General features: G+C 43.5%; 3 protein-coding genes and 2 long non-coding RNA genes across 9 annotated transcripts; 4 read left to right on the plus strand and 1 right to left on the minus strand.

Annotated features, from left to right (window-relative positions):
- Nucleotides 1-12,322: 12,322 nt before the first annotated feature.
- Nucleotides 12,323-28,206, plus strand: LOC140641522 (uncharacterized). Of its 3 annotated transcripts, XR_012038033.1 has the most exons (4): nucleotides 12,323-12,445; nucleotides 13,031-13,221; nucleotides 17,000-17,119; nucleotides 27,733-28,206. It is a non-coding gene; the product is annotated as an uncharacterized lncRNA (long non-coding RNA). The 3 variants fall into 3 exon arrangements; XR_012038032.1 differs by lacking the exon at nucleotides 27,733-28,206 and having other exon boundaries at nucleotides 17,000-17,378; XR_012038034.1 differs by lacking the exons at nucleotides 12,323-12,445; nucleotides 27,733-28,206 and adding an exon at nucleotides 12,645-12,782 and having other exon boundaries at nucleotides 17,000-17,378.
- On the minus strand, nucleotides 23,520-52,163 carry LOC140641524 (uncharacterized). 3 transcript variants are annotated; one of them, XR_012038037.1, is made up of 4 exons: nucleotides 51,891-52,163; nucleotides 43,882-43,971; nucleotides 42,750-42,857; nucleotides 23,520-27,985 (listed from the first exon to the last, which is right to left on the minus strand). It is a non-coding gene; the product is annotated as an uncharacterized lncRNA (long non-coding RNA). The 3 variants fall into 3 exon arrangements; XR_012038036.1 differs by lacking the exon at nucleotides 51,891-52,163 and adding an exon at nucleotides 49,379-49,777; XR_012038038.1 differs by lacking the exon at nucleotides 51,891-52,163 and adding an exon at nucleotides 49,379-49,777 and having other exon boundaries at nucleotides 43,832-43,971.
- Nucleotides 29,652-33,974, plus strand: KLHL9 (kelch like family member 9). Its single transcript, XM_072841518.1, has one exon. The coding sequence runs from the start codon at nucleotides 30,144-30,146 to the stop codon at nucleotides 31,995-31,997; it is 1,854 nt and encodes a 617-aa protein (XP_072697619.1). The 5' UTR covers nucleotides 29,652-30,143; the 3' UTR covers nucleotides 31,998-33,974.
- Nucleotides 52,164-54,172: 2,009 nt separating the features above from the next.
- Nucleotides 54,173-54,916, plus strand: LOC140640938 (interferon alpha-1/2). Its single transcript, XM_072840298.1, has one exon. The coding sequence runs from the start codon at nucleotides 54,216-54,218 to the stop codon at nucleotides 54,777-54,779; it is 564 nt and encodes a 187-aa protein (XP_072696399.1). The 5' UTR covers nucleotides 54,173-54,215; the 3' UTR covers nucleotides 54,780-54,916.
- A 2,935-nt stretch (nucleotides 54,917-57,851) lies between these two features.
- On the plus strand, nucleotides 57,852-58,427 carry LOC140641031 (interferon alpha-1/2-like). The gene has a single exon (XM_072840334.1). The coding sequence runs from the start codon at nucleotides 57,852-57,854 to the stop codon at nucleotides 58,425-58,427; it is 576 nt and encodes a 191-aa protein (XP_072696435.1).
- The last annotated feature ends 2,521 nt before the right edge of the window (nucleotides 58,428-60,948 follow it).

Below are 60,948 nucleotides of genomic sequence, written 5' to 3' on the forward strand. Positions count from 1 at the left end.
AGGAGCGTCAGGACCCTCCAGTTGCGCAGGCCGTGGGTGTCGGGCAGGTGGCAAGCCAGACAGCACAGGGAGTGGCAGCTGAGCAGCACCAGGGCCACCGAGAAGGAGCAGGGCAGGGCCATCGGGGATCCTGCAGGGGCTGTGGGCCTGGCTGCGCTGGGCAAGTGTGGGAACCGCGGCTTCAGCTTCTCTGAGCATCTTCCCTCGTGTGTGGGGCTTAAGTAGGCAACAGACGCGTTTTCCATTTCTGAACGTCTCCCTCACTTTCTACTTCTCTTTTTGCTTTCCTTTATGATGCACTTTCGACTGGCTCTAGAGCACTGTTTCCCAACTACATGGGCGTGCTTGTCATGACTGCCCTTGCCTCCAGAGTCTTCTGGATTGGCTTTTCACGCATCATCCAGAAAAGTTCGGAACCCGGATGCGCTGTCTCTAGAGTACAGTGTATGTCCCATGCTCCTATCTGAACTTTGGACATACACAACCCCGTGTCGGTTCACCCTTCTCATGTGAAGGCGACGCAGGGTTAAGGGTGTCTAACGCTGGTAAACATGAAGGCCAATTGTTAGGCTTCCGACGTGGAATGGGATGGCCAACGTTGAAGAGGGACCTATCGAGTACTGATAGGTACATGATTTCTGATACGGAAAGCACATATGCAGGTGAACCATGTCTACAAAGACAAGAGAATGAACGCAGAGTCTCTCCCAATTTAGAACGATGCCGAACTGCTGATCGGAATCGAAGAGTTGAATTACTTCCTTGACATGTGTTTCTGCAGTAAGGCCATTTCATGTTGCCTCGGCTGACAAAGTGATCTCTTGCCTCACCTGCGACTCCGTACTCATCAAGGTGTTTTCAAAACTCCTTTTTTTCTGTTTTGCACTGTGTCCAGTTACTGATGCGTTGACTGACTTTCGTAAAGTCAAACGATCATGCAGAATCTCTTTGTTCTGAAATGCTGAAAGCCCACATCACCTCCAGGCTCACACAGAAGCCACATCCACAAAGCGCCAAAGGCAGCTCCCAAGTCAGCCAAGGCCACCTCTCCCAGTGACTTTGAGATCCAGGAACGGATGGAGAGAAAGTCCTCTGCTCACAGGGGCCTGTCATTCCTAGGTGTGTCGCCCTCCTCGGCACACATTTCAGGGCTCTTCCACTAATTCAACGGCCATGCTTCTTGTGTGGTACTCAAGAAAGCCCAAGGAGAGACAACAAACAGGAAGCAAGAAGCTTTGGCTGGGGCCCTCCCAGACTGAGCTTTGGAGAGCCTACAGACCACTGGACTATCTAAGACTAGTTCACAGAGCCCAGAATCTTGGAAGCCTTGTCACAGGGATTCCCTCAGGTGGCTGAAGGTTCATTTCCAGGGACACTATGCAGATACAGACCACGGAGGTGGGAAAAGTCTCTCTACGTCGTATTTTTTTTCTGCGCAGCTAACTACTCGTAAAAGATATCTTGATTTTTAGAGAAAGAGAGAGAGAGAGAGAGAGAGTGAAAGCAATATAGAGAGCAGCATGAGCAGGGGAGGAGAGGGAGTAGCAGACACCCACCTGAGAAGGAGCCCGATGACAGGCTCCATCCAAGGACCCTGGGATTGGCGATCCAGCCAAAGAGAGATGCCTCATGGAACGAGCCACCCAGGTGCCCCAGGGACAAGGAATCCTCTGCAGTCTCTGCGCTTGTGGGGAGCCTGATGTGGGGTTCCATCCACCCGCCCTGAGATGAGGATCTCAGCTGAAACCAAGATCTGGCTGCTTACCCGACCTTGCCAACCACATTGCCTACCTCGCTGCTCTTTGGAACACTGTATTTTCCAGAGGGGGAGAGAGACAGCGAGAGCGAGAGCGAGAGAGAGCGAGAGAGAAAAGCTGAGGAAATTGGCTTTTTACACTCTCTGAATCCGTTCCTCCTAGAAAACCTGTTTTTACCTCGGGAGATGAATCACACAGCAGGGGCAACCTGATGCACACAACACAAGCCAGGTGTCCAGGCCTGGTCACTATCTCAGTGCATTGCTGGCTGTAGGGGGCAGTCTTCTGCTGTAGAGCATCAGACAGACCACCGAGTCCAATCCTCCCGCTTTGTCATTGCTTGTTCCTACAGCCACTGTCCCCTGGTTGTAACGGGGACGTGCCCTCCGGTCCATAATGGTCTGTCATCAGGAGCAAAAGAAGACAACAAGGCCTCTCGGAGGAGAGTTTCCAAAAAGGAGGGAGCCTCCACAGACTCTGGGCTTCAGTGAGTGGCTTGCCCTTAGAAGTCACATGGCCACACAGGATCCACAAGGGAATCCATCTGGAGACCACTTCTCCTTTGGGACTCTGTTCCCTTGGCAGCGCTTCCATTGCTAGGCTTCAAGGGAACGGACCGGCTTGTAACTGGCAGAACCCAATAGGCATTTTCTTAAGGATATTGGCACTGGGACATCCACCAGTCTAATAGGGAAGGTATTATCTAGTGCTGCTTGATTGTATTTCCGGATATGCCTGCTTCCTTTTCTGCTTACAGAGTTCCTATGTCCCTTCTTCTTGTTGTTGTACCGTGTGCTATGACTGCCATCACTTCAATCTGCTGGTTGTTTGGAGGTTTGTTTTTTCTCGACAGAACTCAGAGATACAGGGTAGGAGATGGGATCGGTCGTGTGCACCCTCAGCCTGACAGGCACATACGCACTGGCATCGAGGAGGACTATGGGTTGACTTCTCATGAGAGTAACAGAATCCTGAGGAGAAGAGTCATACGATCCACTCTTTCATCAGATTCTCTTCTGATTCCCTCCGTCTCGAAAGAAACCACAAATGCAAGAATGCTTGCAGAGAACGGTTTAATGAACAAAAGAATAAAAAACTTAATAAATAGAAAGCATCCCCACTCCCCCTGAATCACAGAGTGACGGTACACCTACTAGTATACAAAGAGAACCCAGTTGAGCCATAAATACAAATAAATAAATAAATAAATAAATAAATAAATAAATAAATAAATAAACGAATGAGTAGTAAGTAGAGAGATGGGCAAGGTTATGTGAAAGTAAGCGGTGTTTGTCGACTTGACTTGATGGTGCTGCCCCGTCCTGAACACGTTGGACACCCGATTGCCTTCGTGTCACCGTGACGGCAGGCGTGAGCTTCTCTGAGGCGGCAGGACACGTGCAAGTGTGCTCTGATCAGTCAGGGAATGTCATTTCCGTGCGGACCCGGGCGGGTCTCATTTCCTCCTCCTGATTCTTTCTTGCAAGATTGTCGAGGAGAAGAAGGATCTCCCGATTTCTGCTCGGACCATCTCCCAGGCACACGGGCTGTGGTTCCTGTCTTGCAGGTAGAGGGAGATCCTTTGGAAGTAGGTCCTCAGGGTGGAGTCCTCATGCATGAGGGGGGTCTCGGCCAGCCCCGCCTCCTGCAGGGGACAGGCCTCCAGGTCATCCAGCTGCTCAGAGAGCTCCGAGCACAGTTCCTCCAGGAGAGTCATGTTCCAAGGAGCAGAGGACGTGTCCGGGCAGAAGAGGTGGAAGACCTTCTGGGTCATCACGTGGACCACAGAGAGGGCCTGCGCCTCCTGGAGCCGCTGGCCATCAAACAGCTCCTTGGGGAAGGCAAAGTCATTGGTGTAGTGGTCACAAGAGCCGGCAGAGAGTCTCCTCATCTGTCCCAGGAGCGTCAGGACCCTCCAGTTGCGCAGGCCGTGGGTGTCGGGCAGGTGGCAAGCCAGACAGCACAGGGAGTGGCAGCTGAGCAGCACCAGGGCCACCGAGAAGGAGCAGGGCAGGGCCATCGGGGATCCTGCAGGGGCTGTGGGCCTGGCTGGGCTGGGCTGGGCAGGTGTGGGATCCGCTGCTCCAGCTTCTCTGAGCATCTTCCCTCGTGTGTGGGGCTTAAGTAGGCAACAGACGCGTTTTCCATTTCTGAACATCTCCCTCACTTTCTACTTCCCTTTTTGCTTTCCTTTATGATGCACTTTCGACTGGCTCTAGAGCACTGTTTCCCAACTACATGGGCGTGCTTGTCATGACTGCCCTTGCCTCCAGTGTCTTCTGGATTGGCATTTCACGCATCATCCAGAAAAGTTCGGAACCCGGATGCGCTGTCTCTAGAGTACAGTGTATGTCCCATGCTCCCATCTGATCTTTGGACATACACAACCCCTTGTCGGTTCACCCTTCTCATGTGAAGGCTACGCAGGGTTAAGGGTGTCTAACGCTGGTAAACATGAAGGCCAATTGTTAGGCTTCCGACGTGGAATGGGATGGCCAACGTTGAAGAGGGACCTATCGAGTACTGATAGGTACATGATTTCTGATACGGAAAGCACATATGCAGGTGAACCATGTCTACAAAGACAAGAGAATGAACGCAGAGTCTCTCCCAATTTAGAACGATGCCGAACTGCTGATAGGAATCGAAGAGTTGAATTACTTCCTTGACATGTGTTTCTGCAGTAAGGCCACTTCATGTTGCCTCGGCTGACAAAGTGATCTCTTGCCTCACCTGCGACTCCGTACTCATCAAGGTGTTTTCAAAACTCCTTTTTTTCTGTTTCACTCTGTGTACAGTTCCTGATGCGTTGACTTACTTTCCTAAAGTCAAAAGATCATGTGACATCTGTTTGTTCCTAAATTATGAGAGCCCACATCACCTCCAGGGTCACACAGAAGTCACATCTACAAACAGACAATGGGACCTCCAAGTTTTGTTAATATCACCTCTTCTACCATGACTTTCTGATGAAGGAAAGATTGAGGGAAATTCTTCATATCACTGTGCAAGTTATTCCTAGGTATTTCATACTCTTCTTGCAGGTGTATGGCTTATCTTCCACTAATTCTATATCCATGCGTTGAGTGTTACCCAAGAAAACCCAAAAATGGAAATCAAGAACTCAGATGTAAACTTTTGTTGTTGTACTCCAAGGGTGAGTTTTGGAGAGCCACAGACCATTATTATATTGAGGACTAGGTTACAGGCCTTAGAACTACTTTTTATAGCCCGGAGGCCTTGTAATAACTGTTCTCTGGAGGGAGATACTGATTTTCAGGGATACTATACATGTCGACAATGTGGGTATATATGAACAGTCTTGAGATCTTGTACTCAGTTTTGCTGTGAAGCTAACTGCTCTTTAGGAAAGCTTAAAAGAAAAAAAAATTTTATTTAAAAAAGTTTTTTCAAATTTTGTTTTCCAGGGACACCTGGTGGCTGAATGGGTCCATATTACAGGCTTCATTTAGGAGCAGGTCTTCACCTCCTGGAGCCCTGCCAGCAAATCTTTGTGGAACTCCACACTCACCAGGAAGTCTGGTGGAAGATTCTCACCCAATTGTCCCCCTCCTCAAGGCAACGTGGTTTCTCTATGTCTGCGAAATAAAAAATGTTATAATAAAAAGTATAATTTTCTCTTTTTTTATTGAACTTCGATTTGCTAACATATAAAAGTATAATTTCCAAAAATGATATACAAGGTAGGGATAGTGACTTATTACAGTAACAGAGTCAGTTCTTTCTAGGTAAGAGCAGTTTATTTGTTTTGGGGATTTGTTTGTTTGTTTTTTCTCCAGAGAAAAATCATCCAGCAGGGAGAAGCTGATGCAGAGAACACAAACAAGCAAGTTCTCCAGACTTGGTCGCTGTCTTAGTCCATCTGTGGCTGTCAGAGGCAATCTTCCAATGAAAATAATTGGACAGGCCACAGAATAATATTATCCAACTTTCTATTTCCTTTTTGCTACAGCCACTACTCCAGCATTGTAACAGGGACATTCCCTCATGTCCAAAATAGTCAGTAAGGAAAAAAGAAGAGAAAACGGCCTCTTCTATGAGAGTTTCCAAAAAGTGAAGAAGTTTCACATAAGTCTTGGTTTCAGTTAGTAGCTTTGTACTTGGAAGCAAAACTGTTAGTAAAAAAAAAACAAACAAAAAAAAAAAAACAACACAAAGAACCAAAAACTTTTAAGAGTTTTTTTATTCATGAGAGGCAGAGAGAGAGAGAGAGGCAGAGAGGCAGAGACACAGGCAGAGGGAGAAGCAGGCTCCCTGTGGGGAGCTTGATGGAAGACTGGATTCCAGGCCCCAGGATCAGAACCTAATCAAAGGCAGATGCTCAAACACTGAGCCACCCAGGTATCCCCACAGAATCCATTTTAACTTCTTTTTTATTCTACACTCTCTTCCTTTGTCATCATTTCCATTCATGGGTTTAATGGGATGGAATTGCTTGTAAATAACTGACTCATATATCCATTTTCTAAGGAATGGTTGCACTTGGACGTCTACCATTAACTGTGGGAGATATTTATTGCTTCTGTTTTTATTCCCAACATGTCTGCTCCCAGTGGCTGCTAAGAGATTTCATTTTTCCCTTTTGTCATTATACTATTTAAAACAACTGATATCAGTTGAGTGAGATTATTGCTTGGAGGTTGGTTTTTCTACAAAGTTCAATGATACAAAGAATTGGATTTGTTATGTCCACCGCTCTTCTGACCACAACACATCTACTGGTTTAGAGAAAGTCTATTTTTTATTTATAATGTGAACAACATAAAAATGAATGCGTTGTAAAATCCATTTTTTTTCATCAGGGTATATAATTAGACTTGGTTCCTCTTTTCACTAAGAACCAAATAGAAGAACTGTCCTATAGAAACACTTAATGAGCAAAAGTAAAAACTGGAATAAATTTAAAGCTTATACTTTTGTCACCTAACCACGAAGTGCTTAGGAGGCTCAGCAAAGTATGTCAGTCATTGACAGAGTCTGAGGATCTCTTTCTGCTTTGCGTGCGGGCTTTCCTAGAGGTTGTGAAAGGAGGAGCAGGCGCCTCCCAGGCACAGCGGCTGCGTTTGTTGCCCTCCTGATAGAGATGGATGCTCTGGAAACCCTTCCCGACAACCAGTCCCGGACACAGGCAGGCCCGACCCTTCTTTCCTGGGCTCCAGGGGCTCCCGGCCGCGATCAAGGCTGGAGAGGAGGTGCTGGAGGGCGGCCTTGCTCCCCCCAGCCTGGCTGCGCTCTGCGCCCAAGAGGCTGAGGATGTGCTGCAGCAGCTGCAGGTGCGAACGGGCGCTTCGGGGCCTCTGGATTCGGGGTGTGCTCTAGTCCCCGAGGAGCTCTGAAGCAGGTGCGCCCCGGAGGCGCGCGTGAGGGTGTGCGCGCCTCGGGCGGGGCTCGGGCTCCCAGGCAGGGGTCCCGCGGGGGAGCCCCGGGGCGGCGGCGGCGGCGGCGGCAGCCTCCTCCTGCCGCCCAGGGATGGGGCCCCGCGGCGGCGGTGGTGGTCCCGGCGGCCGCTGTGTGGGGCCCGGGCTGCGCGGGGCGGCCTGGGGGGGCGGCTCGGGGCCGCGGCCCGGGTCCCCGCAAACCCGTCCTCCCGCCCCCTCCCCGCCGAGCGGGCGGCCCGGCGGCGCTTGGGGGGGCCCCGGTGGCCCGAGGGCGTCCTGCAGCCTGCGCTTGCGGCTCGGCCTGGGTCCCGGCGCCCCTTGGGCCGAGAAAGTGCAGCCAGAGGACGGGCCGCAAGACGCGGTTTCCCGAAGGGATTTGAGCCGAAGGGATTTGAGCCGCGGCGCGCGCGGGCGGGTTTGCAGCTTCGGGGTCGGGTGTGCGCCCGCCGGCGGGGCCGCGACCGGCTCGGGAGGGCGGGGGGGGGGGGCGGAGGATGGGGCGGGGGGACAGTCACAGGGAGACTTGAAGACGGAGGCGACTGGAGGGGCGGTTGGGCACAAGGGCGAGGGACCCGCAGGAAGAAGGGGTGATGGGGCTTTGGGACAATGAGGCGTTGGGAGGACAGGAGACAACCTTGGGATGTTGGGGAGATGACTGATGGGGTGACTGATGGGAGTTGGGGTGACGGGAACATGAGCAATGAGGCGCCGAGATAAGGGCACGATGGGACATTGAGAGATGAGATGAGGGGACGATGCGCCACCACACGACGGGGCGAAGGGGGGATGAGAGGACAGGACGACAGGACTCGCCTGCAGCGCAGTGAGGGCGCGGTGGGCAGTGCCAGTCACCAGCCAGCCTGGTCCCCATGGTCGCTGGAAGGACGGGGAGCGCCCAGCAGGCGCCTTCCTGACTTCCAGGCAGATCTGCGGGGCCGGGGAGGGGTGCTGGCAGGGCCACAGGAGGGCCACCTGCAGACCAGGGCCCGGGACTGTTGGCCCACGGCCCAGTCACCTGCGCCCACTCCACAAATGTCAAGAACATGTTAAGTCAAAAGGTTAAACACAGAATAGCAAAACTCTTCCTTAGGAAAATATTCAAAACATAATATTGTAAGCAACTTTTTCAATGACATGGAAATGACACTATTTACCTCAAAACAACAATGAATAGAACATAACCTTTCTACCATGGATGGAAACCACCTCAGAGATCGATGGAAGATGACCTCCTTTCTTTTCAGTTGAAAGATCTGATTTGACATTTTCTTCAGTCTCTGTGACAATCTTATATAATTTTTACTTAACTTGATTAAATTGTCAGAACCATTTGAGAAGTTGAGTCTGTATGTGCAGACAGGATGGAGGGTGGCACCTAGCAATGGAGGGTGGCACCTAGCATAGATTTGGAGGAACACCAAATTCTCCCAACTTGAGAGTGGGGGATCCCCAAAATGAAAGAGGAAGGAGCAGAAAAGCAGGACATAGTAGGACATAGATATGAGCTGGAGGTCAGACTTGAAAATGGATGTTGTGCTCAAGAGGGGCAGACGTGTGTGAAATGTCAGCCAAGGGGACCCACAGGCATGTCTGAGCTCGGGAAGACCTAGTGTATAGGAAAACCGTGGCTGAGCGGGGAGACCTGGATGTGAAGCAGGAACCCACGGGAAAGAGAGCTTCAAACCATTTGGGTTTGAACAGAAAGACAGGAGCAAGTTGATGCCTGCAGGTGCTTGTGGGGCTGAGGACAGAGAAGATGGAAATTCAGCACATGTGGTGTTCCCTGCCTTTGAAGGGAGAAGGGAAATGTGGGTCCGGATTGGAGAGCAGAGGTCAGTACTAAGCATCTGACTGGAGCCTTCTCTACTTGGCATCAAGGGAATCTCTCCCAAAGCTAAGCCTTCTGGAATCGTCCCTCTGTTGGGTGTCGCAGAGGTCTTGCACCCAGGGGCAGTGCACCATCTGAGGCTTGGGATGAGGAAGAGGGATGGTCTTTCATAAGTGAGGGAAGGTATAATGCCAAAGTGGGAATGCAGATGAGCCAAACTCCTTGTCTCAGGCAGATCAATTCTATGCAAGCAAGTTCATCAGTGCTGAGGCTGAAAAACCTGGCGATTGCAAAATGTAAATGAACTTGGAAGACTTTTTAAGAAAATTGAAATGGAACATCTTCTGAATAGTTAAGAAGTACAAGTGTTTTTCATAGGAAAAACAGAATTTTCCCAGTCATGTCGATAAGGACTTTTGTGTAATTGGGGGATAGGAGTTAATATTCATCCCATGAATTAGTAAAATCAGATAGCAAATTAGGAGATATTTTTACCTGGAAACCAACCACAGTCACATACTGAATACGTCTTCATACGTAGAAATATTTATCATAGTTGTCAACATACAGAAATATATTGTACTAGGAAATAGATCTTCAGATTGGCATATGGTAAAGTGTCAGATTGAAAAGTTTAAACATTTAATGAGTCTGGATTCAGCAGTACATCCTGTCTTTCCTTATCAGCTCCTGTCTGACTGATCTGACACACCCACTTTAACATTAAAGCGTTTGTGGATTTACTAAGAAACTGGGTAAAATGTCCTATTGCTTTGAGAATATTTTTCTCTTGGGGCAGCCTGGGTGGCTCAGCACTTTAGCGCCACCTTCAGCCCAGGACCTGATCCTGGAGACCTGGGATCGAGTCCCATGTCGGGCTCCCTGCATGGAGCCTGCTTCTCCCTCTGCCTGTGTCTCTGCCTCTCTCTCTCTCTCTCTCTGTCTGTCTCTAATGAATAAATAAAATCTAAAAAAGGAAAAAAAATTTTAAGAGAATATTTTTCTCAAAGTAAATTTAATTGAAAAGAAATAATATCCTTCTGGTGTCCTTTCAATGAAAATAGAAAATAAAATAATTTGGCCCTGGAATCAAGTAAGTTTATTTTTCTTCATTAAGAAGTTCACAGGTGGGGACCTGGGTGGGTCAGTGGCTGGGCACCTACCTTCGCCTCAGGTGGTAATCCCAGGATCCAGGATCAAGTCCACATCAGGCTCCCTGGACAAAGCCTGCTTCTCCCTCTGCCTATATCTCTGCCCATCTCTCAGTCTGTGTCTCTCATGAATGAATGAATAAATAAATAAATAAATAAATAAATAAATAAATAAATAAATCTATTTAAAAAGGAAGTTCATGGGAAACCTCAAGAATTAAGGAAAAATATTTTGACCTTGGAGACACTGAAATTTAGTGAAGTACACTGGTACATGAAATCCATCAAGGGGCTAATTTCACTGCCCTCATTCTTACTGGTTAGTGATAGTAGGACAGATTAATGCAAATATTTAGAGCAGGCCACAGGTAGGGAAAAACTGGTTAATGGTCTCCAGCATTTTTTCAAAACCTGAAGAATGAAAATTATTTTTAAAATATATTTGGGCTGATCCTCTGTGGGGAACTGAACACTAGCATCTTCTTCCTGCCAGTCTCCTATCTTCCTGTTTCCTTTCTCATTATTACTCAAGATTTTCGATGGGGCTATGGTTCCCCTTCTTTTTTAGATTCAGTATCTGTGAGCACAGACATTTTTAAGGAAAGGTGTTGAGAATAGCTATACATGACAGTTTCATCTCTGCCATGGATGATTTGAACTGGAAACATTTAGGCACAACCTCAACTAGTGTATCACAAGTGCTCAGTGAAAGATGCCCTGAGTCTTAATGCAGGCTGCTATAACAAAGTACAATAGACTGTGTCTTACAAACAACAGAGATGTATTATTTGTCAGGATCCTGGAGGCTGGAAGTCTAAGATCAGGGTGCCAGCATGGTTGAGTTCTGGTGAGAGGCCTCTTCTAGGTTGCAGATGGCCAACTTCTCTTTGTATCCATGCCTGGTAGAGAGCAGACAGAGGAAGCAACCTCTCTTGTGACTCTCATAAAGACATTTATCCCATTCATGAGACCTCCTCCCTACACCCTCATGTAATCCCAATTATCTCCCAAAGACTCCCCCTCCTAATACCATTACACTGAGGGGTAGGGTTTCAATATGAATTTTGGGTACACACAAATATTCAGTCCAGAACACCCTGATAAGAAGATCCCCAAATATTGTGGTTATTGTGAAATTTTATTAGAATATTATTAATTTTCCACGTTCATTTGGGGATGAAGAACATATTTTTTGATGCTGACTTCATTTTCTTATGGCATATTAATCTTAATTGCTTACTCATCAAATGTTACAGTGTTACTCTGAGCATGATCCCCAAGGACCTACCAAATTCCATAGACTTCACCAAAGTCTTTAGCAACAATGATATTGATGCTGATAATGATAGCAACTACAAATACTTTGCCCTTGTAGGGGACCCATTCATCCTTTCAACGTGTCTATGTCTAAATAGCACCTGTTAAGAGTTAGATAAATAAAACAATCTAGTAAACCAATAGCAAATCCAGGTTTAAAAACCTACTATCTTAGGTTCCAAACTCCACCTCCCCATCCACAGCATTAGACAGCTGTGCAAACTGCATGTGGTGAATTATCACTTGTTTTCTGGAACGCCTAGGCTTCTAATGCATCCGTGTTCCCTGTCTCATACCTCACTGATTACAAATTCTCTCTCTTGTCATTAATGTGTCTTCTACCTCCTAATACATTCATGCGTAGACCAAATGACAAAATATTTTGATTATTTTGTATAGTCGAATGAAATTATCAACTGGCAGTTATTTCTCAGAGCCTAAAATATGACCAAGTGTAATAATTCTATTGATAATTATAACATAACCATATTTGATACATCTCAGATGGCTCATTGAGATTGCTTAGTTAATTCTCACCATAATCTTGTGAGAATTGTGAGACACAAGATCCATGAGAGTCCTGACCCCTGCACTAGAGTGGGACTGAATTACAAACATTTCAGTGACTCCTGTGTAGACAACACTGAGCTAGTGGCTCTTATGGATTAAAAGGTACAAATTCTTACGCTACCAATTTAGGTGAATACGGGAAATGATTGGGAAAATATAAGATGCCATATACTAAGAGGTAAGGTGTGAGAAGTGGAGCAGAGCATCACCAGGGCCAACAGCAGAGACCCTAAGGAGTCCCTCCTGGACCCCGGTGAAAGCAAGCACGCAAGGCTCCGGCGATGCGCCCCAACGGCCGGCAGGGGGCGCGCGAACTCAACGTAAAGGCTCACCTGGCGCCGCCCACCAGCGGGACCCCCGGCTGCCAGGGACGCTCTCCAGGACGACCGCAGCTTCTCCGCAGGGAGCGGGGTCTCGACCCAGGTGAGGGGCCCGGGCTCCGGGGTCGCGTGGGACCCGGGGACCCAGCAGGCTCTCCCCTGTCGGGCCTGACCGCGGGGGACTGTGCTCCGCGGGGCCGCGCAGCAGTTGAGCCCGGGCGCCGACCAGGGCGTTTCCTGGGGATGCTCCGCGGGGGCGGGGGCGGGGCGGGGAGCCGGTGCGTCTGCAGACCCAGGCTTGCTCTGCGGAGAAAAGATAGGGATGCGGGGCAAGGGGATACGCATCTACAGTCTGGACGCGAATCTCTCTATATGATTTTATGAAAATGCAGAAAGTTAATTTTTCCTACAACGTTAAAGTGTTTTAAAAATATTGAAAAGTAGGTGTATTAAAACTCAGATTATTTTAACGTTAAATATTTTATTTATGCCAAAACCAGAATTGATCATTCCTGGGCTTTGTTGAAAGCAAATTGGGCAATATTTTCGGAATTATTTCTTTGCTTATTTTCGTTTGAGAGGGGTGTCGTTTGAGAGAATTTAGTTTACTGGAACTGTTTTGGAGAAACAGCATATACATATCTGATTTATATTAATTCTTCTTTCCTTATTTGTTTCCAAATTACAGGAGATATTCTTCCTTTCTCACAGTTTGAAAACATGATTTTATGGCAGGCCAACATTTTGATATCGTTTCTTTGGCTGACAACAATGATAGCCATTTTGTTGGCACATTTTTAGGGTCTGTCCCCATTTTGACAAAATCAAAATTTGCATCAAGTGCTTTTCTGTTTTGAGACATACACCTCACTATCATCGGTAAGCAAACCATTCTGCTTTATAGGAGTATTGTGTGAATGGTGTTTGAGATATTTAGCAAGTAAATAAATTTCAGTGTCTGGCAAAAAATTTGTAGACCAAACGGAATTTGTCAAAATCTAATTTCGCTGCCACTCCTACCCCCGCACTTGTACGAATCTCTCTGGCTTGTGTAATTACAAGATCAGTTCTTATATTTATTTAAAATTTAATATTTTATTCCTCAAGGATTTTTTATCATTAAATTTTATTTTTAAGAATATTGCATTATTCTTATTTTCTCCACTACTAAGTCATTTGACACACACTCTTTTGATTTGTGTGTAAGGCAAGTGCTTAACTCACCCTGCTCTAATAGCCACACTAGAAGGGGTTTTTGAAGTGTTGTGATTTTCCTTGGCTGAAAATTATGTCTGAAAATCAGAGAACATCCCCTTTCCCATCCCTCACTATATATATATGTATATATATATATATATATATACACACACACACACACACACACATATATATATATACACACACATTATCTTTGTACCATTGTTTTGCCTGTACCTTAAACATTATCTCCACAGGTGGTCTAAAACTAAGTGAGGATGAGGGAAGTGTTTATGTCATTTCCTTATACATTTCACAGCAACTATTATTTGGCAAACAACTTGCTAAGGATCATTTTCTCCAGAAAGATCTTCAAGTGTGCTGTGTGATTTCTCTTCTGTGGGAGGCACTGCTGTGACAGTGTAGCCAGGGTTCTGCTCCTGCAGGCAACCCTATGTACTAGCGTTCCTGTTTGGGAAGTGCTAGATTCCCTGTTCACTAATCTTTTTTTTTTTTAAGATTTGTTTACTTATTCATTCATGAGAGACACACAGAGAGAAGGGTGGGGAGAGAGGCAGAGACACAGGCAGAGGGAGAAGCAGGCTCCATGCAGGGAGCCTGACATGGGATTCGATCCCCGGTCTCCAGGATCATGCCTGGGCCAAAAGTGGCGCCAAACAGCCGAGCCACCCGGGCTGCCCCTGTTCACTAATCTTAAAAACAACTGCGAAATTGCCAAGTAGTTGATTAAATTATGTGGTGCCCAAAATACAAAATTAGGTCAATCTGTGTAAACTGCCATAGAAAGATTTCCAGGATACATGTTATACAGAAACATCAAACTGTACAGCGATGCCTTTGATATTATGTTTATGAAAGCATATCCAAATAAATACATTGGTTCTGCAGAGATAGTTTGAGATGCTGATCTTTCAACTTTATTGGATAGGGGCCACCTTGATTGAGTCTGTCTGTCCTCGTAGATATTTCTAAGACCCTGGGGCTCTCAGGAGCTCTGGACAGTGTTACTTGCCATGGGACAACTTAAGCAAAGTCAGGCCTTAAATGTGTATCAAGCACTTACCTTTTAATTCTATTCTTTATAATCTTGTTATTAGTATATTTGAATATTCCTCATTAGTAAATGACTCTGGGGACTTAAATTCTCAGTTCTCTTTATTAAATATCATAACTATTGTCATTGTTACTTCACGGAGCTGCAGCATGCTGAGAAGGTAGGTCCACTCCAGCAGGCCCAAATCACATGGAGCCCTTTGAAGACATTCTGCCGTAGAGGCCATGCATGGGGGATCTGAGGTTCTGAGGCTTCTCCTTGGTTGGTGGCCTCAGAAGCCCCAAAGTGGAGCTCTGCCTGCCAAGCAGTAAAAGAGGAACCATGGGAAGAGTCTCTCTGGCATGGAAGGTGCAAGTTTCCTGGGATGTCCAGAAAGCTCCACCAGAACCTCATCTGTGAGGCTAAATCCCCAGTTTTTGTCTTCCAGAAGCCACAGAAACAGAGCACAGCTTCCAGATGTGAAAGTGGGCAGCCTTCAGACTCCTTCCTGATGGCTCTGTCTCAGGCCATACCGAGTGAGCCCTCTCTCCAGCTGTCCCACCCCCTACCCCACCTCCATTTCTCCTTCATTTCTCAAATGGATCTTGAGTACCAACTAAATGCTAAGTACCTCATGCTGGTGATAGAGCAGTGAGTCCTAGTTCTGGAAGAAGTAAGTAAGCCAAAAGTCACCACATAGACTAAAAAAGTATGCCTGGGAGAATGAAGGCAACTTTCCCAGCTGCAAAATTCAAAGGACTCACCCTGCGAAACTTTTTTCACTCTAACAAGAAAGGAAGAGGAGGAGAGGCGTGGCATACAAATTTTTTGAGTTTGGTGAAGATCAATTCTCCTCTAATGGCTATTTGTTTAGTGAAGGGGCATCTGGTACATCTGCTGAGGTTGGAGGAACAGAAGTTTGTCAAAGTGGAGAATGTTTGAAATAGATCAGATAGGGACAAAAGTTGACCATGGAACAATGATTTAAGCCCCAAGAAGCAGGAGCTGTGTCAGTTTTGTTCACTTGTGTGTCCTAAATGCACAGAGAAGGAACTCACCAAATATATGGGGTGAATGGAAGTCTGAACTCCATGTGGTAGTGAAGAGGCCCATTAACTGATGACCATAGAACTATGGTGGTGGCACAATATACTTGATTGGGTGGCTTTATCTAGTAGGTCTCAGTCAGGTCAGGTATGGAAGAGGCAGGAGTTTGGACTTCTGCCAGGTAGGGATGATGAAATAAGAATGAAGTGAGGGTGTTTAGAGAGTTACATAAGTGATGGTCCATGAAGTCTATTAGTCTGCTAGGGCTGTGATAGCAAGTACTCCCGTGGACTGGGTGGCTGACACCACAAATTTATTTTCTCACAGTTCTGGAGACTTAAAATCCAAGATCAAGGTATGGGCAGATTTGGTTTCATTGGAGATCTCTCCTTGAGTTGCAGATGGCCAACTTCTTGCTCTTTCTTCACATAGCCTTTTCTCTGTGTCTCCATCTTCTTATAAGGACACCAGCCATACCGGATTAATACTCACCTGAAGGGCCTCATTTTAACTTGGCCACCTCATTAAAGACTTTATCTCCAAGCACAGTCACATTCTCAGATACTGGGGGGTTGGGACCTAAATATATAAATTCCGCATGAGCAATGGCAGGGGTGTAGGTGGGGTGGGCACAATTCAGCCCCTAAGATCTACCATGGAGAAAGAGAGACCAAAGAGCAGAGGTGGTTGATGGACAAGGAACAACTGTAAGGACCAGCAGACTGTAGTTCCTGACTAACTGGCCTCGGAAGGACAACTTGGAAAAAATAAAGGCAGAGGTCAGAAGGTGGAATGCTAGACTGTATTACTCTACACAATGCAGAGCAGCTCCCAGTGAAAAGCAAAGATCTGTGAGTCAGGCATGACTTGTCACGGGACCCATGGCCAGTCCTTCAGCATGTAAAGCTTCCACCTCTCTTCGGATGGGTAGTGTTTACCCGTGGAAGCATAAGAAAGGTCACTATCCTGAAAGTCACCTCCTCTGAGTTCTCTAACCCTGGATTTTCTACCTGTGTGGTTACTCATCCTGTCTGAAATTCAAGTTAGGAGAATCAAATTTTAAAATGTAATGTTCACTATTAATTATGTAATAAAAAGCAGACATTAATCTTCCCAGGCTTGAATTGCTGTGTAAGTGTGCACCTGTCTATAGGAGATAAAGGTTGCTTCTCTAGGCCTGGATATGGGGAGTCAAGGCAGGTAAAGAGACTGGAGGAGAGGCAGGATGAGTTAACATTGACCCAGCCCTCTTCTCTGGGTGGAAATGGTACAACAGGTGGCTCAGGAGCTCTTCTCTCTATTTAATGGGGACTCCTCCTTTTTGGTGACTCCACTTTTTTTGTGGCTCTTCTTTTTCAGCACTCTACTCAGCCCTTTACTGGCATTGATCCTGACCGACCACAAAGAGGTAGAGGACTATGGAGAATCCTTTAGCATGTTTGGCCATGGTGGCTTCAGTGGGCTGAATAGCGGTCCCAGGTGAGCCCAGGAAAACTGCACCCTTGTCACAAGTTCTATAATCTGCCTGTGTGCATGCATGCAGCCCAGGAAAACTGCACCCTTGTCACAAGTTCTATAACCTGCCTGTGTGTGTCCTGGAGAAGATGCCCCATGACTCCACCAAGTATAATATTCACAGAGGACACCTCAGGCCTAATAGGCCAACTGTTCACACGGAGTATGAGATATTGCACAATGTCCTAAAGAATGGCTGTAAAAAAAAGGACTTACCCAAAAAGGAGTTTGGCAGGCATTGTTTTTGTGCTCAAAGACACCGTCCCCCCTCATCACCACCTGTTCCGCACACACGAACACAGATACATGCACTCTGGACAAGGTGGGACCAAGGTCCACATCACCTTGTCACCAGCCTGAGTCAGGTAATCAGGGAGAAGAGCAGGAGAGGAAGTGGCTTGATTATTGGTGATGGGGACATTCTCATTCTTTCTCACCCAGGGGTCCTTCCATCCCTTCTTCATTTGTTTCTCTCCTTTACACTCACATAACCCCTAACCCTTCCTCACTCTCCCCTCCCTTTCCTACAGGTGCTACAGCATGAATGTTCCCCTCACTGACAACCATGTGACCCATTTGCCCTGCACTGATGCTGTGGAGCCAGGCAGCAGCTCAGTGAGGAGGGGCTTCCTTGCCCAGGGTGACTAACCAGCAGGGAGAATTTATTTTTGAGTTCAAAGTTTGTTTCAAAACAGATGAATATGACAGATATTGCCCACCTGCAAATAGCACTGACCGTAGTCTCAGGCCTTAGCATGTCTACTCAGGACCTAGCTTAGCCAGACCTCGTCCCCACGCCCGCCTGCCTCCACTCAGCACTCACCCAGTTCTGTGCCCCACCATGGCTGCCTCTCTAACATCTGAAAAAGCCAAATTCTAAAGGAAGATGATCCTGGCTCTGAATCCCTTCAGACCTGGGCTGCCTGGTGGTCATGGCTCACATTTCAAGTCCCTCTTTTAAAAAAAAAAAAAATGTATTCATGAGAGACACACAGAGGCAGAGACACAGGCAGAGGGAGAAGCAGGCTCCCTTCAGGGAGCCCAATGTGGGACTCGATTCCTGGACCCCAAGATCACGACCTGAGCCAAAGGCAGGTGCTCAACCATAGCCACCCAGGTGTCCCTCGTGTCCCTCATTTTGAATCCAGTTCCCTTCCAGTGGCTAGAAAGTGACACGAGTGTTACTGGAAGACACATGACCTTTCTTCCCCAAGCTTGCGAGCAGTATTTTCTCCTTTCCCTCCTAGCCTTGCTAAACCCTTTCATCAGCTGCCCTTTTAGCCACTTCCTGTCAGGAGGAAACAGCAAGAATGCACCGTGTTTGGCAACCCTAACCCACCCCAGGTCCACAGTTCCGGACAGAGCTCCACTGCCACCAGCATTTTACCAAAAGACACTCCCAAGTCCTGTGTCCCCTCCTGGCCCATAGCATGTCCTGTGTGGGGAGGAGAGGAGACAGGTTTGCTTTATGTTTTGATTAAGGCTGAGAAATAAGCCATGGCACCCTCTCTCCAGCTTTCACTGGGAAGGGCCTGGGATCTTGGGTGCACATGGAAGCCATGCCTCACCAGAGATTTTTGGTCATAGATTTTTTTTTCCTTACACTCTGAACTCAGGGCTTCCCTACCTCAAAACGTTGAAGAATAGTTGACTCACTGACACAGTGCTTTGCAGATGGTTTCACTTTATTATCTGAGCTATATCCTCTTTCTTGTAACTCAGAAAGCTGTAGAGAGTTGTGAGGCTCAAGAAAGGAGGGGATGTGCCCAAAGACTATCACTGATAAGGAGTAGAGTCATACTTGAGCACAAGACAGATCAGGGACCTCTATTTTCTTCTCCATTCCACAGATGATAGGAGAGAAAACTGAGGCCAGGTGAGTTGTGTGAGTTGGAGTCCCTTCCCTCCAGTGGGGCCAGCTCAACATCTTTGCAAGTGGTTGGTGTTAAATCTGTATGAAGTCCTAGACAAGCTTCATCTATGTCCTAAATATTTGGGTGCTACTTGAATCCCCAGTCTCCCAAAGGGAGCCGTAGATCTTTTTTTTTTTTTTTTTAAAGAAGATTAATTTATTTAGAGCATGAGCCAGAGGGGCAGAGGGAGAGGGAGAATCTCAAGCAAACTCTGTGCTCAGCACAGAGCTGAGCCCTACACAGGGCTCAATCTCATGACCTTGTGATCAGTACCTGAGCGGAAACCAAGAATTGGTTGCTTAACTGACTGCACCCCCCACGTAGCCCAGGAGCCTCAGATCTTGACTGTATGATAGGAGATGTGCTAGCTCCCTATGCAGAGAATGTAGGAAAATGAGAATTGCAGGGTAGACAGACAAGCAAGGCAGAGGGGAAGCAGAGCAGGGGCTCTCTGTGAACCCACACTCTAGAAGGAGGGGCTCGTAGGGACTTGATCTGTCCTGACAGCCCACAAGCACCTCTGGAGAGGGGATTGTGACATTTATTCAGTGCTGTGGGTATACAATCTCACACAATCTAGCTCTCTCAGGAACACTTAAACATGGCTAAAAAGTGTATGTATATAAATCTTGTGTTGTTCTTGTGACTAAAGCAGAACTGTCAACTTTTAGTGCATGTGTGGGATCTCAGAGAATGACACCCGTGTCTTTAAGGTGGAGAAGCCGGGGTTATAAATATACAGATGTTCAGTATTTCACCTTAAATCCCTCTCAGAAAAGATGCTGAGCCCCCACCTCCAATGTTTATTTTTATTTATAATATATATACTACAGTTATAAAATACTCAGCATGTTATAAAGTATATGTTGGGAAGAGAAGTTTTAAAATGGATAAGTAAGCCTATGATAAAACATTTTTAAATTGTATTATTATTATTATTAAAGGGACATCATGATTTATCCTCAAAAAATACACATATATGCTTCTAGGAAGACATGACAATCTGCGTCAATATGTGCTGTGCTATAAGGAATATCATGATATTTCATAGAATCCAAGTAAAGGTTAAATAGGAAACTCTGAGAAGAGGTAAGGATGACATAAACTCTGACAAGCTCAGAGCATTCTCATTAATGTGACTTAGTTCCCAAGTATCAGGTTCTGGCTTTCTTGAGTCAAATTCCTGAGAATAGCTATCTGATTGGCTTGCCCTGGTTTTAATCAGCCATTAACAGCAGCGATATAATCTTGCAGATCCTGATGTCAGGGCTGGAGGGCAGTTCTAGAAGGGCTGTGAGAACAAATAATGTGGCCTACTTCATTCCACCCTCAGCTTCCCAGTATCTACATCCTTCACATTATTTCAAAGGTGCCCAATTCGGTGATCCCATCTTCAACTGTCATGCCTCCAGTCAGAGACAACAAATATCACATCCATAAACATCATAGGGCCACTTGTCTCCAAGTACTTTGTCCAACACAATCCTGTTGCACCTTTTTGCCACTTATAGACAAAGTTGAAATTTTGAATATGACCAAATCCATCCAAAAGAAGTAAAGGAAGAGAAGAAAAAAACTTTTATAAAAATATAAAAAAGGAATAATAGGGTCACCTGAGTGGCTCAGTGGTTGAGCATCTGCCTTTGGCTCAGGTCATGATCCTAGGGTCCTGGGATCAAGTACTGCATCAGGCTCCTTCCAGGGAGCCTGCTTCTTCCTCTGCCTATGTCTCTGCCTCTCTCTGTGTCTCTCATGAATAAATAAATAAAATCTTTAAGAAAGGGAATAATAAAATAAAAGGGTAGTTTTTCCATATTTTTTTTTATAATCCAAGAACAAAGAACAAATATCCTCTAGATACTACAGAGACGAGGCAGTAATTGGATGGTACGGTATTCTTCTCCTGACACATTCTCTTTGCTCATTTGGCTCCTCAGTTGGCCATGTTTATGCAGTCATATGTCTTGAGGCTCTTTCTCAACTTCCTAGAGGGACCTAGAGGTCTCTGACTTGAGTAACAAGACTTAGAAAGTGGTGTTATTTTTGTAAATGACTTTGAAATTTGGAGACAGAAGGATGTCTACAGAGAAATACCACAGATTATCCTGTGGAACATTCCTGTCCAACTGCTGTGGAACCTTCATAAGGAAACTGATGGAGTCAAGTATGTTTAGTTTACAAACACAACTTTAGTCATATTATTTCCATGATTCAGTTGTTTCCTATAATTCTATGAATACAATCCAATACTTAGGCTCTTTTAATAGACATCTGATGCACAATTCAAATCTCCCTTCAAGACCTAAAAACCTACTCCCCCTGGCTACTAATAGGGCTGCTAGCTGACAGCCCTCCTATAATAGGACTTCTCTGGAAACTTCTCTTGGTTAAAGTGAGTCATCTAACTCTAAGTTCTTTCCCCCTCCTGGGGGCCTTTATCCAGTTACTGCTCCATGTGGGGTATATAGGCCTGGCCCCTGCACTCTAGCTGTAAAGGTTCATTCCAGCTTCAGAGCTCCGCTGGGATCAGGTAAGCCCTGATGTGACTGTACTGCAATTCAACTCCATCTACTCCAGTTCTCTTTGCCCCAGTTATTGACCTGTGCTCTTCCCAATAAACCCCTTGCATGTAGTAATCTCTCATGTTAGAGTCTGCTTCTTGGATATCTAACCTCCAACAGCATAGTATATAAGATCTTCCATTTTAAACCCCTGGAAACCCAAACTGATATAATATTCCTCTGGACAGGTATGTACTCTCATAGGTGTACTTTCTCTGTCTTGTTCTTCATGACTCATTTAAGATTATTACTTTGACCAGAAAGCCCTGATAGTCTGATTCTACTAATCTCTCAGGGCAGAACTCCTATCATACAGAACATCACACTAACATGTACCAGATCATGTTTCTTTCTTCCAACTAGACTAGGAGCTACTTCTTGGTGGGGATGTGACTCTTTATCTCTTTACCTATGGTATACAGCACAGTCTGTAACACATAACAAGACATTCTGAGTCTTGACTGAATAGAAAAATATAAAAACAATCCAGTTTTAAAGGGAAAGAGGATATATCAATACCATATTGTCACAGCCTACTAGACATGTGAGAAGAATCTCTGTTTGGTGATGAAGTAAACTCTGGTTCCAGTTTATGTTACCAAGGTATTCAAAACAGTGACAGTGCTTCTGCTTGTATGGCTCTGCTAAGGGATTATCTTTATTTTTTAGCCTTTTCACTCTTCCTAGATGGACCATTTAGATTAGCTATTTCTTGGAGTCAAAAATGAAGTATCTCCTTCTCTGATGAAAACTTAGTTTATATCATTACATAGTAAGGGCACAGTAATGTAATGACCTGAGCTATAAGGCAGAAGACTATGCGGAGTTTCTCTTTTAATGGACTATTCTGGTCTATGTAGACAGTCACTTCTGAATACCACACACTCTATTTGCTGTGAGTCCCAGTAAAGCTGAGAGCCTAATTCTCCAAACCTATGAGAGGCTCAGGGCCTAATTCTCCAAAGAACGAACCCCACCCCCAACCCCTACCCCTAGCCATCTGGCCTTCCACAGGTGGTGGTGCAGAGAAAGAGCAACCCAGTTTGGGGACCGAATTTCTTGTGATACTCTCTTCCTTCTGATCTCTTTGGGGAACTCTTTCAGTGGGCTTTGCAACCTTGGCCATGGAGTTTGTCCTCGAAACATAGGTAACTGAGGAAGGAAAGGTGGATTCAGGAAATATATATCAAGTGAGGAGGTAGTGTTAAAAGACAAAGTGGAGAGTAGGTCCCAGCATCTTTTTCATGCTCTGTGTGTTGAAAATAAAAGGCAAGTAGTGGGCTAAACATGATCCCTGAATATTATGGGATCCCATGATCAAAATAGATTTAGAGGTGGTGATAAAATGGAAAGCAAAGGGCAAAATGGCCCAAAGTGGGCAGGGAGAGGTCAGAGGTAAAGAGATCAGAGCAAGTAACGACCCAGTGAATCCCAAAGATAAAAGAGCACAGTCTTCCCTGGTCCCTCCACCCTCACCCCCACCCCCATCCCAGCAGAAAAAAAATGTCTGTCTGCTTCCATGGTTGCTGTAGCTGCTTCAGAAAGGTACCCTCAAAAAGGAATTTGTGCACATCCCTGCAGGAGATAGGAAGTTTGAGTGCATCTGGGAGCAGAATGGGGATAGGTCAGGGTGCCACATAGCCCTTTACTGAGATGGCAATCCCTGTCTAGACTTACCTCAGTTTCTATACTTGGGCAGAATTAATATCTCTGATATAAGAAGAGTGATAAATGAGCTCTCTGACCAGACATCCACACTCCCTCCAAGGAGTGTTTAGATATTATTTATTCACATCAACAAAGATAACCCAGTCATCTGATACGGCCAATGTGACCTGAAACTGTTTTTCTTAACTATTTCATGGTCTTGGTATATTCCTTAGCCACTGAACTGCATGTGTTTTACATGTTTTATCTTAATCACAAGGTTCTGTGTTTCACTCATACTAATGTACTTTTAATTTGGGGAATCTACCCCCCACCCCCCCAAAAAAAAGAGAACAGATTCAATGCCAGGACAACCAAGAGGTCTTAGTGTGTTTTAATTAGGTGCTGTCATAGGGAACATAGTAACAGCTATCAGAACCATTCATTAATACCTATTCAGTGATGGATCAGGCAAAGTCCTCTCCTTCAAAGGGCTTTCATCCAGGGACAGAACAGAACAGGAACATAGATACCATAATCAGTGCTGTAAAACAGCCACGGAACAGCTCTAGGCATTCAGTATTGTCAGTTAAGAACTCTGCCAAGGAATTAGCATTCTATGAAGATGTGATAATTAATCAGCTGGATTTTTCACAACACGTAATTGGGAAATTTCCAGACAGACATGGAGCAAGACTGTTCTCTTTTACTACTGTGTCAGAGTTAGAAAGGGATGTTGCAATCCTGATGCAAAGTTTTGATGAACATATTTTCCTAATTATAAAGTCAAGAGATCTGGTATATAAAAGAATTTGTGAGACTGGGGATTTACTATTAACAGAGAATTTCAATACACCATCAAATATGGGATTATACTTAAAATACCTTTGCAGTTTACACCCTAGGATTTTCAGGCTGTATCCACCTGCTTGTGTCAGACAGTATGTAGAGACAGCTGTTCAGGAGCCTGAGTTTGCACAAACACGTTGGAGAAAGGAAACATTTTCTTCAAGCTTATGGCTAGAATTCAGTGGACTTTTGTCAGTCAGCTATCAAGAGCAAGCTGGCACAATTTCAAACCAGTTTATAGAAAGAGACATGTGATGGAGAAAATGAAGATAATGGCACTCTTTAAGTGCTGACTCTGAGGAAGGGTGCATCCTAAGGGCTCTTTAATGGTCTTACATCAGCTCTACAAATATTTTTTACTCCATTTTCCATTTGAGAAAACGGAGACACAGGAAAGTCAAGTAGCCTTGAGCAGACTGGGAGTTTCATGCAGAATGCCACATAGAATCTGCAAGCTGGGGATCTGAATCTCCCCTAGTGAGTTATGAGTGATTTTTTAAGTTGGATGTCTGGGTTTGTTTGTTTGTTTTAAATATTTTATTTATTTGAGAGAGAGAACAAGTGAGCAAGCAAGAGAGCATGAGCAGGGGGAGTGAGAGGGAGAAAGAGACTCCCCAGTTGAGCAGGGAGCCCAATGTGGGGTGCTCAATCCCAGGACCCTGGGATCATGACCTGAGCCAATGGCTGATGCTTAACTGACTTACGTGCCCCTGGATTTCTGGCTTTTTAATCTTTTTTTTTTCTTCTTCTTCTTTTTTTTTTTTTTACTTGAAAAGTTATTCTTCCTCTTTTTCCCCCAGGCCTCTCTTTTTGGCACTTACATTTGTTCTTTCTAATCTATCTTTGTGCCTTACTTTAGATTTTTATGAAAGAGAAATTCTCTACTACAGTTTCATTTTTCCATCTGATGAAGGAAGTTTCTCAGAACTTTATATTCATTGCAGTATGGGTATATTTGAGTCCACAAAATTTCATGATTTTTATAAAGCCAATGCTGACCTCTGTAGGACTATTAAAAAGTTAATCAGGAAAGATCACCAAGCAAAAATATCCAAGAATAGAACAGGAAAACTGTTTACATTATCTAGCTTTACCAGAAAATAAACTGAATTGTAATACAGTGTGAGCATGATGCCAGTAAGGAAACCTAGGTGGCCAGAATAATCAAGAAAATAATCCTAGAAATTGTTGTATTACCGGTAGTAATTAAGTTTGGAATTAAGGTTATCTTAGATGTTAATATAGAAGAAAAGAACTTCCAGTAAATGGTAATGAGATAAATGCCTGGCAATCCAGACACAAATCGATTTATAGTCTCATCTCAAATCATAGATAAAAATAAAATCCTAATGGGATATAGGAAAAAAAGTGAAATATTTACAATATACATGGAAACTGATAATTCATAAGATCTATAGAGGAATGGGAATGGGAGAGTATTAAGAATTAAGGATATCTAAAAACATAATTCATAAGGAAAATAAAAAAACTAGTTAATGTCATAAGACCCAGATAAGAAGGATGAAGACTAGCAGACAAATGAAAAAATTCTAGCCCACTAGTACTTAAACAGAGTTAAGCAACAATGCCTGATATTTTAGCCTATTAAATAAGCAGATATATAAAAGAAAATATTGATTTTATATGCTTTGTGCCACTACATCTATTCCTGGAAATCTATCCCAAAATACATTTGTAAAAAGGTTAAAAAAATTACACCCAATAATATTTATTTTTTTCTCCAGGCCTATATTATTTCCCTTCTTCCCTTCACAGATAAACCTTAAGAAAAGTTTCCATTCGCTCTGTCTTCAACACCTTTCATCTGATTTACCCTCAGTCCATACACTCCAATCTGGATTCTTGCAACATGACTTCTGCCAAACCCAGTCCTCACTTTCCCTGAATATAAGACATCACTTAAAAAAAAAAGATTTATTTATTTATAAGAGAGAGCGCGCGCGCACACACACACACACACACACATGCGTATGCTCGTACAGTGCACCTGCAGGGAAGGGGCAGCGGGAGGGTGAGAGAGAGAATCTCAAGGAGACTCCATGCTGGGCACAGAACCCCACTTGGGACTTGATCTCAAGACCCTGAGATAATGATCTGAGCCAAAATCAAGAGTCAGTCACCTAAAAGACTAAGTCCCCCAGATGTCCCAAGACATCACCTTTTAAACACATATCTTTCCTAAACATTCTCTCATCATATTTTCTCCTGGGCATCCTCCTATTGTGCTGTATCCACTCCAGTGTGCTTTTCAGGCTCCTTATTGTCTTCCCTACATGTAATTGTGATGGTCCATAAGGCTCAATTTTTGGTAGTCTTCCTATTTTGTTTTTTTTTTTTTAATTTTTATTTATTCATGATAGGCACACAGTGAGAGAGAGAGAGGCAGAGACACAGGCAAAGGGAGAAGCAGGCTCCATGCACCGGGAGCCTGACGTGGGATTCGATCCCGGATCTCCAGGATCGCGCCCTGGACCAAAGGCAGGCGCCAAACCGCTGCGCCACCCAGGGATCCCAGTCTTCCTATTTTGTATTTCTACAGGACCTCATTCATTCCTTGGCCTTTAGAGACCAGGTATACTTCAGCTCCCAAGTTTACATTTTTGCTATAGCACTATAAATTCTAGAAATGTGCATCACATGCCAAGGCTCAGAGTTTCTGAATCCTCCAGTTTCTGGTGACAGATGATAATTTTCTTTTGCTTGCTATGTTAGTATACGATGTAGTTGCAATTAATTAATTGACGGCTTAATACTTTTATATTTCCTTCCAACAAAAAAGGAGAAGTTCCAAGAGGGCTGGCATTTTGTTTTCTTCATTCAGCTTTTTATCCTGAAGGTAGGCATAGGGCCTGTGATCTAGATACTTAAACATTACATGTAGCTTGAATGAAATGGATGAATGAACTGTACTTTCAATTGAGCTACAAAATCAATCTTGGTATTTATTTATTAAAAATAAACAAATGCAAAACTATTTGAAAGTAAAACTTTAAATAAAGAGAATAACTTAAAAATATAAAGGTGGGGGGTGCCTGGGTGGCTTAAATCTTGTTTTCAGCTCAGGTCATGATTTCAGGGTCCTGACATCGAGGCTCCTGTTGGGCCCCATATTGGGAATGGAAGCTGCTTAAGATTCTTTCTCCCTCTGCCCCTCTTCCCACTCCCCCCTCTGTCTTAAAAATATATATATAAAGGTAAACACTATATAACTAACACAATGTACAGGTGAACATGACAACATACAAGCAAAAATATTGAAACACGATAAATATTTTAAAATAGGTAAGTACATTATTAAGGTCATCTATGATGGGCTGGTGCCTCCTATGAACTTTTAACTTTATAGTTGCTTAATACTATCAATAAATGTGACAAATTTGATTCAATTTATTTCATGATGAAGTCTTTTGAAATGACTAAACATGGGAATATGATGAAATATATCTGTCCATAGTAATTGTTTTATTAAGACCATAGGTCTGCTTCCTCAGCTCTTAATCATTCTTGCAAGCTTAGTAATAAAAAGATCTCATGTCTTCTTGCTCTGACAACTTCCAAAATAGCCGCTCGATTCTTTATTTTCCAGAATGAGACTGATTCCTTGCAAGTACCTCTTCACATCCAGTATGGAGTCTTCATTGCTCAGGAGAGTCCTTCCATCTCCAACCCCTGCACTAAGCCAATTTCTAGGACTTCCCAATGCTGACAAAGTCCAGTAAAGAATTTCTCACAGCCAGTCTTAATCCAGCCCACCTTTTACACTTGAACATGTTTAAGATATGCTGGAGCATATAGTGGAAGACATCAACAGTCTGCCCTCTGGAACTTGCTGCCATCCACTGAAACAACAGAAAACAATTGGATACAGTTAACTGTCCATCAGTCCGGGATTGGTTAAATAATTTATGACACACCCATTTATTGGGAGACAAAACAAAGTTCTCTATTTACTAACACGGGAAGATCTCCAAATGAAAAAAAGCTAGGGGCAGAATAGTGAGTACGGGCTCCTATCTTTTATGTAAAAGTAGAAAAAGTATAATAAAAGAATATAATTATAGTCTTACTAGTTTGCATATACAAAAAATAAACTAGATAGATTTAAAAGGCATCAGACACTTCAAAACATGGGAAATGTTGGAAGAAATTATGTCAAAATGTACATCTATTCATACGGCAAAATTTAAATTTACTCCTAAATAGAGAAATACAAGTTAATAAAAATATCCATAAAAGAAAAATAAATAAAAATAAATATGGGAGAAATGCACAAACATTGCTGGTGATCATATTTTGGAAAGAAATTTTTATACGTCTTGAATCCTGTCCTTAGGATTTATCTAAAAACAGGGGAAACTTCTGTGCTGAGATTTTAGTTTATTGGAGTCTATAAAACAATGACGTACAAAGTTTTTATTCAGGAACTAATAATGGGCAAAAGAAACTATAGTATGTGGAATCATGGGAAAGTCCTGTAGCCATCTAAAAATGTGAGTGGATAGGGATGCCTGGGTGGCTCCGTGGTTGAGCGTCTGCCTTCCGTCCAAGGCGTGATCCTGGAGAGCCGGGATCGAGTCCCACATCGGGCTCCCTGCGTGGAGCCTGCTTCTCTGTCTGTGTCTGTCTGTCTCTCTCTCTCGGCCTGTGTCTCTCATGAATAAATAAATAAAATCTTTAAAAAAAAATGTGAGTGGATAGAAGGGGAGGTGGGTGGCAGGTGGGGGTGACTGGGTGATGGGCACTGAGGGGGGCACCTGATGGGATGAGCACTGGGTGTTCTATATGTTGGCAAATTGAACACCAACAAAAAATAAATAAATAAAAATATAAATAAAATAAAATGAAATAAAAATAAAAATGTGAGTGGAGAACAATTACAACGGAATTGCACTGCACAGCCAAAACCCAGGCTATACTATTCATGTGCCGTGGTCACAATTTGGTATTTAGAGACCCATGATCCGTGTATTAAACGACTAGTAATTTGAATATGTGAACCAAAATGGTAACTGAGGTGTAGGATAAAAATCATAGCCCAAGTGCTTTATCGAGGAACAGTTTTAAGCATCTTGCCCCCAGGGCCGCCGCCTCTTCCCCGTTGCCTTCCCATCTATACAAAAGCCGCACGTCATCGTTATTCAAAAGGCAGAAGCCAGGAAGTGTAAATCTTTAAAAAAAAAAAAAAAAAAAAAAAGTATGAACTTAGGAGGAGAGCTCAGGCGCCGTGAGAAGCTCGCAGCACACGCGCAGCACCACGCGGGCGCCCCTGGAGCCCCAGGCCGCGCCCGCTCCTCCGCGCCCGCTCCTCCGCGCGACCCCGCCCGGCCCCCCGCCCCGGCCCCCGCCCTCGGCGCCTCCCGCACCGCTGCTCCCCGCCCCCACGCGCCCGCCCGCTGACGGGGCCCGGCGGCGCGCAGGCGCAGTAGCCGCCGCGGCCGCTCCTAGCCCGGGGGATCCTGGGACCAAGCCTTTCCGGAAGGACCGGCTCGGCGTCCGGGGCAGAGCCCGCGTTCCAGGCCCAGGCCCGAGCCAGGCCCGCGGTCCAGGCCGTCGTCCCTGCACCGCCGCCGGCGTCCGCGGCGACGCTCCAGCGAGCGCGGAGGGCGCAGCGGGCCGCGCGCTGAGGTGGGCCGGCCTCGCCGCGTCGCCGGCCGCAGTACGTGGCGGCGCCTCCCCCTTGGCCGGGAGCGGAACTGCTGGAGGAGCGGCGGCGCAGGCCGGACCGGGCGAACCGGGTCGCTTCACTGCCTTCAGGTGATGAATCGTCCGCAGAGCAATCAGATTTGAGGTCCGCAGCCCTCCGTGGCCCTGCCCGCCACCAGTTTTGAGCGGATGACCGGCGGGTGTGTTGGCGGGGTGCCGCGGTGACCGCTCGCCCTTGATCAAGGAAAGCGAGCCCTCCTGCTCGGGGCGTGCGCGGCTCGTCTCCTTGAGAGCTTTCAGGCCACAGCCTCGTTCCCCGGGGGGCCCGGGTCTCCGCGGGAGGAAGGCTTTCCCATGAAAGTGTCCCTCGGCACCGGCGAAATGGGCGTCTCCGCCCACCTACAGCCCTGCAAGGCAGGAACCACGCGTTTTTTTACCAGCAACACTCACAGTTCGGTGGTGCTGCAAGGCTTCGACCAGCTCAGAGTAGAAGGCTTGCTTTGTGATGTGACCCTGGTCCCGGGCGACGGAGATGAAATCTTCCCCGTTCACAGAGCTATGATGGCGTCCGCTAGTGATTACTTCAAGGCAATGTTCACAGGCGGAATGAAAGAACAGGATCTGATGTGCATTAAGCTGCATGGGGTGAACAAGGTTGGGCTGAAGAAAATAATTGATTTCATTTATACTGCAAAACTTTCTCTCAATATGGACAATCTTCAGGACACCCTTGAAGCTGCCAGCTTCTTACAGATTTTGCCCGTCTTGGACTTCTGTAAGGTGTTCCTTATTTCGGGAGTCTCTTTAGACAACTGTGTTGAAGTTGGGCGGATTGCTAACACCTACAATCTGATCGAAGTGGATAAGTACGTCAATAATTTCATCCTGAAGAATTTTCCTGCATTGCTGAGTACCGGGGAGTTTCTAAAACTCCCCTTTGAATGGCTTGCCTTTGTGCTTTCTAGTAACAGCCTTAAGCACTGCACTGAACTTGAGCTCTTCAAGGCCGCCTGTCGCTGGCTAAGATTGGAAGACCCTCGGATGGATTATGCTGCAAAATTAATGAAGAACATTCGATTTCCATTGATGACACCCCAGGATCTCATCAATTACGTGCAGACAGTAGATTTCATGAGAACAGACAATACTTGTGTGAATTTGCTTTTGGAAGCTAGCAATTACCAAATGATGCCATATATGCAGCCAGTGATGCAGTCAGATAGAACTGCCATTCGATCTGACTCGACACACTTGGTCACATTAGGAGGAGTTTTGAGGCAGCAGCTGGTTGTCAGCAAAGAATTACGGATGTATGACGAAAGGGCACAAGAGTGGAGATCTCTTGCCCCCATGGATGCTCCTCGTTACCAGCATGGTATTGCTGTCATTGGAAACTTTCTTTATGTAGTTGGTGGTCAAAGTAATTATGATACGAAAGGGAAAACTGCTGTTGATACAGTTTTCAGGTTTGATCCTCGGTACAACAAATGGATGCAGGTTGCATCGTTAAATGAAAAGCGCACGTTTTTCCACTTGAGTGCCCTTAAAGGACATTTATATGCTGTTGGTGGGCGAAGTGCGGCTGGTGAACTGGCCACAGTAGAATGTTACAACCCAAGGATGAATGAGTGGAGCTATGTTGCAAAAATGAGCGAGCCCCACTATGGCCATGCTGGAACAGTGTACGGAGGCTTGATGTATATTTCAGGAGGAATTACTCATGACACTTTCCAAAACGAGCTCATGTGTTTTGACCCAGATACAGACAAATGGACACAGAAGGCTCCAATGACTACAGTCCGAGGTCTGCACTGCATGTGTACAGTTGGAGACAAGCTCTATGTCATTGGTGGCAATCACTTCAGAGGAACAAGTGATTATGATGATGTTCTAAGCTGTGAATACTATTCACCAACCCTTGACCAGTGGACACCAATTGCTGCTATGTTAAGAGGTCAGAGTGATGTTGGAGTTGCTGTCTTTGAAAATAAAATCTATGTTGTGGGTGGATATTCCTGGAATAATCGTTGTATGGTAGAAATTGTCCAGAAATATGACCCAGAAAAGGATGAATGGCATAAAGTTTTTGACCTTCCAGAGTCACTTGGTGGGATTCGAGCTTGTACTCTCACAGTTTTTCCACCCGAGGAAAACCCTGGGTCACCTTCTAGAGAATCCCCTCTTTCAGCACCTTCAGACCATTCTTAGGACTAAAATGTAGTACCTTTGCAGTGCATCATGGATGATCTCACACTTCCCCTTAAATTGTATCTTCTTAAAGTGATTGGTGCAGTTATTAGGTTAAATGGTAACTGATGTTATTTGTATTGCTTGGCTCAGTGTGTTTATCCGTATGGTTAACAAATGCATTCTGAAAATGTATTTAACATAGCCAGCTGTTTTAACAAATGTAAAAAAGATATGTAGAAAAATGTTTTAGATGTCTTTGTGGTGTTGTGTAAGTCAAATTGTAGGTGATTGTAGTAAATGTGTAATTATGTTCGTTTATGCTTCAAAGCTGCAAGTTTTCATCTTTCACTTCAGAACATCGAAGGGAGGCTGCTTGCTCTGACCTAAAATAGTAAAAGGTCGCCAAATATCACCTACCTTCCCTTTTTTCATAATAGTTTTTGACATCGTTGACAATTCACCAGATCGAGTGCATTCAGAATATGTGAAGTTTCCTAGATAGGAGAAATAAACAGCGTACAAAACCCTAAGTCAGGATTTTGTATCTCTGGAGAGAGGGAAAGGGAGAGAGGAAATATAGGTATGTATGCACATAAACACATCCGTATGCATACATACATGTGTATATACATTCATACAGCTGTACACATACATATATAATTTTAAAATTGATTGGTATTTCGGCTGTAGGAAAATTGTTTCTAAATTAAATTTTTTTTCTTCTACCTAGCAGCTATTTCTATCCAAATGGGAATTCAGTACCAGAGAATAAGTATCTATAGAATCGTACTAAATTGAGATAGATAAGGGCTACAGCATATTAAACTGACTACCAAATTTGTCATTTGACTAAATTGTTACTTCAGATAAAACCTATTACTTTTTCTGCTTGTGTATTGTTTTCTATAGAGTTGCAAGTTCAGGTTTCTGAAAGTTGGTTTTGCTGAATACGTTTAAGCTCTGCTATTTTCCACCCTTTTTGTTCAGTAAAACTTATATGAGGAAAGCTAAGAAAGAAATAACGCTGAGCAAAACGATAGGATTTTAAGTTCAGTCTCCCAACTTAGTCATTCTAATGTGATCATTTGATTTGGGGTGATTGCTCCACCCCATGTGCATCCTGAGCTTTGTGTGACCTGCCTTAGGGCTATGATCTGAGCAAGCGGGAGATATAGTCAGTTCTGTATCAGATCAGGAAAACGTCCTTTTGACTATTTCTAAAGAACAGGACCAACTTCAGATTCTCTCAGAAGCCAGCTACAGAGAAAGCGTGGGACATTCCTGTTTTTCAGGCAGTACTAAAGTAGATGTTCAGCCTCTAAAATACCAAAGGCATCCCTACTGGTTGAGAATTACATGGGGAGATCTTAATGACCTCTTTTCTGCAAATGGAAGTCATAGGAGTCTTGTAGGTAGTGAGTGATTCTAGAGAGGTACTTTATTGGAATAATTGCCTACCTGAAGAAAAAATTTACATGTGTGTATTTACATACATATGAATATGTATACCCTTACACTTGGGAGATTGTCATAGTATATATAAATCAGGAACAATCTTCTCTTTATTGACAATCTCATAATAAAACTCAGGAACCAGGACAAAATGAATTGGCTTCCAGTGGTCTGAACTTCACTGCCCGTACAAGTGTTGATTCATTTTAATGCTTTTTATGATTTCTGCCTTGGCAGAAAATTTCATACTTTCTATGTTTTTTTTAATGACTAATTTTTTTATTACTAAAAATAGCACATTTGAGTACACTTAGAAAATAGAAAAAGTAGAAATTGATGTTAACTTTGTGCATTGAATAAGCAAGAAATGGCATCCCAATCATTTCTTTATTAATGAGGTTAAATATTTGTGTTTTTTGAGTATCTCCGTTTCCTCTTTGAATGTTCATGTCCTTTACCCTTGTGATACCTATTGGACTTGCTTTGTTTTTTTCATACCAAGTTATAGGATCTCTTTATATAATAAATATAATTTAACTGGCATTTGCTTGCATTGATTTCTTTTTCTCAATCTATTACAGTTTTACAAAGGCAGTTAATTTTTGAGATAAAATTTGTCCATCTTTTTGCATCTTGACGGATAATAAGGGGTAATTCTGCTATTCTTTATTTTTTACCTAGTTTTGATATATAACTCTTGGTGTTAATTTTGACCTGCTGAGGTGATACTGCCCCGTTTGCCTTCTATTCTGCATAAGCTTTCCTCTTTACTTTGTTGAAAGAAGGTATTGTGGTTTTTAAAAAGATTTTTATTATTTGAGAGAGAGAGTGCACAAGTGGGGGTGCAGAGGAAGAAGCAGACTCCCTACTTAGCAGGGACCCAGACATGGGACTGGATCCCATGGGACTGAATCTCAGGACCTGAAGATCATAACCTGAACCAAAGGCAGATGCTTAACTGAGTCACCCAAGTGCCCTGAAAAAAGGTTTTTGCCTTCTATTAGTTGACTCTTTTGCTTTGTAACTAGCTAAATACTACTTCACCAGATAAGCTGACTACTCCACCTATACCCCCTACCTCCAGCCTGACACACTCCACCTCATCCTTTTAGAATTTTCTGCAGTTGACAGTTGTCTTGGTAGTCATACAATAGCTGACTGATGGTAGGCTAATACTACTAATTACATCTGGAATTCCTTGCTTCTAGATAAATTTTCAGTGGCTTTGAAATGATTGGAAAAAGATCTTATTTTCAAAAGCTGATAATTTTTTACTGGAAAATTAATTAGATAATTAAGACTGGAAAAAAAGGATAAACTGCCAGCACAATAGACGTTAGAAACTTTTAGTGTTTCTTATTTTTCTAAGTTTCGAAATTACTGTTAGTTTCTCTGATTATAGAAGTAATTTATGTGTATTATAGAAAGTACAGGAAAATAAAAGAAAGTATAAATTATCAATGATTTCCATATGCCAAGGGTAACTTTTGTTAATATTGGGTATATTATACATATACATGTGTACAGACATTTGTCAAATATTTTTCAAATATGCTAGACCCTAACCTAAAATATGGATGATAAAAGGAAATCCAACTTTCAAAGACACACACTGCTATCACTATAACTTTTTCTCCAGGTCTTATAAAATGTGTATATATTATAAAATAATGTACTTCTCCCTAATTATCAAATACATATGCATTAAGAAAAACATTCTATTTTTACTTAAATCCATACTTATTTTTTCCGCTTTTGCCAACAGAATTCTTGTAATTTACCTGTAAAGCAAACACATTCAATCATGTTCAAATTTTTCTGGTTTGTAATTAAATTACCTGGTTTTGATTATAAAGACAAAATTAGCTCCCACAGAACATCTCATTCAAAACTACAGAAACAAAAAAAAAAAAAAAAAAACTACAGAAACAGGGACACCTGAGTGGCTCAGAGGTTAAGCATCTGTCTTTGGCTCAGGGCATGATCCTGGGGTCCTGGGATCGAGTCCCACATCAGGCTCCCTGCATGGAGCCTGCTTTCCCTCTGCCTGTGTCTCTGCCCCACCCCCCCATGTGTCTCTCATGAATAAATAAATAAAATATTTTTTAAAAAAACAAAACTACAGAAACATAGCATTAAGAGAAAAAAAAATGTCCTATCTCAACCAGTTATTAACTGAAAGACCTTGGGGTAAGTAAGCTTACAAAGCTAAAGTTTACCCTTTTGTCTATGGCATTAAGATGGGAGTTCATAATTGTGGGTTCTGTATCAGAATTATAAGTAGAAAATGTTACAAAGTGATTAGCATAAGGCATGCACAGAGAAGCATTAAGTAAATGGTAATTGGTACTAATAAAGTTGGCATTTTGCGTCATAATTTTTTACTTTTGTTTTAATTATTTTTATAGGTTATTTTTGAAGTATTAAATTTTCCACTTAGGAATGTACCTTCCTTTTTTCTATTTCCCTATGAGTGTACATTTAAATATCTACCCCAAGTTTTCACTATTATAAATTAAGATTTAGTGTTCCTACATAAAATTTTGTCCATGTCTGACTGTGATAAATTCTAAAGAAGTTAAATCTGAGTCAAATAGTGTAGGCTCTTGAAAAATATTTCCAAGGGTGTGCCACTATGCATTTCGAGCAGAATGTATTTAGTGATCATTTCAAAGGGTATCTTTACAGTTCCAGTTTTGGGTTTATATATTTTAAATCACAACACTGAAATTTTTGTTTATTGAGCATGTACATTCTTCACCTGTGAATCATTTGTTCCTGTCTTTAGCTTCATATGTCCTATTTGCCACAAAGACTTTTTTTTCTCAATTTATAGCATTTTTATTGAGGCAAGGCTACTCAACTTTTTAAGTTGAGATATAATTGACATGTATTAGTTGAAGTTCATAACATAATAATTTGATATATGTATATGCTGTGAAATGATCATCACAATCAGCGTAATTAGTATCACCATATATAGATATAACTTTTTTTTTGGAACAAGAACTTTTTAAGATTTACTCTCTTAGCAACTTTCAAATATACGATAGTATCATTAACTATAGCCACATGCTGTACATTACATCCTGACTCATTTATAACTAGAAGTTTGTGCCTTTTGACTATCTTCACACATTCCATTTAATGCAGTCAAATATGTCATCTTTTTTGCATTTTGAACTTTTGGTGATAATTTTCCTGTTTGTTTACATAGTACAGATGTCACATTTCTCTTCCTTTATCCTATTGCTTTATTGCTGCTAAAGCTTGCTCTGGGAGCATTTACTGCTTATCTCTTGTTCAAATAGCTTTTCTTCTTTATGATTTCAATCTGAAATTTACAAAAATTTACAAAAATGGCTTTTATGTTAATATTAGTCTCTATTTACAGTAAGTATTTTCCCATCTTTTTTCTTTGAGTATATATCTTAACATGCAAGGCTTTTTGGGTAATGTACTGAAATTACTTTTTCCTTTGTCATTTTAAAATATCTTCTTGTGTATTTTTTCCCACCATGATACAGTAGGATTATCCCAGTATTTTATATTATTGTTATGAATATCACTTTTAACTAGATTTCTGACATAAAATCTAAAGTATGTTCTCAAATTATTATCCAATTGTCCCATCACCACTTTTTGAATAATTTTTACTTTCTCACTGAATTTTTATGCTTTTTAAAATCATGTAATAAAATCTTATATGGGTCATTTAGAGTCTCTTTCTTCAGTTCCAATGATCTTTTCTTCACATTGTCTTTGGTATATGGATTGCTATTTCGAAATTTTGTTTTCACCTTGTATTCCAAACTATTGCAGCATTAGTAGGAAATGCATGGTTTTAACATGTTGGTTATCTGTCATCATAACTAACATCAATTCTTAAGTTTTGAATGAAACATTAGTGTCATTGATTTGTAACAGGTTTTTGGGTGGATTCTCTTGTGTTTTCACCTTAGAAATCATATTATCTTCATAGTATAAAAACCCTGTTTCATTTTGTATTTGTATCATAACTATTAACTATGAAACCCTGTTTCATTTGAAACCCTGTTTCATTTTCTATTTGTATCATAACTTAAAACATTCATTAATACTTTCAGCAAAATTATAGTAGTGACACAAGTCATTGTGTCTTTTAAGTAATTTTAATAGAAGTGATTGCAGTTTTCTAATTTTTTTCTTAAAGAGAGGTATTCTTTTGTTCATTAAAGGTGATTGTACATAGTGCAGAACTGGTGAAGTGTTCCTTAACCAAATGCATGAATAATAGGTACATTCCTCAATTTTCTTGTTAACAAGTCTCTGAGCAACCACTTTCTAGGGCTGATATTATCCTGCCATCTACTGGTTGAAATTAAAATCCTCATTTTTAAATAGATTCCAGAAAATATATCTCCTTATAAACAACAACAAAAACACACAAAAAAAAAACCCAGTAATGATAAAAACCACAAGAAATTTTTGTAGTATCAAGTCTTCACATCATACTCAATTACCTAATTAAATACATAAAATCTATGGTAATTCTTGGTGTACATAGTGGGTCAGACAATCAAAGAGAATGTACTTTTTGACATCACATAAAAATACACTTAAATTGCTTAGACAAAAATTATCAATTATTTTATTGATAAATTCATACAGTTGCCAAATATCAAATGTCTGCAATATTTTTTTTAAAAAAGGATTTTAATTATATATTTTATAGAGAGAGTGTGCTAGCAAAGGCACTGCACATGGCGGGAGGAGCAGAGGGGTAGGGGAAGGGAGCAGGAAAGAATCCAAAGGAGACTCCTGCTCTGGGCTCCCATGACCCTGAGATCATAACCTGAGCTGAAATCAAGAGTTGGAAACTTAACCGACTGAGCCATGCATGCATCCCAAAAGTCTGCAACATTTTATCTAAGCATCCATACCCACTACTGCATGCCATTGGCAGGGACAGGGGGGACATTCCCCATTTCTTTTTAATTATTTTAGCAAAGAATTTCATCATGAAGACACTTATAAATCTTTTCAATAGAAGAAATAATGTAATATGCAATATATCCAGGTATAAGTAAATCTGATAAACTTTTAATATCCTAAGAGCTTTTTATATTGGCTTGCCCATATGGATCCTAGGATCACATCACTGCTCTAGCCATACACTTTCATTCAGCCTGGACAGAAATATCATACACAAGCACACACACGTGCGATACACAATAACTTTTGAATTAGCTGATTCAAATTCTTTAGCATACCATCTATGGGCTTAAGGAAAGTCTGCTTCTTGGCTATGGGAACAGTAAGAGTGGTATAACTACCCATTTTTGAATTCTCCAAATCTGTCTCAGAGTAAAATATTCTCATACATAAAGCATTCTTTTCCTATGATGGATATGACTGAAAACAGGTAACTTCTTACTGTGGCCTCCTGAAGGCTATCAAGGGTATGCATATTTCCATATTTCTTTTCTAGATACAGCTGCAGGATCAAAGTTATATTTCATGCTCTTTTAGAACAAGATGAGGGATCCCTGGGTGGTGCAGCGGTTTGGTACCTGCCTTTGGCCCAGGGCGCGATCCTGGAGACCCAGGATCGAATCCCACATCGGGCTCCCGGTGCATGGAGCCTGCTTCTCCCTCTGCCTGTGTCTCTGCCTCTCTCTCTTTCTCTCTTTGTGACTATCATAAATAAATAAAAAAAAATTAAAAAAAAATTAAAAAAAAAAGAACAAGATGAGTATAAAGCTGATGACAGCAGCCAAGGTCAGATGTATCATTGTGTACAGCCTCTTCAGTCTAAGTCCATAGAGTATTCTGGCCCTTTATTGGTCCATCTTCCAGAAATCTGTTACTGTATAGTATAGGTTTATCATCTTTGGCCTCATTTCACCCAAGAACCAGTCAGCACCGTCAGTTTATGTGTAGGTCAATGGGCAGGTCTAATTTTTACTGACTCAAACAATTTTATCTTAGTTAGAAATCATAGTTTATCACTTAGAAGTGAAGGAAACATTTTTCCATCCAGGAACTTCAAATTCATGGTAAATAGTTAAGCAAAAACATACTCAATATAAAATCCTAAAGTCAGTAATAAGATTTATTTCCTCATACTAGGCAAAATGTTTACTACAGTTTATTAATTTCTCCATCCTTCTCTAGATGAGAGAAAATCACGGATTTCACAAAACCTTCCATATATCATGTATTCAGATATACTTGAAGATGTCATATAAGTTCAAAGACTGGGAAAAGAGTTTTATAACCTTCAAGGAAGCTGTCCCTTTTTTTTTTTAAAGATTTTATTTATTTATTCATTCATGATAGACATAGAGAGAGAGAGGAGGCAGAGACACAGGCAGAGACATAGAGGGAAAAGCAGGCTCCATGCCGGGAGCCCAATGTGGGACTCGATCCTGGGACTCCAGGATCACACCCTGGGCCAAAGGCAGGCGCTGAACCGCTGAGCCACCCAGGGATACCCCAGCTGTCCCTTTTTTAAATTTTTTTTTTTTTGGAGTTCAATTTGCCAACATATAGCATAACACCCAGTAAGGCAGCTCTCCCTTAATGAGCTCACTCATGCCCTGAATTGTCTTGCTTTATCCTACAAGGGGAAATAGGTTATAGATTCCACTGACACTGTCTACTTCATTCACTTCTTGGGTTTCAATAGATTCTATATTCACCCTCACCACTTATCTGGTAGCTAGTCAGCCATGTGCAACAGGTTCATAGCTACCATTTGGGAATACCTCTATGTGTAGACCAAACTCAAGATCCCTCTCAACTTAGCTCCCAAACCCAATATCTAGAAATGGACTAGGATCCTCTGCTGGACACTTCAAGATAGTCAAAGCTCCCAGTGAACATCCTGATTATGTGGAGTATCTATTGGATGCAGAAACGACAGGATTAGCCATCTTATTATAGCTATGAACCAGTCTTGAACTATAAACAAGTCACTAGCTGGATGTTTTATTTTTAAAAATAATAAAACAACTGATCATTCTGGTCCATAATTGTACTTCCCTGGGGTAGTTACTACATTTCAGTGATGTCACAGGACAAGCCATTCTAGTTGAAGACGTGTACAGTTTTTGAATACTTAATCATAGAAACGTTCAGGGTGCCATTAGGGAGATAACTAGAGATAGTGGTATCAGGCACAAGAAACATGCAGAACCTGCTACTCCTAAGCTCCGTGCCTGCATAGAGTGATTGGTTTTCCTCTAGTCTACTTTACTTTATAACCCCCCTGCTTCTGTCTTTCAGGAGACCAGGAGCACAGAGAAAAATCTCAGCAATAGTCTAACTCCATAACAGCCTTGTCCATCCCCTACGAATGATTTCTCCCCCTAGACTTAACCTAAACCACAATCCCCACAATCCAAGTCTATTCTTCTACCCAAATTGGGTATTTGACCTGCAATATCCTTAATATCAAGGATATAGTACTGAGAAACACTGTTCTATCACATTATAGATTAGCATCTATTTGTCTGATAAATTTCTGATTATTCTCTTCTTGAAGACTCTGAGCCACATGGCCCTTTGACACAACAGAACAGCAACCCAATTTCCATCCCTAATGCAAAGCTTCATATAGTGGTTTTTTTTACATTCCACATCATCCTGGCATTATAATTTCCAAGGAAACAGGATTCTCCTCAATCCTGTTGATAAGGGAATGTGGCCAACAACACACAACCCTCTCAGCTTTCGAGTGGTTGCTTTCTTACCAATGACTACCCCAGCTCCATTGTGTTCCTAGAACCTCCAGGATGAACACTTGTTCATACGAGCTCAAGCACTGTAGTCCAGAGCTGATATTCTTTTCCCTGATTTCCTTAGAATCATGTATTTTCCAAGTTTAAACACTATAAGAATCCCTTCCTACCCCTTCCTACTGAACTTTGTCATGATTCTTTATGGGGAATGGTCTCACAGCAAAGGTTAAGAAATCTGACTTAGTTTGACTATCCATTCGCTGCTGTTGGTCTACACCTGCTGGGCTTCTTTATATTCCAGGAAAGGAAGGAGTGTGAGAGTAACCAGAACAGGCACAATCTTCAGCCCCATCTATGCTGTTAGTGGTAAGAAGATAATTCAGTGCTAAATTTTTTTTTGGGGGGGGTGAGGAGGATAGCAGATGACCCCTTTTATTTTATACATACAAATAATGTTTTAAACTGTTTTTAAAATATCTGAAAGGGGGCAGCCTGAGTGGCTCAGCAGTTTAGCGTGATCCTGGAGACCTGGGATTGAATCCCATGTCAGACTCCCTGCATGGAGCCTGCTTCTCCCTCCGCCTGTGTTTCTGCCTCTGTGTGTGTGTGTGTGTGTGTGTGTGTGTGCCTCATGAATAAATAAGTAAAATCTTTAAAAAAAATTTTTTTTAAATATCTGAAAGGTTTTAGAAGAAAAAAATCTCTTCTTCAACTAATGTGAAAAGAAAAAGTGAGGATGGGGGTAAACCCATAACAAAAAAGCCTTATCTATTACTTTCCCATTGCTATCATGTAAGTATTTTAAATATTGAAACATCAGCAATGTGATCACATCTTATACCCGAATCCCTTGAAATAAAAAGAGAACTACTTGAAACATTGATTTTGAAGACCTCCTGGGAGATTAAAAGCAGCTTTGAAAGGCTCTGCTTATAAGAGCAGAAACACATAGCCTTCAAGGTGAGTACAACAAAATCACTGCAGAATAAGAAAAATCACAGGGAGATCTGTGACAGGCTATGGCCACAGCAGTATCTCCCATTCCACAGTGTCTTGAGGACTTTGCCATTTCTCAAAAAGGTGAATCTAATTTAACTCCCCTTAAATATGGGAAGACTTGGAAATTGCTTATAAAAAATTTGTTAGAAATCATGTGTGACTTCCAAGATCATGTTAGAGTTTATCACTTTTAACACTACTCTAATACTCGAGGTCAGATAACTCTTTGTCGTGGGGCCCTATCCTCTGCACTATGGGATGTTTAGCAGCATCCTTGGCTTATATCCACTAGATGCCAATAGCATCCCTCTTCAGTTGTGACACCCAAAAATGTCTCCAGACATTGCCCAAAGTCTCCAGGGGGACAAAATCATTCTCACTGAGAACCACTGGGTTAGATCATAAAAAGTGATACAGCTTTGTCACTGGGCCACTCACTTTTGAGCCCTCAGTCCTCACATAAATAGTGCAAGTGTCCTGGGTTCACCAGTCTGTCAGAAAAAGCAGGCCTCAAGGAGAAGTTATGGTGAGATGCTCCTGTTCCCAGTGCCAGCTGAGATGTATAAGCATCAGATATATAAGTGAGAGTGCCTACCAACTGTCAGGTCACCCCCAGCCATCCAGTGGGGTGTGTTCCAAGCTGAGGCCCCAGATGTTGTGAGGCAGAGATCAGCCATTCCTTCAAATCTCTGATTCACAGAACCTGTGAAAATAAGACAATTGTTATTTAGGATAATACATTTTAGAGTAAATTGTTTCAAAGTTGTAATAATGGGGATATTTTGTATTGGGAGTGTAGTGATGAAAATAATAAGTAAATAACAAACCCTATTTATCAGATCATACTGAGTAGGAGACTGTAAAATCTTTTAATACTTAAAGGAGGTCTAAGGTCACACCTTATAGATTTTCAAACAAACACAAGGCCTCTAAGAATCATAAGGTAGTGCCTCATGGATTTTTGTCATTAAATAAGAGGACTCTATGAGACCAAACTGTTGTCTCACAGAAGCCTTGAGAGTAGCCCAAAGTGAAAAAGGGTGTATTTGAAGAGACTGGTGGGTGTGCCTCCTATCCAATGACAATCATTATAAATTGATATACAGCTAACCCACTAAATGTGTAGAGTAATATATCAATTTAGGTTGAAAATAAGAGATAACACAAAATAAAGAGGCTTTGGAGCCTCAAAATTTTCCAGAAAGGAAAAAGGTTGAGAAGCCTACGCAGTAGAAATAGGGCACTTGGGTGGCTCAATCGGGTAAGTGTTTGCCTTTGGATCAGGTCATGATCTCAGGGTCCTGGGATTGAGTCCCACATTGGGCTCCCTGCTCAGCAGGAAGTCAGTTTTTCCCTCTCCCTCTGCCCCTCCCCCTATTTCTCTCTCTTTCTTTCTCTCTCTCTCTCTCAAATAAATGAATAAAATATATATTTTTTTAAGTAGCCTATGCCAGGAGCCACTTCTTGTGGAAAAGGAAGGATAACTTAAAGGGAGAACTAAGAAGTGCAGAGAGGAGAAAAATCAGCCCTGGAGAGTAACTCTCAGAGAGTTAGCCTGAGCTCCTATCTGAAAACCCACACCACCTGCCCAAATGGGCATCAGGTTTACAATAGACCAGCGAGAGCTGTGTGCTTTCCGCTTTCCCCCAGTTTGAATGGGGGTGCCGGTAATGTTACCTTATTTCTGTCTTAGACGTTGTATGTTAGACAGTAAAGGGACAAATCACCTCTCTGTTTGGATTGTAGATCTTCACACTGAGGAGAATGACACTCGTGAAGCTGTGCTGCCGCAGTTGTCCTACTCATGATTATTTCAGCTGTGAATGATAGAGGCACGATGAAAGAGAACGAACAAAAAATAAACATTATTGACCTAAGTAATTGGGGGTGGAGAAGCTGCCTTAGCGCTCACATAAGCCTACCAGCTCAGTCTCCCACCCCTGCGTTCCCCAGGTAATCTTACTACTGGCCAACTTTCTTTTTACTGGGTGCCTCCCAGGACTAAAGGAGGGTAAGGAGCCTAGGCAGGGAAGAGGTAGAGGTAGAGCTTTTGACACATGAAGGAACTGTGAGAGCACTGAGTGCAGGGTCAGTCTTTGCTGAGAGAGGCATGGCCCTGTGGGGAGAAAATTACTCCCAAGACCAAACCACCCAGCCCAGGACCTATCAGAGCAGAATACGGAAAGGACTTGCCATTCACAACAGAAACCAGATTCAGAAGGATGCACTTGTGAGCTGGAGGGAGGCAGACAAAGGGGCTCTGGAGAGGATCTGGAGGCAGAGGGCTATCTTGGGCCTGTGGGACCCTGAGGTCCATTGGCTGTCAGGGGAGGGGACTGAGTCCTTAAGGGGTCCTCAAAATTTTATGCTAGGCATCACACTCCATCCTTTCTGCAGATATGGTCTCAACCTCCCAAATAGTTCCAAACATTGCCTCTCTCTATGAATATGACTTTCACATGAGTCTTTACCCAGTCATATCGCCAAACGTTAGACCCATATTTCTACCTGCTACCCTAGAACATCTCTAAAAATATAGTCTCTTATTATTGTTACATAATCCGCTAAAAATTACTCACTACATTTTAAATCAGACCCAGACAAAAAAGTATTTTAGTGAATATTTACAAAATTAAGGCCATTTAGAAGTAGATGAGACTCAATTTTGGAAGGCTGGGGCCAAGTCTCCTTTTCAAATTCCTTGGCTTTCTTATGAGCCTATTCACACAGAAAAAGCACTTAGTGATTTCTACTTCTGAATTTCCTGTCTGGCCGTGTCCTGGGCATGGCAGCTATATACTTTTTTTCTCAGATAAGACTGATACTTTGCAATTAGTTCTCCATAGGCAGGCAGGAGTCATCATTGCCCAGAGGGGGTCTTTCCTTCCCCATCTCCTGCACCAAACTGGTAACCAGATCTTTCACCTTCTGATCAAGTCCAGTGAGGACTTTCAGCCATTCATGCTGAAGATGCTGCAGATCTGTTGGATCATCTCATGAAGAGAGAGGTGGCCTGAGCCGTTTGGAACTGGCTGCCATCCAACTGCTTCTAAGAAGAAGTAAAAATATTCTTGGTCCTTCAGGCAGGAGAAAAAGGAAGATCCTCCCCCATTCACAGGTCTGTGAATGTCTCCTGCTTAGGCAGGCCACAGTTCTAGGCCAGGTGACAGCTAAGGGTACAGAACTAGAGAGCATCAGACTTGGTGTCATCGGTGAGGAGGTTGGCAGGCCCCAGGTGAGTGGGGGGGATGCAAATGTCTGGCTATGGGGGACTTTGCCTAGCTGCTCTGAGTACCTTCTTGCAAATGAGATTCTTACATAGGGTAAGACTGATACTTCCATACTTATCCCAATTTTGTTTTCACTTTTTGTCAAGTTCTCTTCTATTTTTGGGCCTCAGACAACATCATGACTTTAACACTTCTTTTTACTATGACACTGGAAATTAAACACACTCAAGGAAGATGACGGAAGTCTCAGACCAATGAGATGTATTCATCTAAGTGAGACCCAAGGTGGAAGTAAAAACCCGAGTCTTAGGCTTTATCTCTTTTTCATTTTTTTAAAACATTTTATTTATTTATTCATTCATGAGAGACACAGAGAGAGAGAGAGAGAGAGAGAGAGAGAGAGAGAGAGGCAGAAACAGGCAGGGGGAGAAGCAGGCTCTCCATAGGGACCCCAATGCGGGAATCAATCCCAGGACCCTGGGGATCACACCTTGAGCCCAAGGCAGATGCTCAACCACTGAGCATCTTTTTCATTTCTAATAAGAGTTCTCAGTGGTTTGATCCTGGGTACCATTTTTACACTTCAAATGCACTGAAATACAACTTGCCTCAACTCTTAGCATTTCCTTTTTAAAGGGATAAACATTAAATTTGACATTTTCCACATTTCTTTCTGGGAGCCATGGCTCCTATATTCTGACACACACTAGAGATGATAATGGCAGAAAACCCAACACCAAGGGTTAAATCATAGAATTCTCTTTATACTGTTCCCCAAAACATGCTGACTGCACACATGTGAAAGACAATGTGCTTGGAAATGTGGATTCAAGGAAGGTAAGACAGGGATGATGACTACCTTCCAGGGAGTGGGAAAGCACGTAGTAGAGACATGGTTAGGATCAAGGGAGCACCAGCATCGTCAATGTAGCAAAGGGCAAGTGCTTAGAGATGATGAAGAGGAGGACATGGAGGGCAACAGGAAGCTCCACTTTCTAAAGAAATCTGTGGCTCCTGAACATTAATGACACCAGACTTTCATTTCTTCCTCAAAAAAATTGAGACAGCTTTAGTAATGGACATGCAGAAAATTGTAAAGATTAAATGGAATAAAGTTTGCAAATTACAGACTCCTAATGCAGAATCACAGTAAATGAGAGTAAACCTGACCTTAGTAAATGATAGCTGCCTGAAAGATTAATACGAGAAATAATACTCGGTAGAGTCCACATTCAGCCAAGCCAAGACAGGCTTTCAGTGCAGCTCCCTTAACACTCTTAGAGATGTGTATGGCCAGCTTCCTGCCCCCAAATAAACTCCAGAAGGGGACATTGTTCCAGGACTGTGAAGGAGCAGAGCCCAATATTCCCTCGGATATCAGTCCCTGGAACACACAGGAGACAGATCTCACAGCACACTTGAAGCTCTTTGTAGAGAACCAGCACCTTGAAAGTTATCTGACAGAAATGGCTGCTCTGTGACTAGTATAAAAGGAGTAAGAGTCCCTTCTCTCATGCTCAGGTACATTCAGACCTCTTCTGGGGATATTTTTTAAGATACCGTGTAGGAAAAAAAAATAGGAAAAAATTTAAAAATTAAAAAAAAAAAACAGGAAAAGAGTTTTTAAAAAATGAAGGACAGGGTGATGAGATATGGAATATTCCTAGATTTTCAACCATTGATTATCACAACACTAATTCAAAAGCTATTTCCTGTGTTAGTGATAAGGTATAGTGAGTGAGTATACCCCTCTAGCACCCAATTTACAAAGGCACCAAATCTAAGTAATCAAGATAAATAACTTAATGCAATATTTTAAACTCTAAATTAATTCAAAACCTCCAGGATGTACAAAATATCAAAATGTTAAATAAAGAAAATTGACCTGTACTTGGAAGTTCCTGAGAGTCTTCAAAGGAAGAAGCAGAGTATATATGGAATTTCAACAAATCCCATTCATTCTATGAATATCTTACTAAAGAAAATGGAAAGATCCAATGTGCTGAATGTTCTCAACTGCTTGTAAACAACACTAACTTTTCTCCTTAACAATGTAGTCAAGTTGGAATCCGGGGAAAGATGTTTCACTAACCAGAAGGTAAAAAAAAGCTACTTAACTGAACTGAAAAGAAATAATCTTGACTATATTATTGAGTTTGTTTCATCAAAGGTAGAAAAGTGAAGTTATATTCAATTATTATTTTGCTGTGAATAAAATGTAATTTCTACTCCACCGAAAAAGTTGACTACAAAATTATGTATGAGTTTGAGTATTTTCCATATGAGAAGTTTTGCTGTTTCGTGTGTAAAGTTTGGATTTGACATGTGCTGTGAAATCTGTGGTGTGGGCGCAGGTGACTGGGATGTGCAATGAGTGTCCAGGGTCCTAATCTGCAGGTGGCCCTCGTGTGGCCCTGCTGCCACCACAGACACCCCCGTCCCACCTGCAGATATGCCTAGAAGTGAGGAGGGTACATGTTGGGTGCTCCCCATCCTTCCAGCGACCATGGGGACTAGGCTGGCTGGTGACCAGTTCTGCCCACTGCATCCTCACTGCAGTCCAGGCGAGTCCCGACGTCCCTTCATTCCATAGCCACATAGTCCCATTTCCCTAGCATTTCATCGTCCTGTACTCCATCATCCCATCATCCCATGTTCCCTTCATCCTCTCACTAGATCACCATGTGGTCCCGTCTCCCCATCGCTTCATCGTCCCATCTTCTTGATGTACCATTGCTCCATTGTCCCACAGTCCAGTCGTTCTGACATCCCGCAGCTCCACCTTCCCGTCGCATCATTGTCCCATCATCCCATCGTCCTGTCATACCATCCACACTGTCCTGTGTCACTCCATCATCCCTTCGCCCCATCATCACATCGCCTAATGCCCCATCGTCCTATCGTCCTATCATCCTGTCCCACCATTGCCCCGTAGTCCCATCATACTATCAGCCACACAAGGCCCCATTGTCCAATCGGCCCCTTGCTGTCCCATCATCTCAGCGTCCACTCAACCCATTTACCTGTCGACCAGTAGCCCTGTCAAGTGTCCCCGTCACACTGTCGCCCCTTCTTCCCATTGTCCCGTAGCCACATGTGCCATCGCCCCAGTGTCACATCGTCCTGTCACCCGACCTCCAAAAGCCCCATCGCTCCATCACTCCATCACCTCGTTTCTCATTGCCGCATCTTCCCATCACTGCATCGTCCAGTCATCTGTCCCTTCATCTCCAGCTTGTCCCATCACCCCATCGCCTGATCGCCCCATCGCTGCACCATCCCCTCACTTGTCATCCTGTGGCCCCCAGGGCCTAACCTTTTCATCATACTGCCATCTTGTCTTCTGAAAGCCCCGTCGTCCTAACGTCCCCCCGCACCCCCGCCCCATCCTCCGCTCCCCCCCCCCCCCCCCCGCCCTCCCGAGCCGGTCGCGGCCCCGCCGGCGGGCGCACACCCGACCCCGAAGCTGCAAACCCGCCCGCGCGCGCCGCGGCTCAAATCCCTTCGGCTCAAATCCCTTCGGGAAACCGCGTCTTGCGGCCCGTCCTCTGGCTGCACTTTCTCGGCCCAAGGGGCGCCGGGACCCAGGCCGAGCCGCAAGCGCAGGCTGCAGGACGCCCTCGGGCCACCGGGGCCCCCCCAAGCGCCGCCGGGCCGCCCGCTCGGCGGGGAGGGGGCGGGAGGACGGGTTTGCGGGGACCCGGGCCGCGGCCCCGAGCCGCCCCCCCAGGCCGCCCCGCGCAGCCCGGGCCCCACACAGCGGCCGCCGGGACCACCACCGCCGCCGCGGGGCCCCATCCCTGGGCGGCAGGAGGAGGCTGCCGCCGCCGCCGCCGCCGCCCCGGGGCTCCCCCGCGGGACCCCTGCCTGGGAGCCCGAGCCCCGCCCGAGGCGCGCACACCCTCACGCGCGCCTCCGGGGCGCACCTGCTTCAGAGCTCCTCGGGGACTAGAGCACACCCCGAATCCAGAGGCCCCGAAGCGCCCGTTCGCACCTGCAGCTGCTGCAGCACATCCTCAGCCTCTTGGGCGCAGAGCGCAGCCAGGCTGGGGGGAGCAAGGCCGCCCTCCAGCACCTCCTCTCCAGCCTTGATCGCGGCCGGGAGCCCCTGGAGCCCAGGAAAGAAGGGTCGGGCCTGCCTGTGTCCGGGACTGGTTGTCGGGAAGGGTTTCCAGAGCATCCATCTCTATCAGGAGGGCAACAAACGCAGCCGCTGTGCCTGAGCATTAGATAAGAAATATCTGAACCAAAATCACAGACTTTTAAAAGAATGTATTGTTCAGGGACGCCTAGGTGGCTCAGTGGTTGAGCGTCTGCCTTCGGCTCAGGGCTGATCCTGGGGTCCAGAGATTGGGTCCCGCATGGGGCTCCCTGCATGGAGCCTGCTTCTCTCTCTCTGCCTGTGTCTCTGCCTCTCTCTGTGTGTCTCTTATGAATAAATAAGATCTTAAAAAAAAAAAAAAAAGAATGTATTGTTCAGAATGATTTTACAAAAACATGTTTAGAGAGAACATGATCTGCTTTCTTAAAAGGTTTTATGATGTAATTTTTTAAGGCCTAAGTTTGAGGGCGTTTTTGTCATTTCCAGAATATAAAGTCCAATTTTTTATGGAAAAGTACTTGAGGATAGTGATTTTGTTAAAGACGTGTCAGTTCTCCATCTGTCTATGTCTCTGACTCTGTGTGTTTCTCATGAATAAATTAAAATATAAAATATTTTTAAAAAGGGGAGGGGGACAGCTGGGTGGCTCAGTGGTTAAGTATCTGCCTTTGGCTCAGGTTGTGATCCTGAGGTCCTGGGATTGAGTCCCGCATCGGGCTCCCCAAAGGGAGCCTGCTTCTTTCTCTGCCAAAGTGTCTGCTTCTCTCTCTGTGTCTCTCATGAATAAATAAAAAAAAATCTTTATAAAAAGAAAGACATGTGTTTATTAAGTTAATGCCAGCTGCTGTAACTGATCTACACCAAACTAGGAGAGTGTGATGGGGAATTTCTGCTTAGATGACTCTTCCAGTTGGCTCTTCCTCAAACAGTGATTCAGGGACGCCAGGATCTTCTCTTCCATGACATTGCGTATATGACACTGGACTCCAAATGTGTCTGTGATGCTTGAGTCTATCCCAATCAGTTGCAAAGGGAAAAAGGTGGTAATTTCTGGGCCCAAGACTATACTATGCAGGAGAATAACATTTCCATTGACATTTGTGTGGTTTGAATTTATTCTCATGGACTGCCTCAGTGTAAAGACAGATCCACTGGGAAATAGACTCTGCTCGGGTGGCTAATGCAAGAGGAGAGAAGTTCAATGAAAAAAGAGCAGTCTTTATTGTTACATTATTTATACTAATGCTTTTTGAAAGGGAAAAATAGCCAATATGTTGACAACACACACTTCATTGAAAAGTCCAAAACAACAGACCCACAGCCTGATTACACAATTAAATCAGGGGGTGAGTCAATGGATGTCATTTTTTAGAGTTCATAGCATCACTGATCATTTGAAAGAAGCATTCAGGTTGATTCCCAAAGGCATAGACTGATATGGGAAACTGGCCACAAGGGTGGAGATGAGGTCTTGGAATACTTTGTAAAATTCAAAGTTATTTGCTCATGAAGTGAAGGAGGTGAGCACAGTGTGAGGTGTTTCCTTGGAGGTACTTGAAGCTCACTAAAATACAGGAGGAGAATGAGTCTTCTGATGGCCAAGCTTGTGATTCTCATCCTGATACTCTAAATACTGGAAATACAAACTTGAAGGAAATTTTCTCACACAGAAATTTTTTTTCTTTTGTATTTAAATGCCCCACAGGCTATTCCATTATAAATTCCCCTGTAGAACCATGAGGAATTTATAAAAGACCTTCAGATCTGTTGTCCTCTCAAATCACATAAATCACATCTCTGTAGTATCTGTTGGTATTACTCTTTCTCTAATAATGATTATGCTTGTTTTCCTCATGAATATTGATTGTGCATTGGAAATGATGTGGACCATACTGGATGCCTAGAAAAATAAGTTGGGTAAGCTGAATACCTTCCCCTTAGGTATTTTACAGATCCCCAGAGGGAGATATTCTAAGGAGAAAATAGGGCAGGTCAGGGCTCTGTCCCTTTGGGCTGCTTTTTAAAAAATAGCATATCCTGGATAACTTGTAAAGAGCAGAAATTCATTGGTCACAGTTCTAGGGCTTGGAAATCCAATATGACGATGTCTCTTATAAGGGCCCCAATCTCACCATAAGGGTTACATCCTTGTACTCTCATCAACTCCAAAGGCCCCATCACTTAATACCATCACTTCGGGGTTAGGACTTCAATAGATAATATCCAACCATTCAGAACATAGTAGGTCATTAAAGGCTCCATGTCTGCCTTCTAGAAGAGTGGATACAGCCAAGCTTAGTAACAAGGAAGAGTGAGTAGGTAGGTTAGCAAGCAAGAGCAAGCAGGGCCAAGGACTGAGAATACACACCTTCATGTTTTGGCCTGAGGTAACACTGCTTATTACCTGCCACACTGTAGATATCGGAGTGCAATGGAGCCTTCTCTCCCCCAGAGATGGATGGAGATAAGAGCAGGCGATGGGGGTTCATCGTTGTCTCTGAGTTGTCTCCAGAGCATCTCAGGAAGACAGTCGTTGGGTGTCACTTGAGTAAAGACTCACCACGACTTGTGGATCAATAGCCCGGTTGCCCTGAGCTGTGTGAATCAAGGAGAGTCTGAGTTTAGATGTGTGGCTCTGTGTAGGACACCAGGCGAGGTATTTTCCTGTGGTGGCCAGGCTGTGGGCAAGGTTGAGATGAGGCCATCCTGGGGGGTTTCCTCTAGTGCTGGGCAAAGGCTGACAACTGTGCTCTTGCAGCCTGAACCCCAATGCCCTGAGCACCTGAAAGCAACCAGAGTCCCAGTGGTTTCAGCAATAATCCCAGTAGGTGTGGTCGATGCCAGTAAGAGTAGAGTGGATATTTTGGCCAGTGTCTTGCACAGGCCTAACAAATATGGCTGTGATGAAGCAAACTAGTTTGGTGATTTGTGAACACCTTCTGGTAGGAGCAGGAAATCAGAGAGCCCATGTAGTGTACATGATGTATTGAGCCAGGATGCTGGGCGTCGTGCCGAGGATGTTAGAGTGAATAACACAGAATCCATGACTAAGAGCTAGAGTATCAAAGATGGCTACCTACTTTCCATGTGAAGAGTAAGAATGTAGAGGACTTAGCCAAGGTAACTTTCTATGCAAAATGACAAGAGTTCAGGATAGGAACTGAGAGGAAGTTCTTCACATGATAATAATCGATATTTACACAGTTTTGAATTTAGGACAAACATCTATCTTTTTTTTTCTGAAGATAACTATTCTGGTTTCCAATCTCTAAAAGTCCTTTGGGAAATTTGAAATTATATGCAAAAATATAAAGGGAGAGTCAGAGGCACCTGGGTGGCTCAGTTGGTTGAGTGTCCCACTTTTGCTTTCAGCTCAGGTCATCATCTTAGGGTGATGGTATCAAGCTTCGGGCTCAGTGGAGAGTCAGCTTGTGATTCTGTCCATATCCTTCTGCCCCTCTTCCTGCTCTCTCATTGTCTCTCTCAAATAAATAAATAAGTAATTTTTTAAAAAAGAAAGATTCAAATCGAATATGTTCTCCTACTTTCCTATTTTCACTACCAATGGTGCAAAAATTAGTTATTGGAGAGTGAACACATCTTACATATTACAATAGTTTCTTGCTCTTCAAATCAGCCCTGTTGATTCAACAAAATTTAATTCCTTAATATTTATTTTCTCATTATCTTATATCTTACTGGTTTTTCTTGAGTATCTTATGGGAAGTATTGACATTGGAGTATACAAATCTAGAGCCTTAAAATTTACATCATATACAAGGCTCACCAGAGGACTCTCCCCCATCATTTGCTGGATTTCAAAGCTATATTCTGAGAAATGATCTTCAAATATGCAGTAGGCACCATTGGTCTATTTTGGTTGCCCGAGTATAGACCGGACTTCAGAATTAAATGCAGGTATTTTATATTTGATCATTTAATTATACTAAACTTATTCAACACATGAATAATTATGAAAAGAAAAGAAATAAATGCTGAAAAGAAATAAATGCCAAGAATATGTGGATGAATATCTATCAAGAAGTGAAATTAAAAATTACTTTCTGATACAAAGCAAAATAAAAAGTGAAGACTTAAAAAAATACATGTCAGAAAAATACTCTAAATTTTCACTTATTTTGAGTACAAATAGTGTTTTTAAGTATATTATACCAGATATATTATTATTGTATATTTATATAACTTTGAATAAGTATAATTTTAATACATTCTTATTTACATAAGTATATTAAAATTTGATCTGAAAACTAGACTTAAAAGTGAAATAAAATGTTAAAAACGTTGAAATGTACATTTAGCTTAAAATTTTTGTCAGTGTTAATCTGGGATTGGAAAAAGAGTACAGTTTGGCACTATCTCATTATATAAAGTACAGACAGAGAAAGGACTCAAATAGATATAGAGGATACTTCTGTCATTAAATTTTTACGAGGGATTTGAAAGCAAAAAATACCTAAAATCACTCTGGGGTCAGGGGAAGGGAATGCAATAATGAAATAAAATAGTTCAGGAACACTCCTCTAAAGCCATTTGGAAAATGCAAAATTAAAAACAAAAACAAATTAGGAAGGAAGAGGAACTTTCAGAAAAAGGAAAGTAATGTGTTACATTTAAGAGTTGGCCCAAGTGAAGATGCTCAGAGAAGCTGAAGCCGCGGTTCCCACACTTGCCCAGCGCAGCCAGGCCCACAGCCCCTGCAGGATCCCCGATGGCCCTGCCCTGCTCCTTCTCGGTGGCCCTGGTGCTGCTCAGCTGCCACTCCCTGTGCTGTCTGGCTTGCCACCTGCCCGACACCCACGGCCTGCGCAACTGGAGGGTCCTGACGCTCCTGGGACAGATGAGGAGACTCTCCGCCGGCTCTTGTGACCACTACACCAATGACTTTGCCTTCCCCAAGGAGCTGTTTGATGGCCAGCGGCTCCAGGAGGCGCAGGCCCTCTCTGTGGTCCACGTGATGACCCAGAAGGTCTTCCACCTCTTCTGCCCGGACACGTCCTCTGCTCCTTGGAACATGACTCTCCTGGAGGAACTGTGCTCGGGGCTCTCTGAGCAGCTGGATGACCTGGAGGCCTGTCCCCTGCAGGAGGCGGGGCTGGCCGAGACCCCCCTCATGCATGAGGACTCCACCCTGAGGACCTACTTCCAAAGGATCTCCCTCTACCTGCAAGACAGGAACCACAGCCCGTGTGCCTGGGAGATGGTCCGAGCAGAAATCGGGAGATCCTTCTTCTCCTCGACAATCTTGCAAGAAAGAATCAGGAGGAGGAAATGAGACCCGCCCGGGTCCGCACGGAAATGACATTCCCTGACTGATCAGAGCACACTTGCACGTGTCCTGCCGCCTCAGAGAAGCTCACGCCTGCCGTCACGGTGACACGAAGGCAATCGGGTGTCCAACGTGTTCAGGACGGGGCAGCACCATCAAGTCAAGTCGACAAACACCGCTTACTTTCACATAACCGTGCCCATCTCTCTACTTTACTATTTATTTATTTATTTATTTATTTATTTATTTATTTATTTATTTCTATTTATAGATTTACTGGGTTCTCTTTGTATACTAGTAGGCATTCCCTCACTCTATGATTCAGCCGGAGTGGGAATGATTTCTATTTATTCACTTTTATATTCTTTTGTTCATTAAACCGTTCTCTGCAAGCATTCTTGCATTTGTGGTTTCTTTGGAGAGGTATGGAGACAGAATAGAATCTGACAAAACGGATCGTATGACTCTTTTCCTCAAAATTCTGTTACTCTCATGAAAAGTCTAAGCATAGTCTTCCTTGAGGCCAGTGCATATGTGCCTGCGAGGATGGAGGCGCACACAATGAATCCCAACTCCTACCTCGTATCTTTGAGTTCTGTCGAGAAAAAAAAACAAAAACAAAAAAAACCTCCAAACAACCAGCAGAGTGAAGTGATGGCAGTCATAGCAAAGGAAGCAGACATATGGGGATATAAAATGAACAGCACTGGATACCTTCCCTAAAAGACTGGTGTATGTCCCAGTGCAAATATCCGTAAAAAAAATGCATATTGCAGTCTGCCAGTTACAAGCCGTACGATTCCCTTCAAGCCTAGCAATGGAAGCGGTCCCATGAGAACAGAGTCCTGAAGGAGAAGTGGTCTCCAGATGGATTCCCTTGTGGATCCTGTGTGGCCATGTGACTTCTAAGGGCAAGCCACTCACTGAAGCCCAGAGTCTGTGAAGCTTCCATGCTTTTTGGAAACTCTCCTCCAAGAGGCCTTCTTGAATTCTTTTGCTTTTGATGACAGATCATTTTGGACAGGAGGGCACCTCCCCATTAAAACCATGGGACATTGGCTGTAGCAACAAGGAAAGAGAAAGTGGGAGGATTGTACTCTGTGGTCTGTCCAATAATGTAAACAGAAGACTGCCTCCGACAGCCAGCAATAGACTGAGATAGTGACCAGGTCTAGACACCTGGCTTGTGTCCTCTGCATCAGGCTGCCTCTGCTGGATGATTCATCTCCAGAGGAAAAAACAGGTTTTTCTCAGAAAGAACGGATTCACAGAATGTAATAAGGCAATTCCCTTAGCTTTTCTATGTCTCTCTCTCTCTCTCGGTGTTTTTTTGGAAAATACAGTATTCCAAAGAGCAGTGGGTAGGTAATGTGGTTGGAAAGGTCGGATAAGCAGCCAGATCTTGCTTTCAGCTGAGATCCTCAGCTCAGGGTGGTTGGATGGAACCCCATGTCAGGCTCCCCACTAGCAAAGATTCTGCAGAGGATTCCTTGTCCCTGGGGCACCTGGGTGGCTTGTTCCATGAGGCATCTGTCTTTGGCTGGATCGCCAATCCCAGGGTCCTTGGATGGAACCTGTCATCGGGCTCCTTCTCAGTTGGGTGTCTGCTACTCCCTCTCCTCCCCTGCTCATGCTGCTCTATATATTGCTTTCACTCTCTCTCTGTCTCTCACTGTCTCTCTCTATCTCTCTCTCTTTCTCTAAAAATCAATATATCTTTTACGAGTAGTTAGCTGCACAGAAAAATAAATACGAAGTAGAGAGATTTTTCCCACCTCCGTGGTCTATATCTGCATAGTGTCCCTGAAAATGAACCTTCAGCCACCAGAGAGAATCCCTGTGACAAGGCTTCCAAGATTCTGAGCTCTGTGAACTAGTCTTAGATAGTCCAGTGGTCTGTAGGCTCTCCAAAGCTCAGTCTGGGAGGGCCCCAGCCAAAGCTTCTTGCTTCCTGTTTGTTGTCTCTCCTTGGGCTTTCTTGAGTACCACACAAGAAGCATGGCCGTTGAATTAGTGGAAGAGCCCTGAAATGTGTGCCGAGGAGGGCGACACACCTAGGAATGACAGGCCCCTGTGAGCAGAGGACTTTCTCTCCATCCGTTCCTGGATCTCAAAGTCACTGGGAGAGGTGGCCTTGGCTGACTTGGGAGCTGCCTTTGGCGCTTTTGGATGTGGCTTCTGTGTGAGCCTGGAGGTGATGTGGGCTTTCAGCATTTCAGAACAAAGAGATTATACATGATCGTTGTTTTTTTTATATATATACATGGTTTGACTTTACGAAAGACAGTCAACCCATCATTAACTGTACACAGTGCGAAACAGAAAAAAAGGAAGTTTGAAAACACCTTGATGAGTACGGAGTTGCAGGTGAGGCAAGAGATCACTTTGTCAGCCCGAGGCAACATGAAATGGCCTTACTGGAGAAACACATGTCAAGGAAGTAATTCAACTCTTCGATTCCGATCAGCAGTTCGGCATCGTTCTAAATTGGGAGAGACCCTGCGTTCATTCTCTTGTCTTTGTAGACATGGTTCACCTGCATATGTGCTTTCCGTATCAGAAATCATGTACCTATCAGTACTCGATGGGTCATTCTTCAACGTTGGCCATCCCATTCCACGTCGTTAGCCTGACAATGGCCTTCATGTTTATCAGGGTTAGACATCCTTAACCCTGCTTCGCCTTCACATGAGAAGGGTGAACCGACACGGGGTTGTGTATGTACAAAGTTCAGATAGGAGCAGATAGGGACATACACTGTACTCTAGAGACAGTGCATCCGGGTCCGGAACTTTTCTGGATGATGCGTGAAAAGCCAATCCAGAAGACTCTGGAGGCAAGGGCAATCATGACAAGCACGCCCATGTAGTTGGGAAACAGTGCTCTAGAGCCAGTCGAAAGTGCATCATAAAGGAAAGCAAAAAGGGAAGTAGAAAGTGAGGGAGACGTTCAGAAATGGAAAACGCGTCTGTTGCCTACTTAAGCCCCACACACGAGGGAAGATGCTCAGAGAAGCTGAAGCCGCGGTTCCCACACTTGCCCAGCGCAGCCAGGCCCACAGCCCCTGCAGGATCCCCGATGGCCCTGCCCTGCTCCTTCTCGGTGGCCCTGGTGCTGCTCAGCTGCCACTCCCTGTGCTGTCTGGCTTGCCACCTGCCCGACACCCACTGCCTGCGCAACTGGAGGGTCCTGACGCTCCTGGGACAGATGAGGAGACTCTCCGCCGGCCCTTGTGTCAATTACACCAATGACTTTGCCTTCCCCAAGGAGCTGTTTGATGGCCAGCAGCTCCAGGAGGCGCAGGCCCTCTCTGTGGTCCACGGGATGACCCAGAACGTCTTCCACCTCTTCTGCATGAACATGTCCTCTGCTCCTTGGAACATGACCCTCCTGGAGGAATTGTGCTCGGGGCTCTCTGAGCAGGTGGATGACCTGGATTCCTGTCTCCTGCAGGAGGCGAGGCTGGCCGAGGCCCCCCTCCTGCATGAGGACTCCACCCTGAGGACCTACTTTCAAAGGATCTCCCTCTACCTGCAAGACAAGAACCACAGCCCGTGTGCCTGGGAGATGGTCCAAGCAGAAATCGGGAGATCCTTCTTCTCCTCCGCATTCTTGCAAGAAAGAATAAGGTGGAAGAAATCAGACCAGGTTTAACATGGAAATGATTCCCTCTGACAAATAATATCACACTTACCCTGTTCTGCTGTTGAAAGACTCATTTCTGCTGTAACGGTGACTTGAACAGAATGAATATGTCAAGTGTTTTCAGAAATATTAAGGACATGTCAACTGTACCAATACTAGTCGACAGGTGACCATGGTCTTGTCTGTTTATATATTTAAATATTTATTTATGCAATTATTTATAAGATTTATATCTTCTCATATTATATATGCATATTTACGTGGCAGCAATATAATAAAATATGTTCTATATTTAATAAGTTATCAATTTCCTTCTTTATTGAATTTTTAGTACAGGAAGTGTTTTGAAAGGCTATCACAAAGTCTAGTTTTACTACCTGATTGAAAACTGGCTGGTGGAGTGCTTTGACCCCTCATGTTACATTAACATCAGAAGTGTTGACTGACTTCTTCTACGATAAATTATCTATTTCCTTTAGAATATAGGATATGATAAATACAGTTCCTGGTGTCTATATCTTTGATTGCTGTAGGGATAGAAAACTAAAAACAATCCTCATAGTTAGTCTCACAGTGAAGAAGTGAAAGAAGTGAATTCTCTTACTGATTCTAAAACAGAGAATGTCAGGAAATACACATAAACCTGTGGACTCTCTTGGTAGACATGGAAGCACAAACGCCCAGTGTCAGGGGAGAGGTGAGCTTGCATTAGGCAAGAAACACTATGGCTGAGGTCTGTATCTAGCAGGGGAAAGCCCGAAACAGAGGTGGCCATGGGGGGAGACAGTGTAGTGTGAGAAGACATGAATGTAGTTCTGAGGATCTTCATCTATCAAAGGGAGGCCGGAGAAGAGCCACAAAGGAGACAGTGGAATCATGGCCACACAGTGTACTGACAAGAGAGAATGGTGCTGAATGTATTTAAGGAAATAAATGTGCTTAGAAGAACAAAGTGGATTCATGGAAGTTGTAGGTTGAATCTGCCCACTATATCAGAAAAGTTGAAGTCACTGCTGACCTTCCTGAGTGTAGATTTGGTGGGTGAATAAGCAGAAATTAGTGCCTCTGAAGTACAGAAGAATATAGTGTAGATCTGAGAGTAATGGTGTTAGTATTTCTGTGCTTACTTTGCCCTTTTATGCCATATGTCTTTTCTGAGTGAATTCATGGAACTGATGTTCTGGTAAATCACCTCAATGTGTTTCATATTGTATTTATTTAGAATCAAGACTTAACTACATACAATGGTTATCCTGTCTTGGTCATTTCTAACTTGTAAATATGCAAACTGTTCATCTTTAAGAATTCACGAGGCAGAAATAGATAACTCATCAATCCTTCATCACTTTATCTCGTACCACCCAAAATAATGTTCCTAAAAATACTGCCTTTATTTAGGTTACTTAATTCATCATTGTGACCCTGGTTTACTACAGCGCATGATACCATAGTTCTTTTTCAAAGAGAGTTTGATATAAGAATTCTTTTATGTTACTTGCTGGTAATTGTTCCTAATGTTATGAATCACAATTTTGGTGGATCCCCAAATGAGAAAATTCTCATGGCCAGAAAGACTGAAGACTTTCTTCAATAATGAGAGTGGGAAGTTGGGTTAAGCATTCTCTTTCTTTCTCAAAGTAAAGCAAGGGAAAAAAATGAAGTCAGCTAAAAATACATGAATCATAGAAATCCGTAGAGCAAGAGCGAGTTCTGTATAATGCAGAACTACTAACAGATTTAACACTTATAACAGAATATTGTGAATATTAACTGAACTCATGGACTTCAAAGGTGCCTACATTGCATCTTTGTTGGGCTGGCGAGACTGGGGACCTCAAAAGGGCCGACCCCAGGCCAGCAACCTCCCAATAAGGCCCTCTTGCCGCCTTACCCTAACTTAGCACACAAAGACCCCTAACCCTTGCCCTAATCGGAATGCCACCCTGCCCCCATCTTCCCACTGAAAACTCTTTATAGACCCCCTGCAGTTTGCTTGGGTGCGAATTCCCTGGCAGAGACTTCCCTGCTCTCTCCTTCCCCTGCTGGCCCACGGAACCCCGTTGGAGAGCACGTCCCGTTAAAAGCCTGTTTGGACCAACTTTTGCCTGGCCTTTCAATTCCATTTCACTACCCATCGGATTAAACCTGACAATCTTCCATAGAGTAACCACTTAAAATGTGGTACATATTGTCTTTTCTTCAGGTGGCTATATATGAGAATGTCATTTGTCTTTTTCTACAAAATTCTTGGGAACTGTGGCCTACCTCCAGTAACTAACCTCCAAAGGAGGCTACCTCAAAAACCAGAACTCTGTCATGAATTCTAGAGAAGCCTGAGCAATACATTCCTCCTTGCAAAGAATGTTCTTATTTATATTCAGTGATGACATGGTGGCTTGTATGAATATCCGAGAGTCAAAAACACATAACTAGGGGGAAATGCAAAGGAACATGGTATTTCTTTAACCTTCTGGCACCTGCCCCTGCCCTCCCCTCCACATTCCAGAACACATTCCCCTGTACTAACAGT

Source organism: Canis lupus, chromosome 10 (assembly GCF_048164855.1).
Source record: "Canis lupus baileyi chromosome 10, mCanLup2.hap1, whole genome shotgun sequence".
In the NCBI taxonomy this organism is placed as follows: Eukaryota; Metazoa; Chordata; class Mammalia; order Carnivora; family Canidae; genus Canis; species Canis lupus.

What these genes read in the sequence shown, in the direction of transcription:
- KLHL9 (XM_072841518.1), top strand. Translation starts at nt 30,144, where the DNA reads ATGAAAGTGTCCCTCGGCACCGGCGAAATGGGCGTCTCCGCCCACCTA.
- LOC140640938 (XM_072840298.1), top strand. Translation starts at nt 54,216, where the DNA reads ATGGCCCTGCCCTGCTCCTTCTCGGTGGCCCTGGTGCTGCTCAGCTGC.
- LOC140641031 (XM_072840334.1), top strand. Translation starts at nt 57,852, where the DNA reads ATGGCCCTGCCCTGCTCCTTCTCGGTGGCCCTGGTGCTGCTCAGCTGC.